The sequence below is a fragment of the Bidens hawaiensis genome, unplaced genomic scaffold (assembly GCF_021521415.1).
Source record: "Bidens hawaiensis isolate Kalapana, Puna unplaced genomic scaffold, B.hawaiensis_p1.1 tig00013821_1, whole genome shotgun sequence".
NCBI lineage: Eukaryota > Viridiplantae > Streptophyta > Magnoliopsida > Asterales > Asteraceae > Bidens > Bidens hawaiensis.
In genome coordinates, this window is record NW_027492182.1 from 373,678 (window position 1) to 444,600 (window position 70,923).

At 33.4% G+C, this 70,923-nt stretch overlaps 8 protein-coding genes and 2 long non-coding RNA genes across 10 annotated transcripts in view; 5 read left to right on the forward strand and 5 right to left on the reverse strand.

Moving 5' to 3' along the window:
* Positions 1 to 3,961: 3,961 nt before the first annotated feature.
* Positions 3,962 to 11,212, reverse strand: LOC143545087 (transcription elongation factor SPT6-like). Its single transcript, XM_077037033.1, has 17 exons — positions 10,987 to 11,212; positions 10,762 to 10,875; positions 10,610 to 10,660; positions 10,190 to 10,286; positions 10,036 to 10,114; positions 9,849 to 9,939; positions 9,675 to 9,762; positions 9,190 to 9,412; positions 8,906 to 9,100; positions 8,440 to 8,556; positions 7,970 to 8,353; positions 7,783 to 7,890; positions 6,936 to 7,694; positions 6,495 to 6,609; positions 5,217 to 6,403; positions 4,926 to 5,135; positions 3,962 to 4,837 (listed from the first exon to the last, which is right to left on the reverse strand). The coding sequence occupies exons 2-17, from the start codon at positions 10,793 to 10,795 to the stop codon at positions 3,962 to 3,964; spliced, it is 4,614 nt and encodes a 1,537-aa protein (XP_076893148.1). The 5' UTR covers positions 10,796 to 10,875; positions 10,987 to 11,212.
* Positions 11,213 to 14,876: 3,664 nt separating this feature from the next.
* LOC143545101 (uncharacterized) lies at positions 14,877 to 15,362 on the reverse strand. The gene is made up of 2 exons (XR_013137367.1): positions 15,310 to 15,362; positions 14,877 to 15,174 (listed from the first exon to the last, which is right to left on the reverse strand). It is a non-coding gene; the product is annotated as an uncharacterized LOC143545101 (long non-coding RNA).
* Positions 15,363 to 26,549: 11,187 nt separating this feature from the next.
* LOC143545116 (folylpolyglutamate synthase-like) lies at positions 26,550 to 31,161 on the forward strand. Its single transcript, XM_077037056.1, has 16 exons — positions 26,550 to 26,738; positions 26,845 to 27,044; positions 27,120 to 27,185; positions 27,264 to 27,373; positions 27,449 to 27,509; positions 27,595 to 27,678; positions 27,801 to 27,857; positions 27,948 to 28,008; positions 28,090 to 28,136; positions 28,257 to 28,334; positions 28,474 to 28,632; positions 29,126 to 29,467; positions 29,534 to 29,612; positions 30,454 to 30,609; positions 30,697 to 30,884; positions 30,968 to 31,161. Exons 1-16 carry the CDS (start codon positions 26,576 to 26,578, stop codon positions 31,025 to 31,027), a joined length of 1,911 nt encoding a protein of 636 aa, XP_076893171.1. The 5' UTR covers positions 26,550 to 26,575; the 3' UTR covers positions 31,028 to 31,161.
* A 1,683-nt stretch (positions 31,162 to 32,844) lies between these two features.
* On the forward strand, positions 32,845 to 37,647 carry LOC143545102 (glycosyltransferase-like At2g41451). The gene is made up of 11 exons (XM_077037044.1): positions 32,845 to 33,189; positions 34,500 to 34,649; positions 34,741 to 34,793; positions 34,870 to 34,978; positions 35,066 to 35,200; positions 35,365 to 35,409; positions 35,573 to 35,760; positions 35,870 to 36,011; positions 36,476 to 36,522; positions 36,979 to 37,066; positions 37,145 to 37,647. The coding sequence occupies exons 1-11, from the start codon at positions 32,845 to 32,847 to the stop codon at positions 37,397 to 37,399; spliced, it is 1,557 nt and encodes a 518-aa protein (XP_076893159.1). The 3' UTR covers positions 37,400 to 37,647.
* A 10,255-nt stretch (positions 37,648 to 47,902) lies between these two features.
* Positions 47,903 to 48,574, forward strand: LOC143545103 (uncharacterized). The gene is made up of 3 exons (XR_013137368.1): positions 47,903 to 47,936; positions 48,091 to 48,214; positions 48,473 to 48,574. It is a non-coding gene; the product is annotated as an uncharacterized LOC143545103 (long non-coding RNA).
* Positions 48,575 to 48,730: 156 nt separating this feature from the next.
* On the forward strand, positions 48,731 to 51,553 carry LOC143545088 (DNA-(apurinic or apyrimidinic site) endonuclease, chloroplastic-like). Its single transcript, XM_077037034.1, has 8 exons — positions 48,731 to 48,745; positions 48,835 to 49,275; positions 50,007 to 50,117; positions 50,221 to 50,358; positions 50,444 to 50,491; positions 50,591 to 50,671; positions 50,770 to 50,929; positions 51,043 to 51,553. Exons 1-8 carry the CDS (start codon positions 48,731 to 48,733, stop codon positions 51,162 to 51,164), a joined length of 1,116 nt encoding a protein of 371 aa, XP_076893149.1. The 3' UTR covers positions 51,165 to 51,553.
* Positions 51,554 to 52,460: 907 nt separating this feature from the next.
* LOC143545104 (uncharacterized) lies at positions 52,461 to 54,741 on the reverse strand. The gene is made up of 2 exons (XM_077037045.1): positions 54,598 to 54,741; positions 52,461 to 53,342 (listed from the first exon to the last, which is right to left on the reverse strand). The coding sequence occupies exons 1-2, from the start codon at positions 54,686 to 54,688 to the stop codon at positions 52,570 to 52,572; spliced, it is 864 nt and encodes a 287-aa protein (XP_076893160.1). The 5' UTR covers positions 54,689 to 54,741; the 3' UTR covers positions 52,461 to 52,569.
* An 8,236-nt stretch (positions 54,742 to 62,977) lies between these two features.
* Positions 62,978 to 64,153, reverse strand: LOC143545105 (uncharacterized). Its single transcript, XM_077037046.1, has 2 exons — positions 63,868 to 64,153; positions 62,978 to 63,225 (listed from the first exon to the last, which is right to left on the reverse strand). Exons 1-2 carry the CDS (start codon positions 64,101 to 64,103, stop codon positions 63,087 to 63,089), a joined length of 375 nt encoding a protein of 124 aa, XP_076893161.1. The 5' UTR covers positions 64,104 to 64,153; the 3' UTR covers positions 62,978 to 63,086.
* An 885-nt stretch (positions 64,154 to 65,038) lies between these two features.
* Positions 65,039 to 67,440, reverse strand: LOC143545089 (DNA repair protein recA homolog 2, mitochondrial-like). The gene is made up of 7 exons (XM_077037035.1): positions 67,341 to 67,440; positions 67,023 to 67,243; positions 66,851 to 66,938; positions 65,941 to 66,113; positions 65,691 to 65,837; positions 65,480 to 65,617; positions 65,039 to 65,407 (listed from the first exon to the last, which is right to left on the reverse strand). Exons 1-7 carry the CDS (start codon positions 67,438 to 67,440, stop codon positions 65,108 to 65,110), a joined length of 1,167 nt encoding a protein of 388 aa, XP_076893150.1. The 3' UTR covers positions 65,039 to 65,107.
* A 1,775-nt stretch (positions 67,441 to 69,215) lies between these two features.
* Positions 69,216 to 70,923, forward strand: part of LOC143545106 (protein FATTY ACID EXPORT 1, chloroplastic-like) — a 2,188-nt gene continuing 480 nt past the window's right edge. The window contains exons 1-3 of the mRNA XM_077037047.1: positions 69,216 to 69,358; positions 70,411 to 70,648; positions 70,722 to 70,889. Of these exons, the coding sequence (XP_076893162.1) occupies positions 69,257 to 69,358; positions 70,411 to 70,648; positions 70,722 to 70,889 (508 nt within the window). The 5' untranslated portion in view covers positions 69,216 to 69,256. The remainder of the gene's footprint in view (positions 69,359 to 70,410; positions 70,649 to 70,721; positions 70,890 to 70,923) is intronic.

The window sequence follows — 70,923 nt, forward strand, 5'->3', positions numbered from 1 at the left end:
TTTATTATTATTTTTGAATATTTTTTTAGGGGTTTTTGTTATTAATAGGAGGAAACCTCTTAGAAAAAAATTCAAAAAAACAATAAAAAAATCATAACTCAAATTATAAATAAAAAAACAAAAAATCTAAAAACACTAAAATGTTTCCGTCGCTATTCTCGTTAAAAAAAAAAACCTTCTTACTCGTTCCGACTCTAACCTATTATGACCTAAACCAAAACAACCCTTTTTTTAGTTAACTCATTCTGACCCAAACCCATTTCGATCCAAACCAATTTTGACCCAACCCAACCCAACCCATGTGCCACCTCTATTTTGAACTCTTGCATCATCACATACGGGGAAGATGCAAATTACTTTCTAACCACTGTAGACGACTGCAATCACTCAATTTGAGTTTTCCTTTTAAAACACAAACTTGAAGCGAGTGATTGTTTAATCAGTTTTTAAAAAATGATTAAGATACAGTCTGTGACATTCACTCCCCAACTTGAAAGGAGATATTGAAAGAAAAATATTTTTCTTTATTATGTATAGGGTTTAGTTTAAATCCCCTTGTAATCCTGTTCTAAAATCATCAATGAAACAAGCTCACAAACTTTCATTATTTTCTTCTTATATTGATATCTACGTGGTTATGCTATGATTATTTTATATACATAGCTATCAAGTAGTTATACTATATTTACTTATGTATCCATAAAATAAAACATTTTTCATCTATAATAATGTAACACTTTGACCGTGTTATATGATTAGCTTTGAACATATTTTGCCACGGTGAACGTTCGAATTAAAAGAATATCTGATGTTAGTGGATTGTAAAATAAATATTTTTAACTAATTCTTATACGTTTGAAATTGTGCTCCATGTTAACTAAAAAGCTTATTCCATGATCGCATGACATAAAAATGTTCACATTCTAATAATCAACGCAATTTTCGAGATACCATATTAATATAAATTAATATATATTGAATTTTATGATAATTATTATAATTTGTAGTATAAAAGAAAAGTTTTTTTCTTTAATATGGGATATAATATGAAGAACCAGATAAGAAACTGAAATATGAAGGTTAGGCAAAGGCTGGATGAGAGTTTAGTATACAATGAGAGCTTTTGAGAATATTATTTATTCTCTTTGTTAGTTATTTACAGCAAACTACATGCCTTACGTAGGTAGAAGAATAAATCATTACATTATTATATGCACTACTAAACAAAACGAAATGATAAAGGTAAAATAAGAACAATGCTTCTAAATTAAAGTTACAAACATAATGTAGAAAAAGATGTTTATCATAACCTATTATTGTTGTATATTGTTTGTGTTCTCTTAGAAGCTTTAGTTATTGGTGGCACGTCATGGCTTTCATCATTTTTTACAAATCAATGTGTGTGTTGTCTATCGATCGTGATGATTTAAGGTCTGTATTAGTACGGCCTTGCTGGTTGAAAATGTGTTTTAACTTTTAATTCAAAGTTATCACTTTCTCCTACAAAGGGGAGAGGCATACTCATTTTAGATGTGCAAATTTGTATACGGATCCTTTGGACACTTCCATGGTTTTGCCGATGATTCAAACACACTAAAATATGATTAGAATTTTATGAACGGTGTTTTAGTTATTACAAACATTAATAAATGTGTCTGGCTATATTTATTTAAACTAAATCAAACGAGTGAAACAAAAAATTAGATTAAAGAAAAATATAAGTGTAGCAGAATTTTATCCTCGAGTGAGCTAATCAAACCTAAGGTGAACTAAACAAGTGAACTAATTGATTCAATGGTAGTCAATTCGTGTTTAGTGTTCAAAATGGAAATGTATTTCCAGATTGGCCTTTATGTGTATGAAATTGAAATTATATAGCTATAGCTACTAAACTTGAAGGTATGCAGTATGCTACGCCTCTGTTTTTTCTTTTTTGTTCCAATCAATCCTTAATATTATTTATTTGGTTTTCTTATATTCAAGTTTCAATATTGGAAAATACAATTTCTACACATGTAATTAACGATAAACAGTGGATATAAATTATTCAGGACAAATATAGAACCCATCTCATAAGTCATAACATTTCACCACTTGTATGTTTTCCAAGGGTGACGATACTTTTCTACACAATTTAAAATTTTCAGTCCTAATCAAAGTCATTTTCAATAGTGGAATTCTGACCCCTACACGTTTACCGCACACCAACCTTCCTTCACCAGATAACTAACTATTTATGTAACTCATTTAATATTAAGCAAGTAAATACCTGATTAGAGTTACATTAGGTTGATAATTAAACAAGCGTTAGAAGAGTTTTGCATTGAACAAGACATGCAGGGTCCAAATAAGCATCCATCCGAGTTCAAAACAACAATAATATTAAAAGGAGAATATTTCCAAACATTTACTACTTTATTACCATCACCATCCACCTGAGCTTTTCTTGCTGCCACCACCCCATCCACCATTATCTCCATCATCCTTCTTCTGTCCCCAGCCTCCACCACTTCCCCACCCACTGTTATCCTTGTCAGCACCACCTGAACCAGAAGTTTCACTATTTTTCTGGCCCCAACTGCCGCCACTTCCTCCCGCTTCAGTACTCTTCTGGTTGCCACCCCATCCTCCGCCACTTGCACCACCACCAGACCATCCACTTCCTCCTGCTTCGGTACTCTTTTTGCCGCCCCACCCACTCCCACTACCTGCATCATTGTTCGCATCACCGCCTCCACCCCCACCACCACTCCAGCTACCTCCACCGCCGCCACCACCACCACTGCTCCAGCTACCTCCACCGCCACCACGACCACCCCCACCACTGCTCCAACCGCCACTTCCGCCACCGCCACCCCAGCTGCCACCATCGTCACCGCTGCCACGACCACCCCTACCGCCGCGGCCACCACCGCCACCGCCGTCACCACCGCTTCCGCCACCACCACCCCAGCTGCCGCCACCTCCGTAACCCGAACTCTGATTACTGTTATCAGAATCACCCCTACCACCACGGCCACCACCACCCCAGCTTCCACCGTCTCCATAACCCGAACCTTGATTATCGTTATCAGAATCAACCCTACCGCCGCGGCCACCCCTACCACCACGGCCACCCCCACCACTGCTCCAACCGCCGCCACCGTCCCTGCCACCACCCCAGCTTCCACCGCCTCCGTAACCCGAACCCTGATTATCGTTGTCAGAATCACCTCCTCGACCTCGACCTCTTCCGCGACCCCTTCCTCTACCTCGCCCACGACCACCGTCTTGATTGTCAGAACCACCCCAACCACCACTCCCGCCTGCCTCAGTACTCTTCTTACTACCCCACCCACCATTATCTGCATCCATGTTGGCATCACCTGAACCAAAACCACCACTGCTCTTCCCCCAACTACCTCCACCACCACCAGACCATCCACCACTTCCTCCTGCTTCAGTACTCTTCTTTGCACCCCACCCACCGCCATCTGCATCCCCCTTCGTATCACCTGAACCAGAATTATTATTGTTACTCTTTTTTCCCCAACCACCTCCACCACCACCCCCACCTGCTTCAATACTCTTCTTTGCGCCCCAGCCACCGCCATCCCCAGAATCATCATCGTTACTCTTCTTTCCCCAACCACCTCCACCATCCCCAGAACCATTATCGTTACTCTTCTTTCCCCAACCACCTCCGCCATCCCCAGAACCAGAATCATTATCGTTACTCTTTTTCCCCCAACCACCTCCGCCACCACCAGACCATCCACCACCCCCACCTGCTTCAGTACTCTTCTTTGTGCCCCAACCACTGCCATCAGTATCCCCCTTCATATCACCAGAACCAGAATCATTATCATTACTCTTTTTCCCCCAACCGCCTCCACCACCACCCCCACCTGCTTCATTACTCTTCTTACTCCCCCAACCACTACTATCTGAATCCATGTTGGCATCCCCTAAACCAGAAGCACTACTCTTCTGTCCCCAACTTCCGCCACCGCCACCGCCACCCGCCAGACCATCCACCACTGTCCCCTGCTTCAGTACTCTTCTTTGCACCCCATCCACCACTGTCCCCTGCTTCAGTACTCTTCTTTGCACCCCATCCACCACTATCCACATCCATCTTCGTGTCACCTGAACCAGAAGCATCATCGTTGGTTTTCTTACCCCAACTACTACCACCTCCGCCACTTGCACCCGCGCTCCAACTACTACCACCTCCGCCACTTGCACCCGCGCTCCAACCACCACCGCCGCCATCGTCACCTCCACTTGCACCACCGCCTCCCCCACTCCAACCACCACCACCGCCACCGCCACTGTCACCCCCACTTGCACCGCCACCCCAACTACTACTGCCACCTCCATAACCCGAATCCTGGTTATCATTTCCAGAGTCATCTCCTCTTCCCCGTCCACGCCCTCTTCCTCTTCCCCGCCCACGACCTCTTCCCCGTCCTCGCCCACCACCGTCTTGATCGTCAGAGCCACCCCAACCACCAGTTGATACAGGACGGACCGGTTCACGGGGATCATCGATGTGTTTTTGGAAATAAGCAACTAATCTATCAATTTCCTGAAACATCTGTTTCCTGAATCTGAACCCTTTTGGATACAACCCAATATACTCATGATGTGCATTTGAAGTCCTTATGTATGTTAAGATAAACGCTCCTGGGTGTTCATGGGACACACCAAAAGAATACACAATTCTCATTGGGTGTTCAGTTTTTTCCTTCCTTAAACTCTCATCAACTTCAGCTTTTGTCCCACGCTTAAACATTCTGTAATCCAACATTTTCTTCAGATTAGCCACCAATGGATCTACATATCCAGTAATCACCTGCGCATATAAAATTGTAAAAGAAAAATATTAAATACAGATTGCATAAACATTACATATGAGAATCAAATTATGGTTAGAAACTGACCGCATCAAGATCAGCAAATACGTCATCCCCGATTTTTAATGTTTTCCCAAGACGAAGCAAGCTTGAAATATCCTTCTGGTCTTTTTCACCTTCTAGAATGTCCTTGTGAGCATATACCCCATTGTAAACTTTGAGTGTCAAAGTTAAGTATGAGGGTCCACGAGAACTAGGACGGAGGATACTCGCACCAGATTCTTTCCCAGAAAGTAACTGTGAAAATAGGTAAATTAATGACAAAGTAATTTAAAAATATTATATTGATAACAGATTAAGAAAATGGATTAAACTCACATCTATTGCATCATCAATTGTAACATTCTTGAAGTGAGGATGAACAATCATTCTTGGCTTAAAAAGTTTCTTTGCTATCTCTTTCACTTTATTAGGCTTGTCATTTCCAGACCCTAAAATTTCCCGAACTTCTTTATAATAAGGATCCACCGGTTTATCAACCTCAGAAGACCAATTACTCTTCATATGACTTTCCTTACAGCTAAGAGAAACCTGGTACCTATCTTTCACAACTGATTTAATTTTACAAGTCAAAGTTTGACCTTCCTTTAACTTATCAGTCAAATCATCATCGTCATTACAATCATCACTAAAATCTTCCTTGTATAGCATCCCGCTCAACCCTGATGCAAGACTACAGATTGCCCTCTGAGGTAGCACCCGGCGAACCGTAACCTGCACAATCCTCCCTTCTGAAAGTGAACTATTCGTCTCACCAGAAATCATGCAAAACTCTTCTTCTTGACTCGGTTCCACATATTCTCTTCGACAGTCTTGAAAACCGTGCAACAATTCCATCTTTATAAGATTTATTGTGTCTTTTTTATTCTCCAATTTCTTAGAGTTAACATACGTGTCAACCTCCAGACTCTTTAACAAGCTAGGATTCTCTCTCAAGTGAACCACAGCTATATCAATTATGTCATCATCATCATCATCATCAATGATGACATCATCTTTTACATCAGCACGATATATTTCTTTAGCTAACTCTTGTGCCATACAATATGATTCCGGGTGGATCCTAGTATCATCTAACAAATCAATCAACTGGCTACTGCTGACAGCATTTCCACTTCGCCGAACACGTAAGAAACCGACAACGTTTATGAACACTGTCCTACCAAGATTATGGTTCAACAAGTCCTTTCTCGAGTATATAGAACCGGATCTCACTAAAGATCGTTGTAAAGAAGCAGCTTTTGTGGGTCCCAGCCCAGAAATGAATTGTAGAGGCGCAAATAACCATTCATGACTTATAGCCAAATTTACATCTAGGCCCACTTGGTTAGTGATATCTACCATTACTTGTTCAACTACGTCAAACTTCTCATTAGATGTAAGAAAGCTCTGTAAAGGACTAAGTTTCCATGATAATACCTCCTTCCCAGGCCCACAAAGAGTTGCAGCCATTGCTAATGGATTTTGAAGATATCGTCCAAGAGCAACAGCACGCTTAACAATGCCTGAAATAATATAATTTTGTAGAAGACAGCATTAGCATTCAAATATATAATTTTGTAATCATATTTGAAACATCTGATGAATAATACTTACCAGTTCGAGAATGAAGCTGCTCAGATGATATTTCTGAATTTTCATACAAGCGAGGAAGAGACTCATCCCCGTATACAACACTTAGGCCATCCACGTCATCCATCTTGCAAACTATCTGCGATAATGATAAGAAAATGATATAAATGAAAGGTGTTGCATATCTTTCTCATCACAAATGATTAGAAAAACAAAAAAACACAGAATTACATAAAAAGAAGTAACTAGATTATAAAACAAGGTTATGTATTGCCTAGTTGAGAAAATATGTAACCCTGTTTTACAAGAAGTTATAATAACTTCTTTTCAATCATCTCATCTATTAACTTCTTATTTTCTTAAATGATCCAAAAGGTTAACTTATTATCTAATTCAGATTATTCAGTATCACGTAATCATTATAAAAACATTAATCCAAACACAATCTAAGAAAAATGCACTAACCTCATAAATATCTTCCTTCAGCCGGCTACAAGGCACACTCACAGCTCCCAAAATAACAACATTGGGTTTGTGATCTGACATGAATTTCAAAATTCGTAACTGATCATTCTTCTTGCGTTGCTGATCGTTAACACTTTGACCACGTATACTCAAAGAGCCAGCAGTCAACACATCAACAACTTCACCAAAAGCATCCAGCATCACAAAAGTTGTTGCAGGCCTACCCGGGCCCCAACAGCATGCCATAACCCTAGGTGAATCAAATCCCTTCTTCTGATAAGGTGCAACCGACACTTTATCCCTTAGCAATCTTCCATATTCCATTTGTAGCCAACTTTTTGCTCTGCTTGTTAACAAGGATCTTGCTTCTTTCTCCATAGAAGGTAGAAGGAAACCATCAAATGCATCTTTTATAATCTGCTTTCGTTGTTCATTCCATAATAAAACAGATTCACTAGTGCCAGTACTGAGGTAATAGTCATTAGCATCACTAATTAACTTATCATGGGAAGTTGTAGAAAGCTTTAGAGAAACTTGGATGAGATTATCAAGCTCGGCTTTCTGGATTAGAAGCCACTGTGCATCATCAAACTTTGTTAGTGGTTTGTCCTTTAACCATTTGATTCCTGCAAACTGATGATGGGTGTCTATAACTAGCTTCCCTTCAGCAGTGGGACTTGTTGATACTGTTGCATTTTCCACAAAGAAGTCACGAACATGTTTTTTCACCAACGGCTCATTGCTAATCTCAAGTGCAGCCTAAATTAAGAAATCAAAATGCATTCGTAAGATTCAAAACCAAGTGATAACAGAACATGGATAATAAACAAATAATAATCTACCATACCATGTGCCTAGCACCTGCAAGCACAGCTTGCGGGTTATCAAACGTTGGACATGTAAACCTTGATGCCACATCTTCAGGGGTTTCAACAGCATTCTGTGGTTCATCTCTCTGCATAAATTTATTAAACTAGAATCAATATCTATATTCAGTTATTCGTATAGTAAATGCATAAAAATTTATCACTAACCATTTGTTCAAGAGAAATCAGTAATCCAAATTCCTCAGAGCTATAACCAAACTTTATAGCAACCTCCCGAAGGCCAGCTTCACTGCAAATGTTATACTGTGATCTTCTCTTAGGCCTCTTGAATTCCCCTTCATTGAGTACAACTTCACCAGGTGGAAAATGAAGGTTAAATTTGGCATCCACGTCATCGATTTCCCGTTCTGTTTCAGCCATATTTAAGAACTTGATAATTGACTCAAAAAATTTCTGATCCAAATGAAGGCGAGTTTCATCATATATGTCTCTGTCTTCATCAAACCGCTTATTGTAGTACAGTTGTAGAGCACTTTTCCTTTTTTGAAAGAGTAACCACTTTCTGTCTAAATCCAAGATATTCCAAAGTGCCTGCATAAATACCCCACCTCGTTTTAACCTTTTTTGTGCATTCGTTTACATATTACCAACAAAAATTCACTTAGTTTAGTTTATACCTTGTGCCACCTCAGTGTTGGTTTTTCATCAGAAGAATATTGATTCTCCAAATCAGACTCTTGATCCTTAAACAAGCTTTGGCACTCCTCCTTTCTATACGTAGCAATAAATGGCACCTGATACAAGTGGGAAAAAATACAAACTTCACACATCTACTTAAAAAAACGTAGAAGCCATATGTCAAAAAAGGTAGGATGAGTAAACAAGTAATGGGTCAAAACCAATAATTTTGTACGAGTTGGTAGGGTCAAACCAAAAGACATTTTGTCCAAATATAATATATACTTTATGTCAAATACGATTACAGAAATTGTATTAATTCAATGATTATCTAGCTCATTGAATATAAATTTTTATTCAAACCATTCCACCAGTTTCCTTTTAGCTAGTCGTTTAATTTTCAACATGTTTGACCAATTTAAAGGAGTTTCCAGTTTTCCATTTGAGTTAAAGAGTAACACTTACATCGAAATTATCCACATGAACAAGCTTCAAGAACCTTTTAATGTCTTCCTTAAGTGTAGATAACTCCTTTTCATTTCCTTCTTCAGTTGTACTACTACCTCCTTTGGCCAATTTAAGTTGATTAATAATCCAGTTACTCTCTCTGTCTATGCTCATAACAAATGTCGAATGAGGTCCAGTGATTTCCTCAGATATCTACATGCAATAATAACTTAAAATAATTATCAACAAAATCAAATGTGTACGCTAGAAACTTTGCAAAAGTATGTTACTAGAGCAAAAACCTGCATTCTTTCAGGAACGTCTGTCTTCTTAATTTGATCATCTTTCTTGGTCATGTACTTCTCTGAATTCATAATTGGTTCAAACTCATCTTCAACTTTCGCTTCCTTTGACTCACTGGTTTCATCATATTTGTTAACTTTTGAAAACTCATCAAGATCACCAAATAGGTCATTAGAAGAAGCTCCTGCTGACTGCGTTGACTTTTTCTTCCGATCAAGAGGCCTTCAGCATTATACGCAAAAGCATCAACAGTGAAACAATTAAAAAAGCACTTTTACATTATTATTCAGCCAAGGTTGTAAAAGTCGTTAGGCGGTCGACTGGGGAGTTGCGAGTACTCAGGAGTAGTCGGGGATTAATCGGAAAATACCTAAGGAGTACTCGGCCGAGGCGGGGAGTACTCGATCTAGGCGGAGAGTAATCGGGGAGTACTCGGCCGCCTACTCGGGAGTTTTACAACATTATTCAGCAGAAAAACCATTACCTCGATGGACCACCATGTTCATCTGCTACATCATCCTCTACAATAAAGCCAGTCATGTCATCTTCATCACTTCCATCTAGAATTGAATCTACAAATTGCAGGATATTAGAAATTATGATCCAAATTATCCATTTAACTGCAATCAAATGAAAAGTTATGGTATGTAAAGTCTACCATCATCCGCTCCAAACAAATCGTCAAGATACCCTGAGGATCCTTCACCAGCATTAGTTCTTGCTTTCTTCAGCCGATTAAACTTACTTTCCTATTGAATTCAAAAACAAACATCAGTCCTGATAAAAGAAACAAATATCAAGTGTTGAAATATTACGTGACTTATGAAGTAGAGCAACAGACTCACATGTTTTGAGCGACGAATGCCAGTGTTTTCTTCAATAAGCTCATAATCCTCATCATCAACAACAAAATTCTTCTGTGATCTGTAACATTGGCAAACAAAAGTTAGAGAGACGGTAACACAGTAATAATCAACAATATACACAAAATAAATCTACCTCTTCTTTTTCTTCCTTTGGCTCCCACTACCGATGACTGTCACGTCATCTTCGTCTTCATCATCATTCACTATGAATCCGTCATCCTCAAACTCATCTAGTCAAAGCAAAACAACTCACTCATATAAAAACCTCAAACTGAAGTATATAACAAAAGAGAAATGATATTAGAACATTATATGGCAGACATAAGACATAAAAGATAATTAGACAATGCATATAAAAGATAATTTTAATTAAAAATATAAAAAATAAAACATTTTATTTTCTTCATTAGACAAGCATATAAAAGATAATTTTAATAAAAAATAAAAAACAAGAACAAAAGGTCACATAACAGTCATACTGATGCACAGAGCCAACAAGTAAACCCTAAAAAAGCAATAACAAAATATGCAAAATCATGCAGAGATTACACACCGAGATCTTCGTCTTCAATATCTTCAAGCTCTATCGTCTCATCGACTTCAGCTATAAATATCAAAACACAAAAGCATCCATACACATAAGCACTATAGCCAAAAAATAAATAAATAAATAAAATAAAAAACTCAAAATGAGAGTAAATATACCTTCTCGTTTGGACATTCTCTTCTTCCTCGCCATATTACGCGATTAAGCAACAAACCGAAGCTACAAACGCAAAAACCCTAAAAAGTACAGTCAAATTAGGGTTTTCAAAAACCCTAACTTCGCAAAACACAAACGATACGATTCAAAGAGCTAGAAACAAAATGCGATCACGATTTCATGAAGATCACTAGCGATTTCAAGTGTGATTTCGTTTTTGGCTCTACCTACCACGAAATGCAACGGAAACTGTAACGGCAAACGTTGATCGTTCACGGAGATGGTAGCAGTGTAGCTTATGAAGCTACTGTTGACACAAAAACCCTAGAAATCATCGTTATTGGACCTCCATTAGCAGCAATTTGAAATGTGTGAGTGTGTGTTTGAGCTTGTGAATGAAAAGAGTGAGGTTTTGAATGGAACTTGTACACATGTCAGGGTTTTCTTTTTAGGCCTTGTATTTGTCGTATATTACATATACTTTCCTTATGAATTCGGTGTGTTTGGTTAGAAAATATCTAAAACAAATTACGATGGGATAGGAAAAAATATAAATAATTGTGTTGCCGGTCTAGTCGTATCTAAATAACGGTATAAATATTATTAACTTATTAAAAGGTAAGAGCAAGATCCGCTAAGATTGTATGATAGCGTTGACAAACAAAGACATTAGATTAGTTTATCGTTTATTTAAAAAGTTATTGAGTTCTCTTACACTTTTTATTGTTTAAAAGTTGTAAGTTCGAGGACTGTCGTTGAGGCATTGGGTCGAGGAGGAGTCGATTGCTACCGATGGCCACTTTCATTATGGTTAATGTTGATGATCGATTATATTAGTAGTAATGACTTCTTGTTGATTGGTCTAGTTATTTCCAACTAACGGATCACGTAACTGGATTGGTGCCTACCATAATTTTCGCTTATGGCATTTACTACTGATACAACCACCATTGTTGTTGACTATGTCACCGTCTTGGTTACCACCAACGATGCCTCTGCCATCTTCACCTACATGAACTTCACCATCGATATCGTGGTCATCTACCGCCAACACGACCTCCACTGCATGCACCATTGCCATCCACTGCCGCTAGCCTCATAGAGCAAACCTAACGGGTGAATTCATTTTTATACCTCTTTTTTTCCTTTTCCAAACAACTCATTTCAAGCAAAAAAATGTGTTTTATTATTTGGTTTGACTTGAACCCTTTTTTGATTATTTACCTAGCCCGACAGGACGCAAAACATCTTTTATGTAAAGCCTAGAACCGCTATTTCACTTTATTTTCTTTGGAAGGCCGAATAGGCTAATATCATTAAAAGTAAACAAGCATCCCAACACATATACACACAAAGATGTTAGGTTAACAATCGGTGATGTATAGTGTTGGTCCAATGATAATTGTTAGTTAGTATGATAAACAGAGAATCATGGTTATTAGGGAAGTTCTATAGTTACTGCTTTAGGTAATTGTAATGTACCTCATATTATAGTGAGAGCTGATTTAACGAGTGTAGTATTTTAAATTAAGTTTATGCGCAATGTTTTAAAACTCGGTTTGAATCAGCCGGTTGAATTAGTATAACCGGATTTTGTACATACTTTAAAGGCCCGGTATTTTAGGACGGTTTACTAGACCTTCCAACCAGTGAATTTTTCTAAAACACTGGTTTTAGCCCATGAGTTTTTTTTTACAGTTTTAAAAATAAAAAATCTTTTACCCTAACGATTATAAATGAAAACGGTTCCCGTCCATGCCTTCCTAGTAACCTGCGACTGAAAGACCTGCTATTGAGGCTTACGAGAAAAGAAATAAATCAAGTAAAAAACTTCCTAGTAACTTTGTTTGCAAATTGAGTGCTTCCGGATTTTTTTTATAATGGATTAATTTTTGGATTACTATTTATTACGGAATCATGCATTTTTAAGATATTTTTTGAGTTGAAGTTGCATTTACGTGAAATTACAGGTTAAACTATTGAACCCGGTTGAAACTCCCGGTACAACCCAGTTAGGGCTGTCAGTTCATGTCTTAACGTGTTAACATGTTAGAGACGACGCGATTAACACAAGTATCAAAAATGAAAACGACTCTTTTAACAATTGACTTTAGTGGTTTTAGCATGACAGTTATGTGTTTTATGTACCAAGAAAGAGAAACAATGTACTCGAGCGTCTTAATTTCAATTATTTTTAAAAATGTATAAAATTGTATAGCGCACTTTTTTGCTAAACAGGACTTATCATGTCTAAATCGGTTCCCATTATGACGGCCCTAAACCCAGTTCAACTGGTTGTATCATTTTTTAGCTCAATCTGTACGAGTAAAAAAACGGTTTTTAAAAACATTGTAAAACAATGCGTTACGTATTATGTCAACAACCTTGATATGTTTTCCCGAGTATTATTATTCCATTATATAAACAAAACACATCGATGTTACAATATTAAAATGATATGATATCACACAATACTGAGTATGCTTATGCATACAAATATACAATGGTACAAAGATCCACCAGAAGATAAATAAAATGGTGTCACAATTAAAAATACATTTTGGTTTAGTAAAAAAATAAAATAAAATGTCACATTTCTAAATAATCTAAGAGCAAGTTTGGAATTGAGTTTGAAAAATGCTTATCGGCTTATTGGTATTTTCAAAAAACCAAAAAATTAAAATGTGTTTAGCAATCACAAAAAACTTTCTTATTTTAGATTTTTCAAATGGTTAAAAAGCATTTTTCCAAAAGCCCCAAATTCTGACTTTTCAAAATGGTTTTTTTAAAAAAGCAAATGAGCCAATAAACATTTTTCAAACTCAATTCCAAACATGCCCTAAAGAATCTGAATCACACTTTATACTGAGTATTATTTTTCCATTATAATTTAACAAGAAGCTAGACAAAAAACCAAAAAAGTTACTCCACACATTACCAAAGGAATTAGAACTTAAAATCTCCAACTCTTCCCATTCTAAGGATACCGATGTTGCCTTATATTTTACCTAAATGAAACTTGTAATTTTAATCTCTTAAGACAACCGGTTGATGGAGGACCTTTTGTTATTGAAGATTGCTTCATTATAATCTCTCAAAATACACCAACATGTTATAAGAAACCTTGACGTCTCAGGTTTGAAACCTGACTCAAGGTGGTGTTCTTGGGTGAGTAAGGCCTGAAGCGTTAAAATCAGTATGGACGGTTGGCATCCCGTCTAAGAAAAACTCACTTACGTATTGGTGGTGGATTCAAATGCTATTAAAAAAATGTTGTAAGAATCACCACATGCACAGCCTTCTATTTAACCGTGACAATCTATAAGCTTTTATGTTGCTCCAAGAGATCCCGAATAGAGAATGGAAAGAAATCAGTAAGCTTCCTTCTAACAGTAACAATCCGCAAGCTTTCGGTTGATATGCATTATCATTATGTTAACTTTTTGGAAAAGTGTTCATAAAGACAATCTTCAATAGCACTTTGTTAATTAGTACAATCATTATTCCATTATGTAAAATAAAAGGCATCCCTTCATCTTGATGATGTCACAATATTAAAATGATATGACATCACACAATACTGAGTATACTTATGCATACAAATATACAATGATACAAAGATCCACCAGAAGATAAATAAAATGGTGTCACAATTGAAAGTACATCTTGGTTTAGTAAAAATAAAATAAAATGTCACATTTCTAAATAATCTAAAACACAGAAGCTGAATCACAGCTTGTGAATTTGATGAAAAAGCAGCGAATATATGCTAAATACACGTAGGGCCGTAGAACGGGCATTTTTATAAGGACTGAGTCATTTATTAAAAAATTAACAAGAATTGCAGTCTATTTTGAAATGTAGAATGAAATATTAACTAGTTTAACACATACTAAACTAATTTCTTGCTAGGAAGGGTGTTGATTTGCTTAAATTATATGCTCCTAATAAATGTTCTTTAAAAAAGTTTCCAAGGATGTAGCGCAACAACTACAAACGTTTGTGTCATTTTAAACTCAAAATTCCATAGTTTTGTTTTCACAAAAGCCGTATGTCTTTAAATCATGTCATAACGTATAGGCAAACATCTTCAATATAAAGCAACAAAGTTCGTAAATTAGATGAAAGTTTGAGGCAAAGCCTAACTTTGGGTGCATTTATGTTACATTATGGTGGAGGTAGATGTAAGTAAGTGATCAAAGTAGAGTTTTAGGCAAGAAAGAAAAAGATGAATCAAGGGCATTTGGGGCCTCCTCTCTTGGTCTTCCATGTGTTGTAACACGGGCAATATTGCTTGTTCCCGTATGTCCCAGGAGGCACGCACAAGCAAGTGGCACAACACTTCTGGCAAAAAAACATGCACGGCTTCTTGAAGGCGGTTTTCGAGCACCTATTTGTGCATCTTGGTGCACACTCTGAAATATAACATAAGTAATATAACATACAACCATTATATCATAAACAATATATTAATTATTTGAATTGGCACGACAGATTATGGTCTATCAAATCAATTTTAGGTCAAATATTTGATAATATGATGTGCTTACCTTGCGGTTTAAGGCTGCCTGGAGTCGCCCCATACTGCAATTGTTTTGAACTCATTAGATTCAACAATTAACCTATCTTTTATCTTTTTTTACATAATTAAATAAATAAAGTTTAAAAAACTTAGCTAAAAGTAAAATACTGAGAATCATTTAAGTGTAATTTATAAATTAGTTTTTTTTATTCCGAAAATAAGATTTTATACAACAATTTGATCTCGCATTGTTTGAAAAAAGGTAAAAGATGTTATCGTTTTCACTTTTGGCCCTTCATATAATATGAGAAACTGAGGCACCAACACGTACCATGGAAAAGTTGCTCGGTGGTTGTGGCTGAGGTGTGGGAGAGTACCCAATCAATTTTGCCTGAAAAATAAAATCCTAAAATTAGGACTTTTGTAACAATGAAATCTCATTTTTAAAATATGCTTACAATAAACATGGTAAAGCATAGCATACACCGTTAAAAAAAATATATATTCTTTGTTCTAATTTCCTTTATTATTTAAATTCTTTAATTTGTTTATGGACTTTTCTTACACACTTTTCTCGCACAGCATGGGTTTAATTACATGAAGGTTTTTGTTTTATTTAATAAACTATCAAGAGCGCTAACTTTTTCATAATTTAATGCTCGCAAGTGTAGTTCAACGTTGACGTTTGTTATTTGTGCAATTTAACGCTGCTGTCACAACACACGATTAACGGGGTAAAAATCCTTGTAGTTTATAATTTTGTTGATAAATTACATATTAATTTAGCCATCTAATTTGTTTTGAAAATACAGAACACAAACAATAGTCAATTGTTAGTCCTCCGAACACTTGTTGGATGTTTTTGCGGTGGCAATAAATGTATGCAGTGAGCAGTTTACAACTTTACATGTGCCATTTTGAAAGAAAAAAATAAAATAAAATAAACAAACAAACATAGTTGACATGTGATCATCCTGCATTCATGGTTTTCTGTTGCTTCATATTTTCTGTTGTAACGTAACTTTCAATATTTCGGTTACATTGCTAAAGTTCAATATTTTAAAATATAGTTTTTTTTTAATATAATTGTAAAATGATGATATATACAGTTATTTGTTAACTCAATTTTACATTTTCAGTTTGAGCAAAATCTTACTAATATATTAAAACAAATAATTCTCTTCACATGTCCTTATTCTAGCCTATCTATATAGGATTCCATGTTATCACATTTTCATATCAATAATTTCCATATATTCACCATTATTTTTAATCCACTAAATTAAAATCAGCATTCCAATTTAATTCTACAATTAAATCTATTCATTCAAATTAATACAATTAACTCCATGATTAAGTCTATTTATTTCAATTAATAACCACCTTGTCAAATGTATGTCTTTCTTTTTAAGTTTATGTTTTATTTAAATTTATTTATTCAAATTAATGCAATTAACTTCATAATTAAGTCTATTTATTCCAATTAATAACCACCTTGTTGATGATTTAATTTACTCTTAAGGAAATAAGAAGAGCCAGTGAATGGTGATCAAACCGAATGTTCTTTAAGTTTTATTTATTTATTTATTAAGAAATGACATGAGAAATGCTATAAAAATATAGATATCTCTAAAAATTATTTATAAAAAACATTCTAAAAGAAAAAAAAACGTTCATTAGAACAATTAGGAACATTTAAAAAAAATTAAATAAAGCTGTTTACAAAGAGATTTTCGGAAACTTAATGTGATACAATTTAAAGCTGGTATGTGTTTGTAAACTTAGTTTTCGATTAATATTACAAAATTTTTTACTAATATGTGGTTTTTATTTTTTTTCAGGTCTAATGGTTCATTTATGTTATATTATTTCTTATTCATTGCATTGTTTATTTGTAAAGTATTTTCTTTTTTATGTTATAGACATAGTTTAACATCTTTTGTAACATCTGAGGGTAAAAAACTTATGTCAAATATTTGTGTTGACTGAATACGTAATTTATATTTTATATTGTTTGTTGAAATGTTTTCCACCGTGTGTAACACGGGTTATTATCCTAGTTTTTTTATTAAACAAACATATTGGGTGCGCTTTTTACCCTATGAATTATAAAATATACATAATTAGATTAATTTAGGTAATAACGTTTTTTCCGAGTCTACAAGTAACAGAAATTTAATCGTCCCCAGTTATTGAAGCTTTTGGGTTCAACTTGAAAACCCCGTAAGCGAAAAGCCCAACAACCGGGTAAAACCCATTTACATTATTGTAAATGAATTATAATATATATGTTTTCATATCCCATACAGTTATATTTTAGTCTTTAGAAACTAGAAAAACTATAAATTTAATTAGTAGCCTTTGTGATTTTGTAAACTATTGACAAGTTTTATATGCTAAATTCGGTCTAAACGAATCAAATTTGATACTTGCATGTCTTTTAAGCTTTTCAATTTATGGGTGGTTATAATAAAACCTTAGTAATACTTTGATGGTAAACCAGTTAATTTAGAAAAAAAAAAATATTTTTCAAACACAAATTTCTTTTACTTCTGGAGACTCGAACGCATGACCTTTGGGTGCTTAAAAAACTAACCATCTCATATGCATAATTCGCACGTCATCCTAAAACTCAACCATTTAAAATATCAAATATGGATTAACCGTTTTCCTTCCCGTATTTTCCTTTGATTTTATAATTTTCTTCGAAACTAGGTTGAGGAATTAAGACTCTCGATCATTTTTATAGAAACATAAACGAGTATACAAGTATTTACCATGAGATAAAAAGTAAATAATAAAATCTTTGTAATGGTTAATATTACCTGTCAAGAATGTTCCTTACATGGTTGTTTGGAATACTTAGAAGAAGCATCATCATGCCAATGTAAATCATCACAACACTAGCTTTCATAGCCATTTCTGCTCTCTGCCTCTGGTTTAGTTGATAGTGTTGTGTTTGTTTCAGGGGGGATTTATAGGCTACAAGTTCAGAGAAAGGACAAAGTGCAAATATTTATGCAATGAAATTCTGAATTAAAATGAAAAAAAAAAATCTAAAATAAACATTAACTAGAAAACGGAACCATTAAATTGAAAGTTTAAGCAAAAGATACAAGTGTTAATATGGATTCACCGCATAAGAACTATTTTTTTTATGCGATGTGATCATTGTTCATTGATCACACTTTTTTAGCGGTTGAGATTGTAGCGGAGACAAGATCATGAATGACAAAAAGGTTAAAAGAAGCCGAGTAAAAAGGAAAAATTTGTGTCGTCAAGAGTATTATATATAGCCTGTCAATTTTTTTAACACAATTAACTTTTATCTACTAATTCATTTTTCTTTAAATCATACCACAAAATCAAGAATCATATTATCTTTAACTTGATTATACTATTAATACATGCACACTTTTTATATGATCACTCTATTAAAGAGGCTGATAACCATTAAGATATGTCACATACTTATATGGTATATTTGTACAATTATTCATAATTACTAGATTGTTGTGTAATTATATACATATGTTGCATAATTATGCATTCACCTAAGATACACGTTTCACATCCCTGGCAACATTCATACACTTTGAATGAAAAATGACTTCATATAAAAGAATATATTTATAAATCTCTTTCTCTCTCTCTCTCTCTCTCTCTCTCTATATATATATATATATATATATATATATATTATATACACACACATTTATATATATTTCATTTTTTCAATGTGAAATTAAAAACGAAGTGGTAAAAGTGGTCACATGTGAGCATGACAAAAGGCAACAAATATATGAGTAATGGTGTGGAACTTGAACCACCCTTCTTCTATCACTTTATCCCATACCCGTGAATAACCACCATGCCAGTCCACCACCCTCATATGCTTCTTTTTTGTTTTATTTATTCTTGTTTTTTTAATTTTTATTTAGTTTCGGATATAAAACAACATATCATCCATCTTTTAGCTTCTTAGCAAATGGATTGATTCTATAAACCCGACACTAGATGTACGGTTCAGATTGCAAGCGATAGAACAGTATAACCCATGGCGCAAACCTCATACGAGTCCATGAGTCACTCCTCTAGATTTGTTTTTGATACAACATAAACTCAGAACACACACGTGTGTATTGCTGATTTGGTCATCAAAACGAGAAAGAAAATGTGAGCGTCGTATTTAGTAATTTGAAAGAAACCAAAATTTAGATGACTTCAATTCAATAGAATACGATAATAAGCCCTATTCGGGAGTGACTGCTCTCCAAATAACTATACAAACAGATAAATTAGATAACATATACCATTTTTCTCCAATAAACAAGCATCTGACTTTATTTATACTAAAGGTCACAATAAGTATTTTCCACTAAATTCGTCTTTTGACTTTCACTTCTCTAATTCGCATCTTGACCTTGACTCCTTGTTGGATACTACCATATTCTTTCGAGAGAAAAAAGAGGGGTTGAAAGTTGAAATCTAGAGAACTCAAGAATGTTGGATGCTAAGAACCTAAAACCCAAATTGTTAGTAAATAGTAATAATAATATACATTTGTTAAACATATTGTTCCTTTAATATGTAATAGTTATCCACTCTTAACAATGACAAACTTTTAAGTTCGCTACCATGGAAATAATTTTTGTTTGGAACAACCAATCAAATGAATATGATCTGTATAATTATCAAGTAGAAGGGTATAATTATCATTAGTGTAAACTATGTTTATGGGCCAAATATTACACTGTAAACACGCTTAATATGTAACACTTGTTAACGGTTTTAGGCGGTTATAGGTAGTTATGGCCGTTATCGTTAACCACCGTTAAGTAGTTAGATAGTTAGCACTTGATGTAGCATCCAACTTTTGTTAAATAATAAATAACAGAAAGTTTTGTTATTAACTGTGTGTCGTTAAATTAGTTGTGTGTTAAGTGTTTGGATAATATTTGGAATTGGAATTGTGAGTGGGTTGTGGGGCCCATAACCCCCCTATATAAACCCAATCCCTCCACCCTTTCACCATTTCCTTCCTTTCACACACACACTAGAACACACATTTTCTCTCAAGACCTGAATCCGAATCCAAGCTAAAGAAAGGAAGATCTTGGTGTTCAAGTGTCTTCAAACAACAAGAACACGTCCAGATCTACGTAGTGTTTAGTCCCGAACCGAACCCGAAGAAAAAGGTGAGTTTTGGTTAAAAAGGTTAAGTTTTACGGTCGAATTTGACATGCAAACTGATAGAACGATAGTTCGGGTTGTAAGATGTAAGAAAAACATAAACTTGGTGAGTTATAACCTCACGGGTTGATATAGGACAAAAAAAGCTGATGTTCGGACCTCTTAAAACGCGGGTATACAAAGTTGGTGCAACCCAAAACCCATAAAAAAGGTAAAATCGGGTCATAAAGAAGAGTCACGGAGTAATTTGGCTTAAAATGGCAAAAAAATGAAGAAAAATGAGGTATTTTCGCATAAGTTGATTTCGCATTGCACAGCAATGCGAAGCGAAATCAATATTTCGCATCGCACAACCATGCGAAGCGAAAAGTCATGCGAAGCGAAAAAGTCATGCGAAGCGAAAAAGTCAAGCGAAAAGAAATTGCATGCGAAGCGAAATTTTTCCATGCGAAATTTCATGAAATTCATTTTCTGATGCATTTTTGTTAAAGGACTGTTAATGAAAATAAAATTTTTCCGAGCTGACCTAACCCCAGCCAGGGGCTTTGCCCCTTGGACCCTGCTAGGGGCTGCCGCCCCTAAACCACGCTACCAGGGGCGCTGCCCTCGGACCCCCGTTAGTTGAGGGTTTCATTAACTTAGATGTAGGAAGTAGTAGTAATGGATAATCGACACGCGTAATGTATTATACAGTTAGCCGTGCACAATTAAGGAAGGGCATTACCATTAACGGCGAGAGAAACCGACTCCAGGTGAGTTCTAGCCTCTTTATCTGTTATGTTTTCAGGGCTGTGTGCATACTCCTTTGTGGTAGATAATACACTTACTTGATTGGTAAGTGTATGATACGTGTATGATTGTGTATTGAATGTATTATTACATAATGATTGTATGAACGAGTATGTATATATATTTATAACTAGAATATATGTAAAGTATGCACGTATGATAAAGGTATGGTTATTCGATATAGAAGGGACCAGTCCCTTATAATATATGAGATGTTAAGGACCATACCCTCATAATATATGAGATGATAGGGACCAAACCCTTATAATATCTGTGATGTTAGGGACCAGACCCTTATAATATCTGTGATATTTAAGATAGAATAGCTTATGGTATACCATAGGGTTTTATGAAAGAAAGTATGTAATAACGTATGCATGTATGTAAAGTACGTATGAAAGAAGTGATAGTAAATAAGGTATGAATACGTATATCCGGACACGTATGAGTATGGTATGAATGTAATGTATGTTAATTGATTAACTAGAACTCACTCAGCGTAGCTGACTTTTAGTATGCACGCAGGTGAGTAGGATGAGGCATGTTGCTTGAGGTGGGACACTTGGCAAATGGATGGAGATTGGCATCGAAGTCGGAAGATTCACGTGTCGTGTATGTTATTGTTTAAGACTTAATGTATTTTGTTAAGACGGGTACTTATGTTATGTAAGAATGTTTAATATTAAGTATTCCACGAAAAGTTTTTAATTAACTCTAATTTTAGAACTGTGTTTATGAGTAAATCCAACACCAAAGTAGGGTTACCAGGGACGGGACCTTACACTTGATACGTAAAAATAGGGTTAGGATGTAAACCAACTAATAATCATCGACATTTATAAGTCACTGTAATCGTCAAATTCTTAGTTTATTGATTAGCTCGTGTTCCTTCAATTCGTCTTTGATTACCAACAATTGGTATCATACATCAACAACAATCGTTCAAGGGAGGAAAAGAACCATAATGGATTTGTTCAATCTACTAAAGGGAGCTTACCAATAAGGAAAGTTGTTGGCAAGCCTAAGTGTTCGATTAATATTTTGTTGGGTTTCTGTTTAATCAAGGGGCGCAAATTTTGGTCCCGAACATCAAATCAAGCAATCGATTATCAAACTTTTGAACGATATATTAAAGAGCATCATTTATGAATAATTGCTCAACGCTTTGCTGCGAAGAATGCTATGGTAGTCTCTTTGATTCATTTAACTTTTTTACGTATACGTTTATTGTCACGATAACTTTGTTTCATTTAGTTTTATCACAATTATGGTCGACTTTTTTTTATTTTCTTTCTATATATAAAGAATCATTTTTTAGTACTTGCTTTAGGCACTTGAAATCAGAGCAAGGTATGGTGCTAAGCTTCAATTACTAATCACATTACCCATTTGCGCATACATACTACGTGCTTGATGCTTCCCTATTATGATCATTAGTGTCACACCCCAACCTAAGGCGGAAATGTCGGGGTATGATCCGATTGCTCACAGCTCGAAGATACTAGCATAATATAAAAGTGACAATATCTAATTAATTATTTTATTTCAAATATACACACAATATCCAAATACAACAAAACTATTCAAGTAAATAAGTATGATAAGTTTAAATCCATGTCTGTCTTCATTAAAACATAAGGTCTTTCTAAATGTCCACACTTCAACTTCAAGCAACCTGCATATGCGTAGAAAACAGAGTTTGTCAACATAAAGTTGAGTGAGAATATCACCAGCTTTGACACAACAGTATAAATAAGCATAACGTGATAAGTGCGGTAAATATAATCAAATCATAAACAAGTATGTAGACCGTTGCCAAGCGAATCAAGCGTTGGTCAATAGCATGAGAACCCAATACATGGGAGTATGATGGAACCCACCCTCCGAATATACGAATGAATGAATATTAACACAATATACGAATGAATGAATATTAACACAAGTAAGCATGTAACACGTATATTTGATTAAGTCACTCACAATTACATGTATGCATTTGTTTGATATATATATATAGGGAGAGGATCAAGAGAGAACTCCTTATTAGGGAGAGAACTAAAGAGCTCCTAACTATAGGGTTATAATTGTAAATTGCCTCTAATAAAGAACAATTACCGTTGCTTCACTGTTAGACGGACTCGTCGGCCTCCATATGAAGCGATCTTGACACAAATCAACTTTCTATAGAAATTAACACCATAAAATTGCAAATCGTGACGACGCCACTCACGCTGGTGTGTCAGTTGGTGATGGAATGTTAACAATATTATTTATATAATACTAACTAAAACCCAATTTTGCAATAAGAACTCTAATCCTGCAATCGCTCAATCTGTTTAACGTTTGTTTAAATTGATTTAGGGCTTATGATTATTGATGATAGACGATCAATATGTATATTTCAATTACCTTGAATGATGATGGAACTAAGGAGGACGACTAACCCGTCGCGGTGGATAGAACAAGGTTCGAACAGAGGGGTTACGACCAATCTCAATGCAATTAAGTTTAGGGATTTAGATCGCTGGGTTATATAAGAGATGCAGACACGAGCAATTGTATTATGATTAATCGTACGTTATATAATCGATTTAGGTCAAGTCGGTTTATCAAATATATCAATACGCATCAAATTAGATCTTGTTTCTTAATTAAAAAGGTCGGTTAGGCCGATAATGGTAAGAAATATCACAAACATGATCAAATTCCTAGTTTAGATCGAAAAGTGTGGCTCAAGCTAACCAAACGGGTGACGATGTGGGTATACAGGTATGGGTCACGGGTTATCGGATCAGGGACAAAAGGATTATAAACGTAATATGCAAAATTTGCAAATTAGTCCTTGGAGATTGAAGGTGGAAACAATGGAGGATTAAAGTTTATATTTGGGTTAAAAATGTATATTTTCCAAAGTTAAATATATATTAAATAAATACAATAAACAAATATAAATTGTATAATAATTTCTCGATAAACGCAATTATTTTTCAGTGATAAATTTCCCGAATCTAAAACGGGTCAGGTAATAGATATAAAATTGTACGTGGAAAAGCCGAGTTTTTACAGTTAGACCAAGGGGTTGTTTGGTAGCCTCTTAATAGTTATTAAGAGACTACCTCTTAATGGCTCTTAATGGTTAAGAGGTAACCATAAGTCAAAATCTTAAGGTTATCTCTTTACCATTAAAATTTAAGGCCACCTCTTAACCATTAAGAGACTATGAACCATCAAGAGGTAGCCTCTTAATGACCACTAAGAGGCTACAAAAAAAAATCTCCAAGTGTTATGGGCGCCAAGCCATTACAACCTTAACAAGATGGGGCGTTAGTAGGGGGGGGGGGTGTTAACCCCTTAGGCCGTTAATGTTTTAACATGCAACAAGGCTTAAGGTTGCAGAACCACAATCAAAACAAACCAATATCAAAATCATCATTCATATTTTTGTAAAAAAAGAGAAATAATATTTGTGTTTTTAGTTAAATCATTAGACACACACACACACACACACACACACACATATATATATATGAAGTTAATAATAGCCCTCATGTTTACGTAACAATAACATGACGAGTTATTTTTCACTTTTTAGCTACTCCATTACCATTTATTTAAGTTTCATAGAAGTAGAGCTGACAATTGAGTACACATTTAAGACACGATAAGACATGCTAATAAAAAAATGTGGTATGTGATTTTTTTTATAAATTAAATAATTGAATTAGTAGGTTAAACTCTCTTATTGGTACATAAAACTTAAAACATCATATAATCATGACATATAAAATTGTTAAACAAATCATATTCATGTTTGATACACGTGTTAAGCGCACCATTTCTAACCTTTTAAGACATAAAATGCCGGCCCTACCTAAAGGCTAAGTAATCCCAATTAGGGATGAGCTCGGTACCGTACTGGTACCGACCAGTACCGGTACCGAAAATTCAGATCCCGAAAATCGCAAATTTTTGGTAACGGTACCGAAATGTTCGGTTCAGTACCGGTATTTAAGGTAAAATTTGGAAAATACCGGTACCGTACCGATTCCGAAAACTCAAAACCTTGATACCGGTACCAATCGGTACTATACCGATTTTTGCCATACCTAATCCGAATTCCCATGTCAAGTTGTCAACCCTAAGTTGACTAGTACTTTTTCTTAAACATTAAACAATGCAAGGACTATTTGTGCAACTTTCAAAAAATAACATGACACTCAAATCTTTGATGAGTGGGATTCATGACCGCTACATCGATGGAATACTTTTGCTTTTGCAGCCCCCGTATCCGCAGAGACAGAGATTCCACTCAACCTGCAGCAGAGGCACCTCTTTCATGAACAAAATCAAAACCCATTAATGGCTACCTCCTTCTGCTCAATCTTACCTCACAGTTTTCACAAACCAAGTTGCAGAAACGCATAAAGATTCACCACAAGTTATCTTTATCAAGAGCCCTAATATCTCTGTTCTTGTGGAGTGAGTTTTTATATTCACAGTTATCAAATTTTGAATCTTTTTTTCTGGGTGTGAATCTTTTTGATTGGTTATGGTTATTGAAGTGCAAAAGTAGTTAAATTTTTAATTCTTGTAAACCCTGCATGTCTATGTTTATCAAATTGGGGATACAAATATACAATCACTTCATTTTATGATCATATTCATCTTTCTTTTTTTCTGGGTGTGAATCTTTTTGATTGGATATGATTATTGAAATGCAAAAGCAGTTAAATTTTGAATTCTTGTAAAGCTTGTATTTTTGTAATTGTTGAATTGGGGATACACCAACTTAATTTTATGATCATATTCACATTCAGCCTTTTGGCTTTTGTGTTATGTTCATCAAAATTTATCTTTTTTTTTTGGGTATGAATTTTTTTGATTGGATATGATTACTGAAGTGCAAAAGTAGTAAAACTTTCAATTCTTGTAATGCCTGCATTTTTGTGATTATCATTTTGGGGATACATCACTTAATTTCATGATCATATTCATTTTTATTTTTGGTTTTTGTGTCATATTCATCATTTTCATCTTTTTTTTTCCCGGGTGTGAATCTTTTTGATCGGATATGATTGTTGAAGTGAAAAAGTAGTTAAATTTTGAATTCTTGTAAAGCTTGCATCCTTATAGTTATTAAATTGAGGATACAATCACTATTTCATGATCATATTCATGTTTATCTTTTTGTTTTTGGTTTTTGTGTTATGCTTTTGATAAATTCTCTTATAAGTTATAACTCAGTGTTTACTGATGTTTTTAAGTTCATAATGTGACTGCTGACTGTTGAACTTGTGGGAACAGTTTATATAATGCTTTTACACCCGAATGCGTACATGAGGCAAGGTATACTTAAGGATTTTTTGCATATTAATAAAGTGACATGGGAAAATAGATATTCCTCATGTTGTCACAATTCCTTTGATGTCACCGGGCTGAAAGCATTTCGATCGCTCGAGAAGATACAACAAAACGGTACAAAACATATAAAGATAACATTTTACTCTACATGTATGCTATGATATGCTGTTGAAAACAACAATTTTATGTAACTCAACATTTTCTTAATCAAATATTTCAGGGTTACAACATGCAAACATGTCATCTCAAACAGTGATAACCGTAAGAAATAGTAACACACAAGAGTGTCATTCATCATTTACATACGAAGCTGCCATGGAAGCACTTTCATCTCTAATAACACGTAAAAAACGTGATAGAATTTTGAATAATACAGATACTAAATACACAAAACTGGAGAGAATGTCCATGTATATACAGGTAACTTCATTCTCAATCTATTTAATCACATTTAATTAAAAACATGTTAGACATCATCTTAAATTTGAGTTTCAGATATTAGGCATAAAGGAACAAATTGCTGACCTTAACATTATCCATGTTGCTGGAACTAAAGGAAAGGTACTCTTATTAATTTACATGAATATATTCTCGACAATATTTTATCATGTTTTTCTTTTTGATAAAGTTTATATTTAGGGATCAACATGCACGTTTTGTGAAGCAATCTTACGGGAGAGTGGGTTTAAAACGGGCCTATTTACTTCTCCTCATTTAATTGATGTAAAAGAAAGGTTCCGACTCAACGGGTATGTATCTCATTATTATTTTTACAAACATTTACCTCATAAAGATAACATTTTTATCGAGTGACGACTATGTAGGATGGAAATATCCGAAGAACAGTTTTTATTGTATTTTTGGGGTTGTTGGAACCAGTTGAAGGTATTATTTAATGTTAGTCTTTACTTAAAATTGTGTATTGTAATTTCTCATGTAAAATCTGGTTCTTTAATATGTAAATTGGCAGGAAAACGTCACGGAGGACCTGCCAATGCCTCCATTATTTCAGTTTCTCACTCTATTGGGGTTGAAGATATTTGTATCTGAAAAGGTAAGTTTTTACATTTTTGTTAATTTAACTTCAATAGCTAGGGTTGTTGACTTGTCGCTACTCTTGCCTATAAGTTTACAATTTTATAAATACAACATAAAGCTATTCAACGCCTTTTACAGATAAATGTTGCTATTATTGAAGTTGGTATTGGAGGGAAACTTGATTCAACAAATGTGGTAACTACATCTTCATTTCATCTTTATATTATTCTGGTTTTGTAAAATAAACCGATATTAATTTATAAAATGGATTTTGAAACACTGCAGATTCAAGATCCTGTCGTGTGTGGCATCGCTTCTCTTGGCTTTGATCACATGGAAATTTTAGGTCAGTCATTTCACACATACCTCTCTTTATGAAGGTTTGTTAATTAATTTTTTCAAAATTGGTTTTCATAATTATGTGTAGGAGATGCATTAGGAAAAATTGCTTTGCATAAGGCTGGGATTTTTAAGGTACAATGAAGTAGGTACATTCAAACTACTGTAGATATATCTTTCTTCTAATTTTACTCAATTATTTATTCATGTACATGGAAATTAATCTCTGAAATTATTTGGTGTTATTTTTTTAAGCCTAAAGTTCCTGCATTCACGGTACCTCAAATTCCGGAAGCAATGGCTGTTCTTAAACAAAGGGCACTAGAATTGGAGGTACTCTTATTATTATTATTATTGTTGTTGTTGTTGTTGTTGTTGTTGTTGTTGTTATTATCATGTCTATACAAGACTCTTTCTGTTTTTTTTGGGTTGAAGTTAACAAATGTAATTACTAATTATGTGACATTTGAAGGTTCCATTGGAAGTAGTAACACCGCTTACTTACAAGAGGTTAAATGGTCTCAAACTAAGTCTATCTGGCGATCACCAGCTCATGAATGCGGGCCTTGCGGTCTCTCTTTGTAAAAGCTGGCTGAATACTAAAGGAGAATGGGAAAAACTCTTCAAACATGTGAGTTCTAACGGGTTCTAACGGGTAAAAGGTGGGTCAAACGGGTCGAGTGAGCCAAAAGTTGCCCAAGTGTGTTTAGTGTATAGAAGCAATTTTATTCGAAAGCTTTGATTATTAACAAAGTAATATGATTTATTAATCATATTCGACACTAATTATTGATAAATAATAAAAGGTAAATTACACTTTTCGTCCGTAATCTTCATTAATTACACGAATCATCCTTTACGTTTAAGGCTTGTCACAAATTTCTTCATTTCGACAAACTGACATTAAAAGCTTCCATTAGTTTTTTAAAAATGACCAATATACCCCTGCCATCAAAAATAAAATAAACCCTAACCCACCAAAAATTTCTTGTTTAATACACACTCTAGATTCTTCTGGTTCTTCTTCAGTTATCAACCACTTACCTGAGATGAAAGGGTAAAGTAGTCATTTAACATGTTTTTGTTGTTTTTAATTTTATTTTTATAATCGTGTGTGAGCTCAGGATATTGCAGATGATAGTCTACCTGTGGCATTTTTAAGGGGTCTTTCAACTGCACATCTTTCTGGAAGAGCTCAAATAGTACATGACGTTTCTTTGGGTTTAAACAATAGAATAAAAAGGGATGATAGTCGTCACGGGGAGTTGATATTCTACTTGGATGGAGCTCATAGCCCTGAAAGCATGGAAGCATGTGCCAAGTGGTTTTCTAATGCAGTCAATGAAAAGATAAATAGACCCGTGCCATTATTATCTGAAAACAGAAGCATGAAAGAACCTTATAGCAGCAACGGTTACATACAGAAGTCAGATGAGAAGGAAGGATCTAAAATAATATCCAAAAGGGTAATTTAGTAATTCACATCACACTTCATCATCATCTCAGATTTTGTTAACAATTTTATCTTTCAGATTCTGTTATTTAATTGCATGGAGGTGAGAGATCCAGAAGTTATTCTTCCAAAACTTGTGGATATATGTGCCTCTGCAGGTATATCTTTTTTATGGCAAAGTTGTAAAATTTATATAATATTAGATTATAATTAAGTCCATGGTTGTACAAAAAAAAATAGTTTCAATTGCACAAACTACCAAGTAGCTTCAAATGCATGATCAAGTCATTCCACATTTCCACCTTTAAGTTTGATTATTTTGTTAATAGTTGGTCAAATGTAGGAGTTTGGAGTTGTACTACATGCATTGAAGGGTATTTTGGTCTTTTTGCACCCATTATCACCAAATTAAAATATACAAAATGAAAATTTGAGCATTAAAATATGAACCCATTCCTTGCAGTTTCTTGCCTTAGTTTTTAGTCCGTTATTATTTTACGTGTTGGGCACATGCATCAAATATTCAAATAGTAGGGCATTTTGGTCTTTTGCACCCGTCTTCAAAAACATTTTAAAAACTAAAAGTTAGAACATAATTATATGAACCCATTCTATTTTCTTACCATTGATTTTAGCCCATTAAATTATGTGTTGTGCACATGTATTAAAAAGAAGGCCATTTTGGTCTTTTTACACGTCTCCAACAAATATAAGATATAATAAAAAATCTGAGCATTAGTTAACAATCCCATTCACTTGCGTTTTCTTGCCATCGTTCTTGGTCCATTATTATTTTACGTGTTGTGCATATGTATTAAAAAGGGCATTTTTGTCTCTTTGCACCCATCTTCAAAAACATTTAAAAAACCAAAAAAATTCGAAAATTATTTCATGAACCTATTCACTTCCATCATTTTTATTCTGTTATCATTTCACTATTTAACTATTTAGCACATATTACTTTCTTATTTTTCCAGTATATTTTAAAATATATTGCAGGTTCTGATTTCTCAAAAGCAATTTTCGTGCCAAGTATCTCATCATACAGCAAGGTTACTTCTGGTAATTCAGACATCCCTATAAACACCCCTTCGAAAGATCTTGCATGGCAGTTCAACCTCCAGAGAGTCTGGGAAAGAATTATTCATAAAAAAGGTTTGTATCTCTATTATTTTCTTAAAAGACCCAGTTTTTGTAGACCATCAGTATTAACCTCCTGAAATAATAACATTTGTCACGCAGACATCGGAATGAACAAGAACTCAAAAATGGAAATTGTACCGCCCAAGGAGTCGGTCCTATACAGTGATATTTCTCACTGCAATCCAGAAAATGGAAAGTTTAGTTGCAGTGCAGTGTTTCCATCGTTACCTATGGCAGTTTCCTTTTTAAGAAAGTCTGTGCGTGACAATCCGTCAATTAGGCTTCAGGTATGTAGCATTTAGGTGCATTATGTTTTGGGATGTTTGGATATGGGTTTTGGAATTGACTTTTTTTTACTGTGTTTTCACAGGTTCTTGTGACGGGATCGTTGCATCTTGTTGGTGACGTCTTAAAGCTACTGAGGAGGTAGCATACATTTGCTTCAGGAAGCTTGTTTTTTGGGTGTAAACTGAACACCATTCGACAACCGTAAGGTTTTTAAAGTTTTTGGGATTGCGTCTCGAAAGTCATGATACAGTTAAAGCCAGAACTATTGGAAGCCAATATGTTGGTTGGGTTGTTTTGTTGTGTTGTTGAAAAATGAAAATTCTCATTTGCACATTTGCATTTTAGAAGAAATGACATGTATACATCATTTGCACATTTGCATTTGTAATAATAATAATACTAAAACTAATTTATTAGGTCCTTCGCGTTGCCGCGGGACCGTTAAACTGAATAAAAAATACATGTAAAAGTAGGGATGATAATGAGATGGGTATGGCTAATCTCATATTCATACTCGATTATAAGATCATGTCCAATTACTCCAATACGGGTAATAGGTGGGGGGGGGGGGGGGGGTTATCCATTTGTGTTTTAAAAAATACATGTTGGGATTTTTGAAGTATAGTTTTTCTTTCCTTTGTATTTTTTAAGCCTGAGATAAATTACATACATATAATTGTCACCATAAAGTTTTTAAAGTATCTTAAAAGTTAAAATATCATGATGATATAAATTTTATAAAATAATTTTGTCTTCGTAACATATAAATATAGTGTTCTAAATATATATATAATAAATATCTTAAAAGAAAAGTGTATTTATTCAAGTAGTAAAGCTATCAAATTGGAAGAATACTATACAAGGGTTAAGGCAAAATATAAGTAAAATTTAAAAATTTCCAAAGTTATGTTTCTGGCAAACAGGTATATAGTTTCGGGTAATCGAGTCGAGTATCACCTGATCATAGACCAGTCTCGTATTAGCTAAATATTTTTTTTCCCAATCCCATCCCTGGTCCTACACTTGTTAGGTATCAGATATACCCCCTCGATATTGTAGGGTTTGGATAAACTTGTTGGTCTCGGGTTTTTTATGACATTTTTATATCTACATAAAAGATATTTTCCTGCGCTTTACATCGAAAACCACGCAAATATAGACCTACAAATGTTGAGCCACGCACTTTACAGCATGCTCAAGTTGCATAATGTACTAGTCAAATAAGTGCAAAAGAAGAAAACCAATAAAAGCATGACATAAATGGTAAAACGTGCTATACAAGTATTAAATCATCAAAACAATTGAATTATAACCGAAGCTCATAAATTATATTTTCTATAAATACAAAGAAAAAGTGAAACACTATAATTTCATTACTATCCATCACTTGATCTTGTGATAGAAGACTTGGGTTTTTCAGTAGAGACTTAAGTTCGATCCTATTTGTGTCACTATTTTAGATTATAACAATGAAATATTTAAGCCAACCTTATGAGATTGTCAGTTCGAATCCCGAGCCCACCTAGGTTTTCGTCCCACCGTATGTTACGTCAGAGGATTCTACTCTTGTGCGGGTACAACGACTGTCAAGTGATAGTCGACGGTATTGTTTCCCAGGGAGCATCCAAGCCAAACTCTGAAATTGTATGGATCAGGTAGGAAATATAAAAATCCGTCAAAGAGAAGAATATTTAGTGAAAAAAATACGGTCTAACATCTTCAAAATGTTAGTTTATAATTATAATTGGTTTAAAAGCCTCGTCGGAACTTATCAGAAAGTGTAGCCCGGTCCAAACTTTTAAAACGTTTTGTTTTCTCCATCTTAAATGGTCCGTTTTAAAATTTTTCCAAAAATAAACGCGTCTCCAAATTAATATTCCACTAGTATAAAACACACAACACTGACAAAAGTCACCAACGACCATCTTCTTCTTCTTCTTGTTCATTGATCATACATCAATGGCAGGTGTCTATTCATCTACACGAGCCACTTCATCATCACCACAATCTTCCTCTCAGGTCTTCAATTCCAAAATCCTACTCTTACTCACACTCCTCCCGCTATCTCTCGCACTCTTCGCATTCGCCCTTCAATGGCGGGGCGAAATCGACGATCCGACCACCCGGTGGAGCCCCAAGGACCGCCTCGAGTTCCCCGGTATGGATGCATCCACGTCATCCGATCGCATTACCACTAAATCATCGTCGTCTAGCTGTGCCGAGATCCTAGGGCAAAGCCGGTCTGTTACGTTTCCGTATTATAGGGATTGGAAGTTTAATTATACGTCCGATCTTAAACCTAAGGTAGTATACACTTTCTAATTGTTGTTGTGTTGGTTTGATTGATTCGTTTTGTATGTGATTTGACAGAATTAGGGCTTAGGGTTTGGTTTTGGCTGTGGTTTGGTAGAATTTAGGGATTGGGGATGTTTAGGGCTGTGGTTTGTGAGATCTGTTTATGATTTCATTGATCCTTTGATCATAGTTGATGAAGTTGAAGTTTAATGTTAAATTGCTGCTAATGTGTTAATTAGACAGTCGTATTGCCCTATTGTAGTATGTTTTGAGGTTTGCAGAGTGTTGTTGAAGAAATTTGTTCATTATAACGCGGTGTACGTTAGTCACTGATTCATTTTAAGGCTATTGGGTGTGGATCATTTTATGTCACGGAGGGGACGCCGTCACACAAATACCGGGCTGAGGTCCCTTAGGTCACGCGTGACGGGAGCCTCCTGATGGTGTTCATGCAGCTCACGGAGGTTCTTTACCAATTTCCTCTTTTTTATTTTTATTTTTTTTGGCTACTTGGGAGGAAAATGGGTGGCTAGGAAGAAGGGGTTAGGGTTAGATTACTTGAATCTGGGTTGAATTTGAAGTGGGGAATGCGAATTGCAAAATTAGGGTTTTGAGGAAGAAGACGAAGTGCAGGAAGTAGTTTTTTTTTTAAACCAGCATATGGAAGTAGCCAAGTAGGTATAGGTAGTCTGGAAAAAAAAACAATATATAAATATAAGTTAAAATTATTTATAGTGTAACGGTTTTTAAAAATTATAAATTGTATTAAATAATTAAAAAGAAAAATAGAAATTGGACCCATAACATGGGTTGAGTGGTGGGATTGAGTGATGGAGGAAAAGTTGATATGGCTAATGATGAGAATGAGGAGAATGACCCACGCATAGCCTAAGGATAAGTTAAATTCTTCAACTGAGATTAACGTTAACCTAAATAGTTGTTTTAGATCACTTGCTCATGTGTCATAAGACTAGTGGAATATGCAATGTTATAATAACAGATATGCATCGCTGCAAGCACCTCTGCTGGCTTAAGCAGATACTACCATGGATGTTTTTGAATTAGGGCTTAGGGTTTGGTTTTGACTGTGATTTACTAGAATTTAGGGATTGGAAATATTTAGGATGTAAATTATGAGATCTGTTTATGAAATTGTGATAGTAGGATTACTGTTTTAATGATCCTTTGAACATAAACAGTCACTTAATCATTTCAAGTATAGGTTAAGTTCTTTATCTGAGATTGAAATTAACTTCTATCATTTTATAATATAAAAAACTTCCATAAGACTAATGGCATCTGCAATGTTCTAATTGCAGATATGCATCACAACAAGCACTTCTGCGGGCTTAGACCAAATATTACCATGGATTTTTTATCATAAAGTTATTGGTGTATCAAATTTCTTTTTGTTTGTGGAAGGGAAAGCAGCATCTCCAGGTGTATCTAAAGTTTTAGAGTCTATCCCTGTGAGTTCATGTCACATACTGTCTTTTTATGCTTCTTGAGGAAATTTATATCATCGTTCCAATAAATAGTTTTTACTTAATTTGTTTACAGGATTTAAAGTTGATATTTAGAACAAGAGAACTTGAAGAACAACAAGCCAAGAGGTTAGTTGTTCTGATGATCTTCTTATTCTTTAATTTTATTGCCAGACTCTTTATGAATCCATGTTTTGATCTTCAGTCGAATATGGAATGAGACATGGTTGTCGAGCTTTTTTTACAAACCGTGCAACTATGAATTGTTTGTCAAACAATCTCTTAATATGGAAATGGCTATCGTTATGGCAAGGGTATGATTATGTTATTATTAGTATTTATATTTCTACTTGCATTAACACTAAGATGAAGTTGATGATGATTTGTTGGTTTACTTCTAGGAAGCTGACATGGATTGGATCCTGCATTTGGACACTGATGAGTTGATATATCCAGCTGGCACTCGTGAATACTCTCTCAGAAAGCTTTTGTCAGATGTCCCAAAATATGTTGATATGGTCGTGTTTCCAAATTATGTAAGTTATATACACTATCGGTTCAATAATAATTTAAATACTTAAATAGAATGATATGATAGGTTGTGCACGTTCAAAGTTAAATATACACTTTGGTTGACTTTTGACAAATATAATTTAAGTCAATCTGTTAATCACTAAATGGTTCTTACTCACTTTTGTAGGAGAGCAGTGTGGAACGAGATGACATAAAGGATCCTTTCAGTGAGGTACATAATTCCTTCGCTACTTACATGCATATATATTTAGAAATAGCTAAACTTGAACGAGATAAGCCATGAAAGATGGAAACTGCAGTTTCATTAATTCTATAAAAAGATTATAAAACTAGCAGTTATGTTTTTTGAGATGGAAATAATTGGTTATTTCCAGGTTTCATTGTTCAAGAAGAATTATGACCATCTTCCAAAAGACACATACTTTGGCAATTACAAAGAGTCAACTCGTGGCAACCCTAACTACTTTTTAACATATGGAAATGGGAAATCTGCAGCTCGTATTCAACACCATCTTCGTCCTAATGGTGCACACAGATGGCACAATTACATGAAGACTCCAAAGTAACGACCATATCTTTTCTACATTATTATTCACCACACAAGGCATTGTTTTCCTTTTGATTGCATATTTTACTTGCGTGTCTTTAGTAACTTGTATGCTTGTGTTTAGTGAGATAAAGTTGGATGAGGCTGCTGTCCTGCATTACACATACACCAAATTTTCAGATTTGACATCAAGGCGTGACCGTTGTGGCTGCAAACCTACTAAAGATGATGTTAAACGATGCTTCATGCTAGAATTTGACAGATCTGTAAGTATTTATGCTTGTTTTATTCTTTCTTTTTCAAAGATCAAGATTTTTCTTGCTAGGTTTTACATATGGGTAGGTAAAACTATGAAAAGTTGGGCACCTGCATTCATATCGTCAAGTTATTTCCAATGACTGATGATGAGCAAATAAATGATCTTAATATGAGAACTTCTCAATAATGAAGCGTTTGCTATGCCATTAGAAGTTTAGAACATCTTAAAAAGCAAAGTGTTGGAATATATGTGCATTTTCTTATAATTTCCGAGAACCATGTGATTGCATATTCATGTTAGGTTTAATTATTGGTTTTAAGAAATTATTCGATCTTTCTGTCAAAAAATTATCAGTGATCTCAATAAACAGCCACATTTGGGTTGCTCTGTATGTTTATTTAAGGAGTATAAATCCGTTTACGATATTTTATTTTCCATACTATTAATGATATCCACCTTTTTGTGCTGCAGGCATTTATAATTGCATCAACTGCAACTGAGGAGGAGATGCTAAGCTGGTAAGACTGCTTTTCCTTTTCATATGTGAAAGAAACTAGTCAGTTTGCTTTTGCATGTTGACTTAAATCTGTATTAATGTTCTAAAAATGATTCCATAGTCTTTTTGCTTTTGTATTTTACATAGACGTTACCATATTTAGAACCCAATCATCCATTGCATTCTACTTATTGAGTAGTACAGGTGATAATTTTGACCCATTAACTTATGAACAGTTGACTTGAGTTGTTTTTTAAAGATCTAACGGGTCAAACAGATAGAACGAAACCAAATTACCTTAAAATATACAAGTTTAATATGTCAAACGTTCAATTTGATTGCATAATACCTTCTAAATCATTTTGATTAGAAACATTAGTGTATTTGAAAGCTGCATTTTTAATCATGTCTGGCACACTAATAGTTTATAAAAGTTGAATTTGTTTTTTTAATCGTATCTTGACATGCTGATGCGCAGGTACCGTGAGCATGTTGTGTGGACTGATAAAACTTTAAACATGAAACTCATGAGGAAGGGGATTTTGATCCGCATTCATGCTCCAATGGCAAGTCCAGTTTCTTGACTTTTAGTTTTATACCCATGTTCTTGTTTCTTATTTTCTTCATATCTCTTACTTCAATAGGTAATTATTCAAGGATTAAGAGAAGCTGGTACATTCTATTCTTTAATTGCATCTGCACAATCTGGGGCGGATCATCTGTCGCTCGTTACCGACAATAATAATAGTTCCTCTAAAGCCTATGAAGAGAAGAATGGTGACCAAACAAAAGAAGTTGATTTGACTGGTAGGAAAGTTCTAGAAGCATCTGACATAGTTTTATCTGCAGTTCCACCACTCCCACCTCCAACTGAAGATGACAACGACGATGATATATGAATGATTGTTTAGTATGAGTGGTTCCCGATCTATAACCAAGCGTGATGTACATTTTAGGCATAGATTAGATTCACAGAGGTTGAGCACGGATATTATTTACGGCTCTTGTTTCCTATTGATGCACTCGGCTTATTTGCCAACATTGGTTTGTCAGGTATACAAAGTAAGATCGCGTCTTGTCATGCAGGACGAATTCTGTGATCTTTATTTGATGAGTATATGTGAATATATGGTTTTGCTCTCGGAAATGCTATATTGGTACGTATGGCTTAATTTTTTGGTCGAGGCTTGAGGTTTCTAGGGATGTAAACGAGCTGAGCCTGAGCTCGCTCGAGCTCGAGCTCGGCTTGTTTAACTTAAGAGAGCCTGAGCCCCAGCCTGGTCGTGGTCTATTATGATTTAACTTAAAGAGAGCCCGAGCCTAAGCCTATACCAAGTTGTCATATGCCCAACCAATCACAATCTTTTAAAAACACAATTTCTCTCATCTTTCCTAATCACTCAGAAGATTGTTTTCGGATGTTTTTGTAGAATAACTAATCTTCACCCTCTCCTTCACATCACACATTCTCTCATCCATATCATCATCTCTCTCCTTAAAAACACTATCGTAAATACTTATTATGGATGCTCTCATAATTATATTAACTAGTAAATGGCCCGCGCATTGCATCATGGGTGTTGATACATGTTAAGCAGTAGTGGCGAATCTTGAGAAAAATTATCGAGTGGGGGGGGGGGGGAGGCGAAGTTATGGATTCAAAAATTTTTGGGTCAGCGGTTCAGTTTGAGTCGGGTTAAAGTCAAACAATATAAAAATTTTCGAGTCAGTGGTTCGGGTCGGGTCATGATATACCTATTACATAATAAAAAAGAAACAGCATGATTCGGTTAAATTACAATACTAATTAAGTAATTCTGAGTTCATACAAGCAAGCTCTGAGTTCATACAAATCGAGTTCTGAGTTCAAAAAAAAAAGCAACAGTACGATCAGTAGCGCAGGTTAGTTGATTTGAACCTAATTTAGTGATTTTAACCCAATTCGACTCTGAGTTCATACAAAATCGACCCTATATTACCGGTTACGAAGGTCGGGCTCTGGTATTCCAGTTGGCGTTGGTGGCGAGAAAAGGTGGCCCTTTGGCTGGGGGCTGGGCGCTGGCGACTGTGGATGATCGCTGCAAGCTGCAGCTATTGCCGTTTCACCTTTTGACGGACGTTTGGAATGCCGCTGGAGTCTAGAGACCTGTGCATAGGCGCGAAGGCAGAACCCTAATTCAAACCGTCATTTGTTATTTGATATATTTTATTGATTTAACAACTTTAGCATATTTACAATACAAGCCCTTAAAGTTTGGGATTTCTTTTAAAAAAAGCAAATTATAATAATAAACAGACTTTATATAAAATAAAATCAAATGTCGGGTTTTTATAAAACAAAAGCAGTGGGAACCAGGATTATTCTATGAAGAAATTATTTTTGGGGGTCGGGCTCGATACGTATAAAAACAATCCGGGGGGGGGGGGGGGCTCAATACCTATAAAAATTTTCGGCCGAATATCGAAAAATATACACTACCGAATTGGAAAAACCGGGGGGGGGGGGGGCAGGGTACCCCCTGACCCCAACTAACATGCGCCCGCATTGCATTGGGACGTTATAAACATAAAGTCACTGAAGTTTAATTGTGTGTGTTATGACAATTGTGGTGCTAATAAAATTTAGATCGAAACGTAAATAATTTTTTGTAACAACTCGGGTTTCCAACGAACGAATTTATATCTTTTACCCGACTCGTTTTAAGTTCGGGAAATTTTGACAATAAAAAGTATAATGTTTATCGAGGAAATTCTATACAAATTATATTTATTCATTATCTATTTAATATATATATAAAACTTTGGAAAATATTCATTTTTAACCCAAACATAGACTTTAACCCTTTATTATATCCATCTTCATTTTCAAGGACTTAACTGCAAATTTTGTAAAATAATTTATAATCCATGACCCGTAACCAGTTACCCGGATCCGTTTAACCTAAACCATGAATCCGTTTAGATTACTTGAGCCTCAATAACGATCTAAACTCGGAATTGAATCTTGATTTTGATTGTTCTTGCCATTATCGTCCTAACCGTCACACTTAATTTAGAAACAAGATCACAGAAGGATACGAATTGACTTATTAAATGAACCGCCTTAACCTAAAATCTATTTTATAACCTAGAGTCGTTCATAATTCAATTCCTCGTGCCTGCAACTCCCTAATACCAGCGTGATCTGAAGCCCCATGGTTGATTGGTTTAATTTTGTCTGCTAATACCCTGTTCCGACTCCATTATTGCCACGACCAATGTTTTGTTGTTCTCCCTGTTCTTGTCATCAATCAGGTAATAAAATTATATGTTTGTGATCGTCTCAGAACGCTCTACAATAACCCCTACATTAATTAAACCGACATGGAGCGGATTGCACGATTGATAATCTAGGGTTTTATGATCAATTGGGTTACTTAACATTCTGTATATAAATGTCTGGTTACAACGTTAAACCAACTGACACACCAACTAATGTGTGTGTGTTCAAGTGTTCAGGCCGGCCAGCAAACCCGGTTCGAATCCTAGGAGGCCTGTTTTTGTTTTCTTGTTTTTTTGAGTTGTTTTGATTTGTTATAAGTATTTTAATCAATATTAAGTAGTAATTAAATAATGTTTTGTTGAAACCGACATCCTAAAATTAAACGTATAATGTCAATTTGTCTCGATACAAGTTTTCGTGTAAATATACATACATACATACATATATATATATATATATATGAGAGATTTCAAATGAGAACCCCTTTGAGTTTTAAGAACTCAGTGTAACGATTTTTTTTCGAATTTTTTTTATACATGCGTAATATATGTAAGTTACATACACGTAAAAAAATACAGAATTTTTTACGCGCCGAGTCGACTTATTACACATGTGTAACGGACGTAAAAATTAGTGTAATCACTTACAACTTTATTCTCTCTTCTACTTTGACTTTTTAGTCATATTTAATCTCAACAACACAATCCAATCCATTTAATAAAATGTGTGGCTAAGAATTGAGTTCTTAAGTTCTTAAAACTCAACATGGTTATCAAAATATCCCTCCCCTATATATATATATATATATATATATATATATATATATATTAATAATGAACCAACAATTATTTTATTAAAAACCGACGCTAATGTTAATGATTCTCGTTGTAAAAACGTCTTTCTAAATTTCATTTATATTTAATAAATATATTATATATATGTGTGTGTGTGTGTGTGTATGTAAGTGTTATTTATTTTAAAAATAATAAACGTATTGACGTATTTAAAAGTGTTAACTATATTTTTACCGTCGAATTTCGTTAACGATTTTAAGATATAAATTTTATTATAATTACATATTTAAATGATTATTATTATAATAGCTCTCAACTTATATTTATTCAAATTAATTATTTGGAAGTTCGATTATACGTTAAACAATGATTTTTATAATTAAACGATACCAATAATCCATAGAGATCAATCGTTCAATCCATAACATACCATATCATAATTGTAAATCAACTCACATCGAAATCCCAAATCCATTATACGTATTATATCACTTATAATTCACTTATATCATTATTTAATTAGGATCATTGTCGGTAATTCTCGAATGGCGTAATTATCGTTCTTGTTGTAAATATTCCCGTTTGGCTTAATTGATCAGGTGAGTTTTATCATTCCCCTATTTTACTCGACTTTCATAAATGTTTTGGGGACATATGCGTATATAATACTATACATACATATCTATATATACATACATATCAAAAATAGCAAGCGTGTAATTGTGTGTGATTAATTAAATCTACTTGTTATGTGCTTATGTGTTATTGTATTCATTCGTTTGACATACCCCCTTGGAGAGGGTTCTCATTCTATTGACCACCGCCCGATTCGCTTGGCAACGGTCTTATTATTCTTATTTGCTCATGGTTGATTTACCAGCGCCCGATTCGCTTGGCAATGGTTTAATCGACAACTTACTTGCTTATGGTTTGATTTCATTTCCGCATTTATTACGTGTTGCTTATTTATCATATTAACGTTATTTTGCTGTCAAAACTTGGTGGTAAACTCACTCAACATGTTTGTTGACAAAACTCTATTTTCTACGCATATATAGGTTGCCTGAGTTGAAGGATGGACACTTAGAAAGATCTTAGGGTTATATTGAAGACAAACTTAAATTTAATTGATTGTATTTATTTATTTGAATTGTATTGTTGTATTTGAATAATGTGTATTATTTGAATTAAATAATTAATTAGATATTGTCAGATTTTATATATGATAGTATCTTCGAGCTGTGAGCAATCGGATCACGCTCCGGCATTCCCATCTTAGGTAGGGGTGTGACATTTATTATTTGAAAAAAAAAATTAAAGGAAAAAAATAAAATGACATAAATAAGGTCCGTTTTTAAAATGACTCGTACAAACTTTTTGAATAGTGATTATAAAAGTGACATTTACACACTTTTGAATGGTGAAAAAAAAATCTATCTAACTATGTTATAACCTAAGTGACAATATAATTTTTATCCATGACCCATGATAGCTAAAATGAATGAGATGAGATATTAGAAATTAGGAGTGAATGTAGGCTTGACATTTAAGCTTCAACAATTTCTTTTATTTGTAGAGCAAGATTCTAGGTCAGGTAAGTATATCCAAGAACACGTTAAAGAAATATACCTTATAGTTATATATATTATAATAACTAGGGTAGCTATCTGTGTAGCACACATGTTACAATAAATAAATTTATTAAAATAATAACACAGTTTGAAATACAAAGAATATGTTCAACAGATATAAATATATATTATATGGTAGAATAAATTACACATTATATAATATGGAAATACAAAGTTATTAGAAAATTCATAAATCTCTAAATATTTCTTTATACACAATATTTGTAGTTTTATTTGTAACTTTACTTTCTATATCAAAATTTAATAGTTTCATATTGTTTATGCTTTTAACTTTAACTAATGCAACACATAACTGACAATGAGTTAAAATAAATTGTCTCAAAAATAAACCAACCATCTATATGATTGATCTTAACTTTTATAATCTTCATTGCAAAACAAAAATAAAGCGAAAATTTTATTCTTTGATATTAATAATTTTATCTAAAGGTATAGGATTTTTTTTTAAGAATAAAAATGTGAGTTACAATATCACTTCCGGATTTGATTGGCTTCTATAACACGGTTATCATATTGTATTTTCACATGTAGTTTAGTTTCATTGCATAGACCACTTTTCTAATTAATATTTTAAACAACAACAATTCAACATCAGCTTTTAGGACTAACCTATGACTTGACAACCTTAGATTTTGAGGTCATTTAAAACATCAGAAAAACAATACTTTCTTGTAACGTATCATTTTATGTCTAATAGACACCATCCAAAGAATAGTAATATTTTTCATCTCCCAGAACATGGATAGCAAAACGTTTGCTAATTTCTTGAACGATCTCAATTTTCGGTGCAAGTATAACTCGCTTACTAAAGAAATCTATATTTTTGAAATATTCAATAATAGAAGGATATACAAAGTTAATTTATCATATGATTAATAATGTACTAATGTCTAACATTTGTATGCCAAAGATAAGAAGTTGTTTTATTCACGTCAAAAACCAAAACACGTAGTATAGTGCTTATTTTTTGTGTATTTTTGAGATGATGAACTTAACATAAATGATGAGTTGATTAAATAGTCAATTAAAAAAGAAGTTTTAACTGGCTACTTTTTTAAACCAACCAGTGGACTGAAACTCATTTTAATCATAAACTGTTTTGACCTAAACAATGCTTGATACTTTAACCAGTTAAATGAACCCGCTCGTTTATGTTAACATAAACGCTGATAATACATCAATAGTGAATTTGTCTTTTCAGGGTTTGAAAGAAAAAAAACTTGTAATTTAATAATTAATAATCATATATATTTAATAAGTTAAAGTTTGTTGAAATTTTAATTTTAAATTAATGTTGCCTCTTCGTCCAATAATATCATTTCTTATAAAACCTTAATAAGTGTATTTAACACCTTAATTTTTGAAATCATTATTCAAAATAAGTGTGAAAATTGATGACTTATAAAAACATAATATTAGTAACTAATACAATATACAATATATTTATATAAAACAAAATAACATATTTATGTTGTTGTGAAAATTTTTAAATAAGGAAAGAATTATTAAAGAGAAAATGAAAAATTAAAAAAGAAAAAAAATGAAATACAAAATTATTAATAATAAAGAGAAATGTTAAATATATTTAATACGGGAGAGGTGAGGGAAAATTCTGTAAGGATCACTTTGGTGATGGTATGTGACACTTAGAAAGTTTTATCTATCTATTTTAATAAAAGACTACTCAATTTTGCCATTTATCAATCTCGTAGCTCTCCTCATCATTTTTTCAACCTATTTTAATATATGGTCCCTTATCTTTAAGCCATTTCAATATATGAATTCAAGTTTATTTTTATTAAAGGTAAATTCTAACCGATTCATTCATTAACATTAACGGTGAAATAATGAAATTTCAACATTGAAGTTGCAGGCCTGTTAAAATAAAATTTTCAAGTCACAGATAATAGCAAGTTAAAGAAAATAAAGGCGCATCATTGTCGAAGAATTTGGATTTATATGGTAATAAACTCCAAATTGTTTTTAAACTGGGATTCGAGCAACAATGCATAATATTTTATATAAGGTTGGTTTCAAATTTGGATTTAAAATTTTCTCATATGCATTTGAACTCAGGAAAATGTGTATTTTCTTAATTTTTTCTAAACATTTTGTATAAATATAGCAAACATGGAGAATACCTATTACATAAATCTTGGTGTTTAGCTTTAATTAATTCATTAAAGTTAAATATTATAATTACAATCCTTATGTATAACGATTTACTATATGAACTATATGCCATTTATTTATTTGACTTTTTATTTAATATAAAGGGTTTTAGTAATAAGAAGATCAATATTTAGTTTTCAATATTTTCTTCCATAGCTTAGACCAAAATGCTTAAAAACATACATTTTATGACTTGATTTATACCTTTTTATACATTTAAATATATTTAATTTAATATGCCTTATAAGACAAATTACTCAATTAAAAATATTCAAATTCAAAATTTTAAATAAAAAAATCTATTTCAATCCCATCCCGCTATTTTCGCTTTCCAAAAATCATTTAGAATATTGAAATATAGATTAATAAAATATCATTTTTGTTAGGTTTTTACGTAGTTTATATATTATAGTAACTTATTAATTTTATTTTTATAAAAATATAATGAAATGGAGTTATGTTAGTGTTTTCTGTTGCTTAGTACATAATTAAAGTGTTTATTATGGTTTATATTAAAAATAATAAAGTTATACACAAAATTTAAAAAACAGTTATAGTTATAACATTTATTATTAACATATGTTATAAATATTCATTAAGATTCACACATTAGTTATAATGTAACTTAATAGAAATATTTATTATTTTTATTTTTCTTATTATTTTTAACTTAATCATGTTCCTCATTATATTTCAAGGATATTTCGTTTTCATATTAATTGTAAAAAAATAGTTAATTAGGTTAAAAGTCATTTACCATACTTTCATAGAATCCGAAATCTTTGCTTCTTCTTCTTCTTCTTCTTCTTTTTTTTTCTCTATAAGTTTTTAAAAAATATTTATATTGATTAATTAAATATTTCAACAACTTTCCATAATATTAACTAATAACACGGGATTAGTGTTCAAAATTTAAATATTCCTTATTCAATACTTTGAACTATTATAAATAAGAATCACTACCTTCACTTTATGTAACTTTAAATATTTTAATATTCTCCTAACTCAGAATAATCACTGTTATTTGAATAATGACTTTAAGGTTAATATGTCTTTGTCATTTTCCTATGAATTACATTAATAGGAAATGAAACAAATCATTTTGTTATATTTTAATTTTCGATTTTATATGTTGCTTGATTATATAACTTTTAATTGTAAAATATAAAATCAATTAAAAATTTGTCATACACAGAATATTGACAAGTTTATTATGATCAATCAATTTCAGATTCTAAGGATGATTATATCATCAAAGTTCAGGTAATCTGGTTTTGAGATAATCTTGTTTTTTGGATAAACATGAACAGATGATCTTAAATGGCATCATATCAATTGTTTAAAAGATACGATATTTTATGTGTATGAATATTTATTTTGTTAGTTTCATGTGTATATATATATATATATATATATATCTTATTATTTAGGGTTAGTATGTACTTGAAAAACCTTATTTGTAACATGGACAATTATACGTGACTACATCAATAGTTACAAGCAAACATATATATTACCTTAGCAAGAGTTATAAGAAGACATAGACTAAAAATTTTGATTTTTGATAAATAATGTATACCAACCAATACAACAATAAATTAGTGTACAAGAAAGTTTTTTAATTATTTGTAACATATTTGTGTAACCTTAATTGTAATGCAAATTGTAATTGCATTAACAATATATGATCATTTTGTTGACTGAATTTCAATTAATGGTTAGAGTTTAAAATTTTCATCAATTACCCGTGTAATACACAGACCTCAAACTAGTTTATTACGTAGTATAGATTATTTTAGATGCTAAATATCTTAACTTCAGTAAATTGCTAGATGGAGTACGATCACTTCGAAAAATGCTCCATGTTTAAATTTGTGGTTTCTAATCTAGTCCAATATATGATTACGATAAAAAAACCACAATGTTAGTCATTGTGAATTCGATTGATACAATTGGTCTTAAGACTATGACATCTTCAATCCACATCCACTGAAAGTGGTGGCATATATTGAGCCATCAACTTAATTAGTATCGATAGATGCATACCCAATATACACTATAGAGGAGGTTGTGGTTTTTTTTATAAGTAGAATTTATGTTAAATGGTGATTTCTTTCTATGTTATGTGATTGATACATGAATAATTTTATCAAACTATTATCACACGATAAGCCACTCTTATAATATCAGAGCGTCAATCCCGTTGTCTATCACCTTGGCCATACCAATTATTTACTGCATCACCGCGATTGGTGATGATTGTGGCCGTCACGAGGGTCACACATTGATACATTGATGAGAACAAGACTACCATTGTGGAGATCTCTACGCAACGGCGGAGGCACATATAGGAAGAAGAGGAGTGATAATGAAGGCAACAACCGTGGATCGGTGAGTGGGGTCCGTAGTCTAATAGATGAATTGAAGCATTAGAAGTTGCATTAGACATTTTTCAGATCAATTTGCTTATAGGGCCAAATATACACAACTTGTGCTCCATGAGTATTCTTAACTTATCCTCCATCTCTATCTTTATCATTACACTAAAAAACACTATATTTCTTTCTATTGTTTAATTAAATAATATTTTTTTTATACTTTATTATTATCGTTTTCTTTCTCCACCCTATAATTTACAAAAAAATCACTATCTTTTACCTAAATTTACAAAAAATCACTATATTTTCTCTATCCACTCTATAATTTACACTCACAACCACTCAAAATACCTTATAACTTACAAACTTCCCTCACAAATATTTAAAAGATAGAATGAGAATGCTTTGAGTATTGTTTAAAATATTATCTAATTTCATGTTCGAGAGTTCAAAAGAAAGAAAAAGAAACTAATGAGTTTCAACAAAGCTAGGAAAAGAATTTTTTATATCTCTACATCATTCTATTTCAAAGGAATGTCAGGAGACAAAAAAGTACTACCTTTTCATTTTCTTTCATCAAAAAACTCATGAACACATATATTTTACAGTTTCTTGACCTAATTCGAATTTTACTTTATCTCCACATCATTCTATTTCAAATGGACCCAACCCAATTAAAAAAAAAAAATCCATAAACCGAGTCGTTAGATATCCAAACATCAAAACATAATGAATCCACAGAAAAATATTCTTGAATCCATCACTCCATACTCGAAGTTTCTAACTTTCTAATGTAATCAATTAGAACTTAGAAGGATGCGATTGCCATCCTCCACATCATCTCCATCTAAGCCACGTGGACAATAAAATTGGTCCCTGTCGCGTCATATCCCACTCCATCTTTCATACTCACACTACAACTTAAAAAAAATCAAAAATATATTATTATTATTATTATTATTATTATTATTACTCTTTTAAAACATTTAACCCTGTTGAATAAAAATCAACTTCCATGGTCTGTTAGCTTGAAGATGACCACCTGCGTATTGAAGCAGTGGTATATGTAGTCGTCATCATCATCATGATCGTCATCGTCAACAACAAGGTGCTTGTTTATCCTCCTCATGAATCAAACGTTAATTTTAGGGTTTTCGAACTTTCTTTATCCACAAAAGGTATCACATTTCTCAAATTAATTCAATATACATTTATATACAAAATCATCTCTGTATACTTCTTATTTATCTAAAATTATTGTTTTATTGCTGAATAATGATTACCTTATTATTATTATTATTATATCTGTTTTTTTTGGGTGTGTGTGTATAGGATTGAAGTAACTCAGAAGAGCTTAAAAATAGGAGCTTTGATTTGTATAAACCCTAGAGGAATTAGGTCTCAAAGGCTTTCTTCATCTTCAAACATGAACACTTCATCAACCATTCAACCAGAGGTAACTGCATACAATAGATCTATCAACTCTCATATTCAGTTTAACTTAGAAATTAGGGTTGATGAAATTGCAATACATTTTTAACTACCTATGTAATTTGGTCCTACTGCAACTTATCATGTTATGCATACAAGTTGATCGGTACATCCCTTTCGTATTTCTAAGCTTGTCTTTAACCTGCATATAACGTAAATGCGTAAATGTCAAAGTTTTATTGTTATTTATATTCCCCTTTATTTAAATTTTGATGTGATTCAGGAAACTGTAGCAAACGGTAAAATTGCTGAAAATTCAACTGCTAGCAACAATCATGATGCTATTGAGAGAATGACGGTTCAACAACTGAAAACAAAATTGAGGTAACTTCTCTATCGGTAATCCATTGAGTTGGTTCAATATATCTTATATGATATAAACTATAAAGTATCCTTATTGAGGTTTTGAATTGTAGGAGCATTGGGGGTTCAACAAAAGGTTCTAAGAGTGATCTCATAAACACATTAAAGAAAATCTTTGATGAAGAAGTTGATGGTACTCACTCTTGTAGTTATACATTATTAAATACCCTCTACATTTCTTAACAATAATCTTTATTATCTATACACCAAGATTCTTGAGAGATTATTGAAGAAGAATCATCCCATGAAAAAAGTTCCAAAAGGAAGGCAAAGAGTTTACGCATTGAACAACATACTGAGGTTACAAGCACGGTATCTGTAGATAAGGGTATCAAGAAACGAGCAAAACGAATCACAAAAGATGTAAACATCACTTTGGAAGATTCTAAGGATGTTGAAAATGGTAAAAAGAATGATGTTTTAGAACATCAAGTGGAACCATGGACCGTTCTTGCTCACAAGAAACCTCAAAAAGAATGGGTACCTTATAATCCTAAAATTATGAGGCCGCCTGCTCTTAATTGTGATACAAAACATGTGAAGATTATGTCTTGGAATGTGAACGGTTTACGGGCTTTACTAAAGTTGGAAAGCTTTTCTGCATTGGAACTTGCACAACGAGAAGATTTTGATGTACTTTGCTTGCAAGAAACCAAATTACAGGTAAGTTTCTTCCCTTGATATCCATAACATAATATGCAAATTAGAGGTTGCAATTTCAGTCCATTTACCTATGGCCATGCCAATTTGGTTGTGTTTTATTTCAAATAGTAGCCACACTTTCCAAGATAAAGTCCCTCAATCTAATTTTGGTGTACTAAAGTTCATCAATAAAGTCACTAAACTAATTTATGTATGTTGAAATCCCTCAACGTGTATTAACTACACAAGAAAGTCCCTAAACTAGTTTTAATCTATTAAAGTCCCGCAACTTCTAAAAACTACACAAAAAGTCATTAAACTAGTTTTTTGTATATTTAAGTCCCTTAATCTGTATGCAACTCACATACTTTTGAAAATAATGACTTCTTGACTTTTAATTGGTCAAAATAATAATGTAATTTAATTTTTTTTTTTTTGCAAAAATGTTAATGTCACTTCTTCAAACTAGGACCAATTTAAGAGTTAACGAGTCATTATTTAAAAGTACAAAATCAAAAGTACGTACAGTTTAAACAAGCTTTATGACTTTTTCGTGTATCTTCTGCAAGTTTAGATACTAGAAAAGGTACTTTTTTTTGTGGGAAAAAGAAAGGATATTGTTTTTTAAGATATTAACCCTAATATATAACCACAAAGCTGTTAACCATAGCCAAATAAGGGCTACAGTTATCATTTCCGTATATATAATATCATAATTTCTTTAATTTTGTTTTGTTTAATTGTGAAAGCAGGAGAAAGATGTAGAGGCAATAAAACAACGTCTTCTAGAAGGATACGACAATAGCTTCTGGACTTGTAGTGTCTCTAAGCTTGGCTACTCTGGTACTGCAATCATCTCTAGGGTACGATCATTACTCTTAGCGACATTATTATTTTTACATAACATTATCGTTTATTATGAAAGTAGACTAGTTTATTATTTTGATATTTTGTAATCCTTGATAGATACCACCACTTTCTGTTAAATATGGACTTGGCATACCCGACCATGATAGTGAAGGAAGGATCGTGACAACCGAATTCAATTCATTTTATTTAATTAGCGGATATGTTCCTAATTCTGGTGACGGTCTTAAAAGGCTGGTAAATATACCAAACTTGTAAATTATCGATTTTTTTTAGATTCTTTATCATTAAAGTAATGATTTTATATGCTTTTTGAATCTAGTCTTACAGGATAACCGACTGGGATCCTAGTCTTAGCAGTTACATAAAGGTATAATTCCCAAATCTTAAAAATACTCAGTTATGTAATATTTGTCTATGATTTCTGTTTTTGGAGTGTTTGAAATTCGTGATAAATTCGTTTCTGTAGGAGTTGGAAAAGTCAAAACCGGTGATCTTGACTGGCGATTTAAATTGTGCTCATGAAGAAATCGACATCTACAATCCTGCGGTAAGTGATCCGTACTATAAGTGGATACTAACCACTTTTAACTAAATTGGGAACAATATTTATGAGTTGATTCATAAGTTATTGTTTCAATATTATAGGGAAACAAACGAAGTGCTGGTTTTACAATCGAAGAAAGAACATCATTCGAGGAAAATTTCCTTAAAAAGGGTTTTGTTGATACCTTCCGGAAGCAGCATCCGAATGTCGTTGGCTATACTTATTGGGGATTCAGACATGGTGGAAGAAAGACTAATAAAGGTACTTTCTTGCTGTATCATCTTATGTTTGAAGCTTATCTGATGTATGATTATTATCATCATTACATAATGTGTTATGTTAATATGTTCGGTGTTATGATAATTGATAAACAGGATGGAGGCTCGACTATTTCCTTGTATCAGAATCAATTGCAGACAATGTTCATGATTCATTCATTCTTCCAGACGTTGCAGGAAGTGATCACTGTCCTATTGGCCTTGTTCTTAAGTTGTAATTTTAGACAGATTACTTGGATGAAAGTGCAGTTTTGATGATATCACTAGATGAAGTGAGACAATATTAGCACTTTGTTAAGGTTGTTGCTTTTGTAGTAGTAGGTGTTTATCTTCATTTTCTTTATAAATTTATTAACGCAATCTTCTTTCCCTAGATTATTACCAAATTAGTATTTTGAATCTTTTGTATGCCTAGTTATAAGAAGCTTGATCAGAAAATTCTCCGCGATCTTTCGTACACATGTAGGTGAGAATACTTAGGGTGTGCGCATATGGAAAAAAAGCGACTTTCAGTTGTACATAATGCCCTATTTGCTTGTATATAAATAATGTCTCGTGCACGTGAAGATCTAGCCTTGCACCTTGATTTTCAGGACCTAAACACACTCTTTTACAATACAGGCAATGCTTTATCAAAAACCACTCAAGGAACAAACCTCATCTTTAAACATGTGACATATCCACAAGCTACCGGTGCATAATTTGTAGGGCTAGTAAACGGGTTGTGTCTATTGGTTAGGCGGACACAAAGTTAGGAAAGTTTACACTTCACACAACACAAAAATCTTGTCACGCATTAAACAAAAGTTGTCTGTTGAGATTGGTACCGTACCAGTACCCAATGTTAATAACAAGTATTGTACCGAATTTATTGGTACGGTATAGGTACAAGTATCGATACAGGTATTTTGGTATGGTACCTGCTTTGGTAGCTGTCATGTATTGGTACCGATACCTGAACCAATTAGCTTTTTTGTTGTACCCGTATCAAGATCATTGAAGATTTTAGAAAGAAAAAAAAAAGAAAGTGGTACCAAATTTTGACATAAAATATATTTTTAGATTATTTGTTATCTATTTTTTTAAGCAATTATGTTTAAACTTTACTAATTTAGTTTCAAACTTTCAAATTCTGACATAAAGTATATCAAAATAGTTTTAGTTATATAAAACCCATTTAAGAAAAGCAGATAAATATGTTTTAAACTTCACTAATTTATTTTCAAACTTACAAATTCTGACATAAATTATACCAAAATAGTTTTAGTTATTATATAAAACACATTTAAAAAAGACCCATGAACCCGCCAGGTTGACATAAACACGACTCGTTTAGCTAAACGTGTTCACAGGTTCGACCTAAAACTGACCAAACTTGTTTAGACTAAGCCCAAACCCATGGGTTTAGTGTTATGTTCATCTCGTGCCATTAATCTTGGCTAAAAAAAGAACTAGTCATTAAAAGATGATATATTGAAAACAAACCATGTATAATTAGCATCTAAACTCTCCCACATTCTTTTATCATTACCAAAACAATACTCAAAAAGAGTTTCAATACAAGCTACCAAAAACTTCAAAAACAAAAACATCATCTGCAACTCATCCTGATGAAACTAGGACTCACTGGTGCACACGAACACGTTGACTTCCACGCCCTTGAAAAGTTGACCCATGACCATTTTGACTTTCATATCTTTGACCTGTTGACTTCCTCCAGTTCCCATTACTCCTCCTCTTAGAGTAATTGTTATTCCCATGAAAGCTCTTATTATTCATATTGTTACAAACATAATAATTATTATTGTTATGATCAGCATAACCATGTGTATTCCAACCTTGATCACCTTCTTTATTACCATTATTATATTCATTCCAATCCCACCAAACATTATCACCATTTCCAGCATCACAACTATCCCAAATAATCTTACCATGATCTATACAATCATCCCAATTCACCGCACCTGGATCTTTCTTCACATCATCACTATCTCCCCAACCATAAGGCGAGTAATCCTTATACGGGTCGGGAAGCATATAATCAAAGATAACAACCGGCTCACGCGGACTACCATCATCATGAACCACATACTCATTATCAAAATCCTGAATCAAACCATGATCAATTTCAGCGTTCCAGTCGATCTTGTCAATGTATAAATCTGGATCATGAAACGTGTCATCACACGGGAGACCATGAAATTTTGCATGGAATATATCTTTCGCGGTGTGGAAGGCTTCTTTTCCAGCAGAATCATCCCACTTTAATACATTGTCATAAAGATGCGTGAATTCCTTTGCTTCCAAGAACTTTTTCCATGATAAAGATCCGACTAATGAGACGAATCTTTTCTCCCAATAGGGCACGCTTGGTTGCCAATTTGGATTCCCACCTGAAACACGTGATAAAATATTTTTCAGTTAAAGTAAACGCTATTCCCTTTTATGAACCATACAACATTAAGTTCAAATAATGAACAGTAAAGCGTGTGTTTCGAATAACCGCGCACATCTAAACTTTGCCAATTTCTAACATAATGTTTTATAGAAAACAAAATTTATAGTGAACTACTTACTATTCTGTCACCTAAAAAATATCAAAGCATCCGGTTTTGCTACACGTGATTCATAGATGTTTTACGCAATCCGCTCAAACAAAAGGATGTCATAACAACATTCATATTTTAAAAGATACCCCAAAAAGCTTTCTACTTTAAATTTGCTTACAAACCCTAAATACAGCATTCATATTTAAGCAGCATTCTTACACATAGCAACACTCTATTACATTTTACCCAAATTGTCCAAAAAATAAGAGAAAAGCAAATTATGGCACATGATTATTAACATAAAAGTATGAAGCTAGTGGAGATTTGTGTTCAACAACATAAGCATCATGATGTTTATGATATACTAAGAACTACATTCAAGTAATTATCATACAAAAAATGGAAATCAAACAAATGATTATTAACATAAAGGTATTAAGCTAGTAGTGATTTATGTTCAACAACAAATGATTTTGACACAAAATACAACAAAAAAGGATTAGAGGTGATTCGCCATTATTCAACATTAACATTTTCATACTACTGGTTTCCTTTCCCCTGAGGCTGTGTAGCTACTCAGTTGAGTCCAACAGGTCATGCATTGTAATGCTACGAGTCTATGACCCCAAGATCTATGAACGTAGTTTTCAAAAGACTTAGTTTTGCTATCCAGAAAGAGCTACCGTTTACCTTCTATTTCGATGTAATGTTTGATTATATAATCTAAAAAACTCATTTAGACAATAATAAAAAAAATTCATGCATTTTCAAACTCTTTATTTGTTAAACAAAGAGCATTATTCCTAATGAACTTCATATATTTTATAAAAAAAAAATCTCTTAAAAACTTAAAAGGGTAATGCTGAAAATGCCTAAAATCACATAACCATTGATATGAACATGCATATAGGGTTAGGTAAAACTCAATAATATTTTAATAAATTTGACCATGAACAAACAGACATACACAATTAATAACCACCAACTGCAGGTGATTCCTTTACATTTTACCCCCAATCTTCAACACCCAAATGCATGCAAACAAATTCACAAACAAACAAATTTTATAAAATTTATGTAACAGTCACAAAAATCATACCAACAGGCGGCTTTCTGTAGGGATTATTATAATTATTCATCCTTCCAATTTCTTGATTACATTTATCACCCTTTCTTCTCCACCTGTCCATGATCCCCTGCAACACAAAATAATAATTAATCAACCATTTGTTCCGATTTCAAGCACCAATCGCATCAAAATCAAATCTTTAAGAGAACCCAGAAAGCGATTAACCGAATTCGACAGGAATCGGATATGGGTACCTACAATTAGGGTTGAAATTGGACCCAAGAAGGCGGATTTTGGGCAAATTGTGATGTGGGTATTGCGAAATTATGATTGTTTGATAACCAGAAGAAGAAGAGTGAAGAGAATAAGTCTTTTTATATCGGTTTGGCGTGGCGTTTTGTGTGTGTGCAAACACTTTTGAGGTTATATTTATATTAAGTACAGATGGCATATACACATGTTACATGCTTTTAAATAGTTTTGTAAAAGTTTTTAATGTTCAAGATTGACTAATTAATTATAATAGTTTAAAGTATGATTTATTGATTGTGAGAGTTCTGGGTTTTGTTTTACTTGTTTGGGCAATTTCACCTGAGTAATTATTTTGATGGTATATAATTTATTGATGGTGTGAGTTTTGAGTTTTGTTTGACCCGTTTAGACAATTTCACTTACGTAGTTATTTACACTTGGTTCTGCTCACGTGACTTATTATTAGTAACGCCCGCAACGGTTTATAACTTTTATGAGTATTTTAGGATTATTACATTATAATTTTGGAGCATTTGAAAATTCAGTAAATATTAATTTGATTAGTTGTTTAAAGTATAAAAACGGCTGGTTTTAATTACATTCCTTTTATATGTCTAATATGTATTGTATCTGATTACATAATGATATTCCTTTTATACATCTTTCATAATAAGATTTAGTATTAATTAGTTGGTAAACGAGTATTATTATTGTAATTAATGTTACAATTTATATTATTAACAAATAAAGATTCTATCAAATATTTACTAAACTACTTGAAAAGGTTCTATAAAATATTAATATATATATATAATTACTTCACCAACTTTATCATACATGTATATTATATTTTTTATTAAGTAGTAATATATACAAAAATGACAAGTGTAATGAACATGTCCTAAATATTGCAAGTCTTTTTAGACGTGACACATGTATTTTAAGACTATACTAAAAGTGCACGTTAAATTGCAAATAATTCTAGACTCAACGTGGTAATAAATCGGGCGCGACATTGTAACCGCACAGTTCATCCATAAATTAGGCACGCTATTATATATATAAGCTTTCACCTAAAAAAGTTCAATACAAAATAAATTTTAAGTAAATAACTAGACACTTGTGACCTGCCGGTTTAAATACGATCTATGTTATTTTTGGACATTACTATTTCTAACTTCCACTACATATAATTATTTTTTATGCACCGCGTACACCTACTTATAAAATTCTTATATAATTATATACTTAGAAATAATTCAATATTAACATGTGCTCTGCTTTTAAAAAATAATAACTGTTTTAAAAAATGTATATACTAATTTCATTAAATGCTGGACGAATATATTATTCTGTACAAATATCTGAGTTTGTTTTCAAATAAATATATATACTTATAAAAAAAATTAATTTCGACTTGCAGTTATATTTTAAGTTCTTCTAGAAAGCGCAATAAATTTCTAGATTTTTTAAAATTTTTTATGTATTAACTTGCCTGGCACTGTTCAAAATATTTAACTTTAATATTCATTATAGTTTGACCATTTGATATTTAAATATTTAATTCAAAATATTTTTTAAATGATTTACCAAATTAAATATTACTTATTCAAAAAAGATTAAAACCATTGGTCTTTATTTATGTATATAGATATTTATTTAATACTTCATATTTTATTCAACAAATCCAAATCTTCATTGAAAAGGTAATCATGGATTATTAATTTAACGAATATAAAGCCATACCAAGTAATGATAATTCACTTTGGATTTGACAAACTAAACCACTTATTCATTTTGTTAATAATTATTTATTTACTTAAATTTTTAATATGGATTTGACAAAGTTAACCACTTATTTATTTTGTTAATAATTATTTATCTACTTAAATTTTTAATATTGTATTGTAATGTAATGAACATTAGGGTTTTCCGATAGGTTTTACAATAACACGCAGCGGAAGGCTGATTAATAAAAATAAAGAATCCGAACCATTGATTCGTTTGCAAAACAGTAATAAACCCGATCACAACCCTAAAATATTTAGAAAACTTTTCGTTAATTAGTTAGAGAGTATCACCATGAGGTGTGCATAAATATAAATAAAAATAATCCACAATGGACCCTCATTTTAGACATTTTATTAACAAATTGATGTGAATAAGTACTTAGTCTGTTTAAGTTTTTTTAAATGAAATTATTAGCTTAAAATGATCTGACAACGTTAAAAATGTTTCTTTTACAACTAATTGGTGGCAAATTAAACTAGTTGGCTATTAATTAATTTGTGGTTTAAATGAATAAAACAAGAGCTTTACAAGCTGAATTAAAATAAGAAAAAAGAATTAATCAAATTAAATGTTGCAATGAAACGTATAAATAATAAATTTAATTGGACATATATTCATGACCTATTATTGGTTTAGTGGTATGGTGTTTGTGATTTATCATTTTATTAGTGTGGTGAGTTTAAATATTTGCAAATGTAAATTTAGTTGGATTTTGGGTGAATAATTTTGTTGTAAAAAAAATGTTTGGGCATACAATTTCAAGTTCAAGTTTAAAGACCTAGGGTTATATAGTTGAAAATTGATGAACATTTGTTGCTGCAGGTAATTCTAGAAATAATAAAAAGATGATGATCAGAATAAAAACAAAATTCAGTTGGGTTTTTCACTTGGACTTCAGCAAAGAAATAAAGTGGGAAAGTGGTCCTGGACTTGTTGAAACGTGAAACGAGAGTCAAGGAGAAAAAACAATCAAAAAGACCCTAAGAGATGGATTCTACACCGGAAGTATCGTACTAATACTGTAATCGAATCTGAATAAAGCAGGATATCAAATACTATATCAAATATATTGATTTAGTATCAGTACCGGTATTTTGATATAATACTTACCATGGTAGTTTGGTATATTATTTCCTTACATCTGTTAATTGTATCAAATTCTTTCGCAACCAAGGTAATCAAGAAACCAAAATTCGTTTCAAGTTTTAAATTCATTTGTAATCAATTTCTATAACAAACAAGAAAGGAAGGTACAAACACCGTACCTAATATCGGAATTGATACCTAATACCTGAAATGAATTTTTTATACATTTTGAGCCCCCCCTCCTCTGGTGTCTTAGTCCAAGCTTCGCCACTATATATGGATGAGCTCGGTGTTAGAAGAAACAACTGATAAATTACACAAACACAACAGATTTTGTGGTTGACTACCGCGAATCTTTTCCTGGTTGTATGGACAGTGGCGAAGTATGCTTAGGGCCGAGGGTGGGCCCCCCCTTTTTTTGCCCAGTAGTGTAAATTTACCCGTTTTTTGCCCGAATTTATACACATAGTGTAAATTTAGCATTTTTCGACCGAAATGAGCTCGATCCCCCCCCTCGTTCTAATAAACACACGAACACAAAAGATTTTGTGGTTGACTACCACGGCTCTTCCATCATCATCATCATCATCATCATACTCAGTATATCACACGAATAGCAAAGCTATGGTAAGGTCTGAGGAGGGTAAGATGTAGACAGTCTTACCTCTATCCCGTAGGAATAGAGAGGCTGCTTCTGGTGAGACCCCCGTCTCGATAGTAGTTTTGCATCAACCCTTGGACATAAGGCAGATAACACTGAACCATCCGCACACCGTCGATTGGTGCATGTACCCTTGTCTTTCGGCTATCAACACCACCACATGATGCCTAATTAACCTTCCGCCACTTTTAACGTCATTTTCACGAGAATCGTAAAATAACGTCAAAATTAGTGCAATTTCACTTTTGCTCACCCGAGTGTTCACACATATATACATTATATGCGCGAACCGTAAGCTAGACACTACCACGACTCTTTCATCGCTTTATTAAATAAAACTGAATGTACGAACTACATAAATAAACATAATTGCCTTATTCAGTTATTTGTAGGTAGTCTAAAATTTGAAGAACAAGTATCCTTATTTTATCTCAAACTCCAATAAAATCTACAACTCAAATCCCAAATAATCTCAAAATCAAATAAACACACTTCTACCCTTCAAATTAAAAACATCGACATAATCAGATTATTAAATAAAGATTATTTGTTTATTCGGGTTAAACGAGTTAGGTTTTGTCACACATAGGGTTGTTCACGAGTCGAGCCAGGTTGGTTTCTAGCTCGGGCTCAAAATTAAACGAGGCAAAGCTAGGCTCTGAATCAATTTTGAAGTTAAACGAGCTTAAGATCGAGCCAACGAGCCGAGCCATGACTTGAGGCGAGCTTGGTTTGATTTTGGCTCGGTTACAAAAATGATCCAAACAAGCTCAAGATGTTTAATTTTATTCGAGCTTTTATCGAGCGAGCTCGTCGTATGACCAATTAGTACCGGTTTGAAAAAACGTCAAATTTTAGTGGAAGTCTTTACAATATTTTAACGGGAATTAATACCAATTTTTATTTCCACAAACATCGTTTAAAAAATATCATTTACATTTTCCTGCCATCTGGCAGGTTGTACAAAATATAGCCACAAAGTTCCAACGTTGCCTCGGCAATCTATCCCTGCTAATCCTTCTATCTTCGTATAACATCTGAAAAATACTTTTGCAAACGTGCATCAACTAATGTTGTGAATTCGTCATTGACACAAAAAAATATTTTTGTACAAAAATATACTTTTAATATTACCCACTTATTCTTTTATATATTTTTGTAATAGGATTCATTATTTTAATATTGAATATTCTATTATTATTTAATTTAAATTCTGAATTATGGATATCTACTGATCAAATCTTTATATCTGTTAGATCGTTACGGATCTATTCTTTGTTTATGATTTTCAAGTACAACATTTCTTTTGTAGTAAACAATATAACAATTGCAACTACTATTAATTTATGTTTACTTGACTAGATTTTTTTGCTCACATGAGTCCATACTAGTCATTTTGTGATTTCTTTCAATAACCAGGTCTTCTGGTAGGTCTTACATCTTCTGCCCACATGAGTCCATACTAGTTATTATGTTATCATAGTTAGGTCTCTTCTGCAGGTCTTACATATAGCAAAAGCCCATATGGTTCATACTATCAATAACTAGGTCTCCCAGTCAGTTTTACATCCTTTGACCACATAGGTCCATACCAATTATAAGTCGATCTCCACTACAGGTAAAAGCCCACATGGTCCTTACTAGCCATGCTTACTAGTCATGTTTAATTTCCATTCATCTTTCTTCGGTTATAATCATTTCTTAAAATCTTTTGTAGGCTGGATGCTATATTTACAACCAAGCCAATCAAACATTGTTCAAATATCTATATGACTAAAATTTAAAAAGGTTATAAAAAGAGAGTTGGATATACTTACCTTATCAGTTCTTTTAATAATCATTGTCGATGACCTTTACACTTGATTATATTCCATGATACCCTACTGTTGCTAACTCAATTCGACTAATCAAGTCTCATGCTTACCACCCGACTATTCTCGCAATGCCCTACTTAAAGTTGGATTACTAACCCACACTACTTCACTTGATTTTCTCTCATTTTCTATGTGACATCTATTGAGTTTGTTTTGATCAATGCGTAATATATTAATGAAAGAGGCGGTTGAAACTATTAACAACATGAGTGATGGTAATGTGGTATTAGGGAAATAAATGTGGCATGGAATTTTAAATTAAGCGTGGCACTCTAATTTTTGAGTAGGTGTTAATTCTAAAGCTAATTAATCGTATCTCAAATATCTAGAATCTAGATGCACATTCCCTTTGCCGACATATTTGAAAATAGGGAAAATATGTTTATAGGGATGGGTTAAAATATAAGGAGAAACAAAAATTAGAAGTGTGAGAAGGATTTGTGGTCTACAAAGAACACTTCAAAAAAAATTCCAAAAAATTAATTAAAAAATCACAACTCAAAATATAAACAAAAAACGAAAAAGTTTAAAAACCAAAAATGTTTCCCTCGTCATTCTTGTTCAAAAAAGACACAATATAGAGGCAAGAAACACAATGATGAAAATGAACAAAAGACACAATCATAACTAAAAAAAGACACAATAAATCGCAAAATATAATGCAATGCCGAACAAAATATAACACAATGTTGAGTAATGTAACACAATATCAAGAAAAAAAAGACACAATGTCAAGGAAAAAAGACACAATCAATGACGAAATAAACACAAAACACAATGATAAACAAAAAGACACAATGAACTTTTTCACTCAAAATTGTGTCTTTTTCGAGTTTTTTTTAAGAACGAGAAAGACGGTGGAAACATTGTGTTTTTGTTTTTTTTATATTAAATTTTGAGTTATGATTATTTATTTATTTATTTTTAATTTTTTTTGAAGGGTTTTTTTGTGTGGCTATAAATCCTTCTCATTTTTGTCTCCCTTTGTAGAATAACTTGACCCTATGTTTATAAGGCCATGAGGTGTACTCTAACTCCACTTAACTTTACATAAATACCCCATCATTCATTTTTCTCTCTTTCATTCCATCTCATCCAAAGAAAATCGTTTAATCCATAATTAATAACAAATCAATTAGTAATTAATACATATTGTTCCTTTTAACCCGTGAAAAGCATAATTCATGGGCCTTTTTATAAACTTAACACTAGTGAGAAGTGGCTTAACCTAACTAATATATTAAAGCAAAACATGTTTTCCACATGTCCTTCAAATATGTCATCCACATGGGATGACAACTAATCAATTTTCATTTATACATATTCCACCTAATTAACTAATTTTTTAATTACCACTACTTCAATTTAATACATTTTATGTTAAATCATATAATAATTAATGCATTTATTAATATTTAATATTTATTAATAACCTCAATTAAACCAATTATGACTTTCTTAGAATTATATTATTAACAATTTCTAAGCATCTCAAGTTAGTTATCACCTAAGAAATAATAACTGGTTTCCACATTTTGATCAATTTGTTGAATTTTTTTTACAGGGGTATTACGAGGTTACGGGTCAAAAGTGTATAATCTAATATTAAAGCAGGATGATTTTTCCGCATGACATCATCCTAGGGCTTCTACATAGGATGTCACGTAAATGTCATGTGAGCAGCTTCCAATTTTATCATCTCTTCTTATAAACGCAATATGGGACACGAACCCTTTTAGTTATGTTATAACCCGTGACTCAGTTTTTTATTTTCTTAACCACCCGTATATCACACGGGCTCTATCCTAGTACATATTAAAGTGTCATGTAATCTTAACTTATGTTGTACGTTAGAGTATACCCCATGACCTAAGTGTTTGGGAATTTACTTTGCATGTTCATGGGAATTAATACAAGGAATGGCTGTTGCTGCTATATTTGTTCTTTTTAATAAATTTGACTTTGTTTGGAATCGTCAAATTTGACAACAATCGATATATTAGGGATTACTCTAAATTTGATTGTTTTATTGATTTGTGATTATTAAATAGATTACAAATAAACTTAATCTTGGTATTAGAGTCGATACAGTTCAAGATTGCTAAGAGGAGAAGACCAGAGGCTACTTGAAGATCGATTCAGAGCCATTTGCACTACATATCCAAAAGCGAGTAAAGGTGGTAGAGAAAGGCCCGTAGTTACCACGTTGATCTAGACGCCAACCGCAAGTCCAACAATCTATAGGAAGTTGAGGATTCGGGAGAACAAGAAATGTAAACGACTGAAGAAGAAAGAGTGGAATAGAAAGGGACGAGACGAGAACTACAAAGAAGATTCATCGGGTGAAGAGAACCGAGAAGCCAACCAGTCCTAGATCAACAACAATTCTTATTAGACTAAACTAGGAGAAAACTAACTCAAAATTCCCTAGATTTGTAAATACAACAATTAGGTCTAGTGTTAGTGCACATGGATTATAGCCAACTACAGACCAACTGAGATGCAAGCTAGTAGCTCCGTGGTTTATGTTGAATCTACTAAATATCTTCGTCATTTGTCATGAGAGACTGAGTTTTCCGGCAAAAAAAATACGTTTTTTCTGCTACCGTTGAGTTGACTAACGACGTTAGGATTCCGCTAGTCGTGAGTTGTTGGGAGCAAATACTAAAAGATGGCGTGCTATTGCACGTATCTTTGGCTCGACTGGATCATTCAAGAAACTCTTATACCTTAATGAGTTCATCGCTTACCAATTCATTTTATTTTATAGATATAATAATTTGAATCGTTTATACCAAATTGGTGCATTAGATACAAAAAACCATAATTATATCCATACAAGCAAAGACAAAGTACTACTTATCAACTTGATTCAGTTTGCCTAAACCATTGCAATTAGCACAAACGATCTGCGCCTGGTCCTTCCTTGCTGCATTTGCGTTCAACTTCCCGCCCGCTTTCCTCACGAACCCAGCACCATCACACACCGGGCACCTGCCATACGCACACAGCAAACGCTTATACCAAATTTATTGTTTTGCACATACTTATTTGGTTTACTATGGTTATAAGAGCTATATTACTTCCACCAATCATCAAATAGAAGATTTTCCTAATTAAAAACAATATAAACTTACTTGAATGACTTTTGACACGTTTCCTAGTTTTTGTAAGAAGTGTGCTTCATTTGAAACCGTGAAACCGTCTAAAGCGGTCACTGGTTTGGTTTTCTAAAAATAATACAGTTGGTCAATTTAGAAAAAAATTTCAAACCGTATTAAACGTTGAAACCGAACGGGAAAACAATACCTGACCATACCATTTTGAGCTTCATCACAAATTATATATATATATATTTTGGCCTTTACTATTTTAAGTTGGATTACACATATTTTACTTGACAATACAATACAAAGAGTCGTATTTGATCGTATTCTATACACATTTTATTATAAAGACGCAATAAACCCAAACCATGAAACCTTATCGGCCTGGGTTGAATAGGCTTTTAGTTACGATCTAAAATAATATAAAAAAATAGTTACTAATCGTTTGAATCACGAGTTGACTTAAAAACCGTCAAAACTACAATGTTAACACACACCTATACCACATTTGTTGCGTTTTTAAACTTACGTGTCCTTGCGGGAGAAAAGTATCGGGAAGGCGGTTCCAATAAGTGCGACCGCAGCTGCACCCGCAATGAGATAAGTCGTGCCATCCGATGACACATCGCCCACGGCTGCAACCACGGTCAGTGATCCTCGCTTACAGGTCATGTTAAGAGACTGGAGTCTAGGTGCCGAGGTGGGACCATGGACAGCTGGTTTGTTGGCACATGAGAGAGTTTGTAGAGGAGAAATGGCAGCCATTGTTACTAGTTGTTAGTGTTGTGTAGGTACATTTGATGTCAGGTTGCAGTTTTGTAACATGTAATATGGTGTTGTGTCCATTGATAATTTGGGTCTGAGGATAAGGTTAAACTGGAAAAATAGAATGGATATTGTTGGGATAAGGTGGGCCCACTTCGACTGTCCAACCAACACTATACTTTTCATTTTATGCTGCACACGTGTTTTTATTCAAAATTTAGATATTTTAACGCTTGTATATATATTTTTTGAAAGCCATATGGTTTTATAAGTAGGGAGAATTACCAAAATGGTCCAGTTGACTAATTAAATCAATAATATTGACTTAACTTTTAAATATTTTCAAATCAACTAGTGTTTTGACAAATGGCTTTTGGCTGAGCAAATTTCAATCTTTGCGCGACAAATTCTCAATCATGGCGTGACGGATTTCATTTATGGCGCGACAGCTCCATCATACGTCATATGGGAATTTGATAATTTTGATGTGATGAGTAAAGCGTGCCATGTGGAAACTTTTGGTTAGCCGAAACAATTACATGACTAAAAACAAAGTAGGTCAAATTTCTTAACTAATAGAATATAGCGGGTGGTACTTTTGTTTTTTCTAAAACGTCTTTTGACTGTAACTCGTTTTGACTGAAACCAAGCTAAAACTGTTTTTTAAAGAGGCCCCGTATTGGCCCAGACATTTCTCTCATAAACCATTTTGATCCGAACATGTTCTGATTTGTCACCTGTCTGACTCAACCCGCCCGTTATGCAATGTATACTCAAACCCATGTACTAAAAGATAATAAAACCTAGTTTAGAAAAAGGACCCCGTGCTGCTAAAGGGCAATCATAACTGCATTTTTTGAGAAATAATGTTGAATGGTTTTCTGATAAATTTCCCAAATTACATTAATCAACTCATGTTTCCAATAACTATTTAACCAGAATTTCACCTAAAACTTTCATAAATAATAAAAAAGCTACAAAGGTACCAACCTTTTTGGCCAGGATCATGATTCAGAATCTTCATCAACACGAAATAACTGTCTTCTCAGAGTCTTAACCAACTTATCACAAACCCATTCATTTTTAATCAAATAACTTTCCGCTTGTACTTTACCGTTAACAACTTCTCCATCTATGAAGTAACAATTTCCCTCTTTCAAAACAACCCCGTGTTCACAAGCCATTTCTAGAATATCGGATGCACGAGATATGCCTTTTCCAAATTCGATCTCCAAGTCCGCCTTTTTCATTGCAGGTGCTAATTTGTTCTTCATCACCTCTACACATATTCCAAGACCCGTAACCTAAAAATAGAAAATTAAGCTAAATGCACTAGATTTTGTACCTACTAACCAAAAGTAACTGAAATTTGTTACCTTTTCCTGAGTTTTGAGCAACCCTTTTCTAGCAATTCGCATACGAACAGCAGAGTAAAATGGCAACGCATTTCCACCACAAGTCACTTCACTTACATTTTTAATTCCCTCTTGACGAGCTTTTAAATTTGATCTCACCTGAATAATCATATAATCAGTTGGAAAGAAACATTTATAACAGTTTAGATCACTTTAATAATAATATTCGAACCTGATTTACAAATATAATAAGAGTCTCTGACCGACATAAAGAAAAATGAATCTTGCGGAGTGCTTGTGTCATTATCTTTGACTGCGTCTCGACTCTATTGTCACTTATTAGACCTGCTATTTCACTTTGGGGAATAAGTGCAGCAACCTACAAAAGTCAAAACACAGAGTCAATGCCATGCAGAAAACATGCATGCAATTATATGATTGTCTACCAGGAATATTAATTTATAAAAAAAATAAAGACTAACACTATCAACGACAATCACATCAACCGCTCCACTTTTTGTGAGAGTATCAACAATACTCAGCACATTTTCAGCAGAATTTGGCTGTGAGATGAGAAGACTTTTGGTATTTACACCAATTATTTCAAGGAGTTTAGGATCGAGTGCGTTCTCCACATCCAAATATGCACAATAACCTACCAAAATAACAATTCTACAACTTTAAAATGTGACAGAAACTTAGGGGCCGTTTGGTTCACTTAATATGATGGAATTGGAAAACATTCCATTAGAGTTCGTGTTTGGTTGGTTACTGATAGAATTGCAACCAATAAATTAACAGAAACCCAGAAGTGATTTTAAACACAAAAGTGATTCTACAAAACAATTAAAAAAAACCCAAAAGTGATTCTAAAAAACAATTAAAAAAATGATTGAAAAACACAGAAGCTACTATCAATCCAACAAGATTTAACGGATTAATTTCAATACAAATGAAATATCCAAATTAACAAAGGAATTCATTAGATTGGTTTCGGCACAAAATTTCGATGGAGTAATTCCAATATTTAAATTTCCATTGAATTTAACTTTTGTAACCAAATTTCCAACCTAAAATTGGTAAAGACGTATTAAAGATGTGAACTTGATGAAGCAAACTAAATTGATTGAACCAGCTGCCCACATGCGATTAATCCTAGAAGTCAGACTGTGGTCAATGATGAAAACCTTCGAATCTAAGGTATTTAAGATGAAGAAAAATGGTGGTTTCCGGGCGTGAATTCTAGAGATGAAGAGGAGTGGAGCATGTAGGGGTAATTTTGTCATATAATTTTTTCACATTCGAATTTCGTCAGTAAAGTTATGAACAAATCACATTTCACGAACCAAACGACCCGTTATGTTAATGGAAAAAGAGAGTATTTGAGCACACCTCCAAGCTTTTGAGCTTCCCTGATTACAGTTAAAGCAAGTGTGGTCTTGCCAGACGCCTCGTGCCCGTAAATTTCAACAATCCTTCCCTGTAACATAAACACTGATTATATTATAATTTACAAAACAAAGAGACTACACAATATAAGGATGGTTGTTCGTATAATAATAACCTTTGGCAGTCCTCCAATTCCAAGAGCAAGATCAAGCTTTAGCGAGCCGGTGGATATTACGGGCTTCACTCGAGCACGGAAAAACCGCTGCAAGAACAAAATGGAGTCTCCATCAAAAGATCCAGCAAGTTTTGATAGGGCTGAATGAAGAGCTGTGTGCTTTTGTGCAGCTGTGATGTCATCATGAAGCTTATCATCTTCTACATCTGAAGCAGCTTCAACTGCAAATAATAATAATAATAATAATAATAATAATAATAAAACTAGGTCAATTTGCAAATGGTGTTATATAATTGAGTAGTATTATGTTGTGAGTACCTGAAGATGAGAAAGCATAAGTGATTGTCTTAGTCACATTGATGATGATTCCTTTGTGACGATGCTTGCAGGAAGAAAGGAGATTTGATCGGAGAGACATTAGACTTCGTTTTGCATTAAGGCGCCATTAATGATAACTGCACCGGAGGGAGTATCACCACGGCGGCGCAATTGACGGAGCTAACCAAAACCCTTACAACAGAAACCGGACCCAAATCTCTCAATAGGCTTTTCGGTTCAGCTTAACCGGGTTTCGAGTATTTAGGAAAAAAAATTATATCTGAACCGGGTTTCGAGTATTTAGGAAAAAAAATTATATCTAAACTACGCAGTATATTCATCTTCACTTGTAGGGATGTAAGTGAACCGTATATTCGACGGGAAGTTTGTTTATGTCTGTTTATTTAATAAACAAACCGGGCATGAACAAAAAAAATTTGTCTGGTAAGCTTAATAGGCGAGCATAGACAGAGGTCACGTTCGTTCAATAGTGTTTGTGAACGTTAGGTAATGTCTGTTCGATTGCGTCTGATATAGCAAGATAGAGGCCCTAATCTATAGCAAGAGTTTAACCGTCTGCATTGATGGACTGAAGCAGGAATGAGAGTAACCTAGTCTCCTTATGATTATGAAGTAAAGCAATGGAAGAGAAAAAACATGTATAATCGGGAACCATCTACGGCTTGAACACTCCTTCTTGCCTTTCAATTTCGACCTATGCTTGGAGGGAATAGTGACTTCTTGTAGTAAATGAATCAGAACATATAGGTAGCAACTATCTCGAAATGGACAAATGAGTATGGGTGAAAGGCCCACCTTCACCTACGACTAGAGGAAAGTTCAAGTCGACCAATGTGATAGGTGAAGAACTAACTTCTCTGGTGTACGCCAAAGGATTCGCAAGTAGGGGATGACTTGTCTGTCCGGTAATGCTATTGATATCGCTATTACTACGGGCTTCATAAAAAAAACAAAGGTAATGCTATTTGTTTCAGCTAATATTCATTTTCCTATTAATATGTAATACTTATTTTGATAATCGTAGGGGAATGATGAAAACGGTTACGACTTAAAAGTATGTTGAGATTTCTTGAAGAATGAAAATTTTGAATCTTGTTTTTAGTGAAACACTAGGAGAGTTGTGGATTTTGAACTCCAAGTCATTATTTTGATATGACTATGTTTTGTTACTATATTAAGCGCTAAGTATTTTTTGGTTACTATGCACCAACTGAAATATAAGCATATAGAAAACAAGTATAGGGAAAAGGCAAGACGAGTCGAAGAAAAAGAAACGGTTTTGGAAATTATAGAGTTACTTTGTACCTGTAATTTTGTTATCAATTTTAATAGCGTGTTACGAACTATAAAACTAACCGTATATGCAGTGTCATTCATCCAAACACCATCATAAATGTTTCAACTTAAGTGTCTTAACATTTCAATGGTGGTTGTTTTCTCACGAGTTAACGCCTTCGTAGCAACGCACGGGTAAAAAAACTTGTTTTCTTTATTTTTCAAATATACTACCAATATAATGAAATATTATTTAATTTATTTCTATAACCTATAATTTGTTTATAAATTAGTTATGATACTAAAAGCTTGGTCCAAACCGTTAACCAGTCGGACCAGTAAATTCGTATTTTCAGTTTAATGTTTCAAGAAATTGATATTTAGACAAGATAACAATCACCATAGAAATTAATTAAAAAATTATAAATTATATTAATACAAAATACGTTCGTTACATTAACAAATGAATTAGTTAACACCAAGTCTAAACATGTTCATTTTATAATACCTGCGTGTTGAATAATAAATTTTAATAATTTATTGAACCAACAAAGGGCCAAGATTTGGAAGTACCCCAAATCAAAATCATCATTTTGACTATAAAGATTTCAAAGCAAAAAATGGCATCAACAGCAGCAGCAGCGTCCCAATTATCATGTTTTTCTTCGATCCACAGCAGAGCCAATCGATCACGCCCCCAACCCCACCTCCTTCGTTTCCAGGTACGACTTATTATATTGCTGCCGCTCATTTTAGGGTTTTTTTTATCAAGTCTGTAGCTTATGATTAAGGGTGTTTGGATGTGGGTTTTCAAATTAATGAATTACAATGTTGTAGTATTCGCTAGGCGTTAGTTGGGAGGTGGGGTGGGGACTGGTGATTAATCGGTGCCTTGTCGGGACTTTACAACCATGACTCCAACAAGTTGCGAATGCTAAAAGCTAAAATCAAGGGTAACTTACACCATTGTGAAACTATCTGTCAAGTTGCCTGCGTAAGAACTACAAGAGACAACGCACGCATTCTTTGGGACCCAATTGCTCCCCTCTAAGTTAAAATAGGGAGTTACTTCGTTCAAATCTATCAATCTGTCTGTTATACATCTGACCGAGAAGTTACCTGAAACCGCTAAATCCCATGAGGTCGGACCCTCGCCTGGCTCCAAGACCACCGGTTGACACATGATAAGAAACCTTCTCAGTTCACCGATCTCAACCATCCCCACTGACCACATATCTCACCCGAGACCATAACTAATCAATTTGCCACTGAACACTCTTTTAGAGCCTCGAGAGCATAAAAGAAATGAGAGCCCAGTAATAAGAGGCTATTCTCAAATCCAGCAATCTAACTAAAACAGGGAGTTATTCCTGCCTTTTACACGTTGCTTAATGCACGTAACTAAATTGATCCCATTTTTACAAGATTAACTGAAATATTGATAGTTCCAAGGTCATGGAACTGAAACCTTTGCTAGAATCGCCTGCCATGACCTCGGCGAGGGGTGTGTAGACCAAATAACCTTTCGTCATAACCCTTCCTTTTCCACCTTGATTTCGCCACCACAATTTCACAAGCATGTTTCATTAACTCTTTTTTAGATAATATGTTTCATTAACTCATTTTTTTTTATCATAAAGATGTTTTTTGTTTTAGTTATAGTGTGAGCATTATAAATGTTAGATAGTTATATATATGTAACTTTAAAGTGGTTTTTTTGATGATTATCTGGCAGTTATCCCTAACAAGTATTATTTCAAATATTACTTTACAGTTACAAACTGCTATAAACGGTGATGGACATGCAATAAAAGCATTCGGTTCAGGTAGCAAGTCGGCTTTAAAGTACACAACAAAAGCATCAAAATCAGATAATGATTTACTAGAGAAACCGGACTCAAACGTAGAAGAATATGTCAATGGAAAAGACATAAGTGAACCGACACAGAATATTGACACGGAGCCAAAAAGAGCAGCAAAGATTCATGACTTTTGTTTTGGGATTCCTTATGGTAAGTTTAGATGTTTTTATTTGCAAGGATTAATATTAGCATTCTTTAAAAATGTATTGTTGCTGTTTTTGAGGTGGGATTGTTTTCGGTGGGGGTGTTGTTGGTTTTCTGTTCACAAGGAATTTGAATAGTTTGATATCTGGTGGACTTTATGGTGGTGTTTTGCTGGCACTTAGCATTTTAAGTTTGAAGGTTTGGAGACAAGGGCATTCTAGCTTGCCATTCATACTTGGACAAGCAGGTGGGCGATAAATGTCAAACCGAATATATATTTT

Excerpts from the sequence above, each read along its gene's own strand:
- LOC143545087 (XM_077037033.1), bottom strand. The coding sequence starts at position 10,795 with ATGGCGAGGAAGAAGAGAATGTCCAAACGAGAAG. Across the intron at positions 8,557-8,905 it reads TTCATGTGGATAATTTCGAT|GTGCCATTTATTGCTACGTA; the intron begins GTAAGTGTTACT and ends CACTTGTATCAG. Across the intron at positions 5,136-5,216 it reads CAATTGATGATGCAATAGAT|TTACTTTCTGGGAAAGAATC; the intron begins GTGAGTTTAATC and ends CTATTTTCACAG.
- LOC143545105 (XM_077037046.1), bottom strand. The coding sequence starts at position 64,103 with ATGGCTGCCATTTCTCCTCTACAAACTCTCTCATGTGCCAACAAACCA. Across the intron at positions 63,226-63,867 it reads CTTTTCTCCCGCAAGGACAC|GTGCCCGGTGTGTGATGGTG; the intron begins GTAAGTTTAAAA and ends TGCGTATGGCAG.
- LOC143545089 (XM_077037035.1), bottom strand. The coding sequence starts at position 67,440 with ATGTCTCTCCGATCAAATCTCCTTTCTTCCTGCAAGCATCGTCACAAA. Across the intron at positions 67,244-67,340 it reads TTATGCTTTCTCATCTTCAG|TTGAAGCTGCTTCAGATGTA; the intron begins GTACTCACAACA and ends TATTATTTGCAG. Across the intron at positions 65,838-65,940 it reads ATGTGATTGTCGTTGATAGT|GTTGCTGCACTTATTCCCCA; the intron begins GTTAGTCTTTAT and ends TGACTTTTGTAG.
- LOC143545104 (XM_077037045.1), bottom strand. The coding sequence starts at position 54,688 with ATGGACAGGTGGAGAAGAAAGGGTGATAAATGTAATCAAGAAATTGGA. Across the intron at positions 53,343-54,597 it reads CTACAGAAAGCCGCCTGTTG|GTGGGAATCCAAATTGGCAA; the intron begins GTATGATTTTTG and ends CACGTGTTTCAG.
- LOC143545088 (XM_077037034.1), top strand. Across the intron at positions 50,118-50,220 it reads GTACTGCAATCATCTCTAGG|ATACCACCACTTTCTGTTAA; the intron begins GTACGATCATTA and ends AATCCTTGATAG. Across the intron at positions 50,359-50,443 it reads GTGACGGTCTTAAAAGGCTG|TCTTACAGGATAACCGACTG; the intron begins GTAAATATACCA and ends TTTTGAATCTAG.
- LOC143545102 (XM_077037044.1), top strand. The coding sequence starts at position 32,845 with ATGGCAGGTGTCTATTCATCTACACGAGCCACTTCATCATCACCACAA. Across the intron at positions 35,201-35,364 it reads TGGTCGTGTTTCCAAATTAT|GAGAGCAGTGTGGAACGAGA; the intron begins GTAAGTTATATA and ends TCACTTTTGTAG. Across the intron at positions 37,067-37,144 it reads TCCGCATTCATGCTCCAATG|GTAATTATTCAAGGATTAAG; the intron begins GCAAGTCCAGTT and ends TTACTTCAATAG.
- LOC143545116 (XM_077037056.1), top strand. The coding sequence starts at position 26,576 with ATGCTTTTACACCCGAATGCGTACATGAGGCAAGGTATACTTAAGGAT. Across the intron at positions 26,739-26,844 it reads CGAGAAGATACAACAAAACG|GGTTACAACATGCAAACATG; the intron begins GTACAAAACATA and ends CAAATATTTCAG. Across the intron at positions 28,633-29,125 it reads GGGAAAAACTCTTCAAACAT|GATATTGCAGATGATAGTCT; the intron begins GTGAGTTCTAAC and ends GTGTGAGCTCAG.